Below are 72,089 nucleotides of genomic sequence, written 5' to 3'. Positions count from 1 at the left end.
ATTTAGCACATTAACAATGTATAGAGTGTATTTCTGATTAATTTAATGTTATCTTCATTGAAAAAAACTGTGCTTTTCTTGCAAAAATAAGGAAATTTCTAAGTGACCCTAAACTTTTGTACGGTAGTGTATATAGTCATGTTTATATAGAATTAAATCGTTCAGGGGGTATAGTCACATTTAAATAGAGTATAATTGCTTCACCCTTCCTATAGGTTACTTTGTTCCTTATACTCTTCCCGTGGATAAAAACCTTTTTGTAACATTGTTTCTGGCTCAAAATAAGATACATTTGTCTGCGGCTGTTTAAGATGAATAGTGTATTACTCTGTCTGTATTTGTGATCTCGTATCACCTGTCATTCCTCACGGAGTATTTTAGTGAATTAGTATAGTGGGCTCTCCTTATTGGACGAATTACAACTTGTAATCGGTACAAGTAAAACAGTCTTTCTGAATGAGCGTACTATGCCTCTGCCCTATAGGATTAATTACACCATGTGACTTTTTACCTGCTCAGGACGTAGTCGTTCTTTTGGGATACGCGAGAGTATAAATTTACCTTTAGGAATATAAGCAGAATATTAAGGCTGTCAAATCATTCACATTTTATATATTTTTTTTGCAATGTATGTAGAATTTCTGTCTGTACTTTTTGTGATAATGCTATGTTCCGAGCGTATGCACAATTTTTAAATATGTAATTTTTTTTATAACTTTCTACGATTTATTGGATACTATATATGCTGTGGTTACACGTGTCATGTTTGTGTTACATATGTTACAAATACAACTTGATTAGTTTTTAGGGCGGTCTGTTCAATGGTTTAAAAGGCACTTTTGTGCCTTGTATGCCCCGAAAGAAGCAGATATGGCGAAATCAAGAGCCAGGCTGGCTTGGTGTGCCACATTTTTAATTACTTGCTGTTTTATAACTTTGTGAGTAGAAATAAATACCTTATGCTTTTTCACAAGTTACTGGCAGTGCTACTCTATTTGTCGTCTCCTCTATAGTAGGCTTATTGAAAAACATCTGAAGTAGCCAGGGACGGCTGTGGAACTACAAAACCCAGTCATCATTGACAACTGCTGCACCAGTACCTTTGTGTTTTTAAATTTCCTCAAGGTGGATTATAGAAAAAAAGGAGGACACCTTCAGTACTATTGGACTAAGTTTTATGGATTCATTGGGTCGTTAGAGCAGCTAAGTATATATTTATCTGTGTATATTTTGCAAAGAGTTCTTTGGGACTACTCTTAACCACTAGGCACACAAGGACACAACTGGACGTCGTGGAGGGCTGTCTCTACACGTACCAGGACGTCCAGTTACTGAGTGGTTCCCGGGGCACACTGTCGGTGACAGTGTGCACCTGGAACCCGGAGGTCAGCTGTCTCCGACAGGTGACACTCCACTCTTGTCGGCCTTCTACGATAGCTGACACTCCACTCTTGTCGGCCAGCAGTCCATCGCCGGTGATTTTGGCAATTAATCCCTTAAATGGGATGATCAATTAAATGTGCATGTATTGAATTCCATAATGTACAGCGTTGCATACTATTATTAGTGTTATTATGATTTTTTTTTAATGCAAAATACAAGAAGATAGTCAATTATGATTCAATTTAATGTCATTGCATTGTTCCGTACACACTATTATTCTATCAGGGATTATTTTGGTAGTAATGATAAGGAAATCGTTGTTCTTACCACTACAATTTAAGAAAAACTGTCTGCCTGGGTCTTTATCAAGGACCTGACAAGAAATCTGTAACTGGGTGGCACTTAACCTAAACATTCTCCTAGACTTAAAGATAACGTCTAGTAAAATCTCCTGACAACATTCCAGCCAACCAGTAATTGTTTTGATGCCCTAGAAGCCTTTCCCTTGAAAAAAGAGCTCCGCTTTTATATGACTGGCAGGTAATAAATAGTAAACTCTTGAGAATAAAATGAAAATACAATTTATTCAGAGGTCCAGACTTTTAGGACCACAGGTTGAGGAGAGATGACTTGTAAAAGTCTGGATTATCATTTAGCACTTAGGCAAATCAGTTGGAACTCAAGAAAGGTTAAGTATTCAGGGCATAAATTATCTAACTGCCAGAATAGGAGCGACCCATGAAGAGAGGAATTTCTCCTATGTAAACAGAAGCCAGCATGGTCAAACACTAGCCTTTTGTAAAGGTTTTAGTCAAACTGCTTTGTTTGACTGTTATTCATTGGTCTTATAGTCCGATTTAATAAGGCTGATGTGCTTCAATAGTTGATTCACATGAGAAGACATAGGACCACATTTACTAATGCTGCCTGATAGTTAGACAGCGTAAAGTTACACCAGGCAGGCTCAAAATGCAATGAATAAAAATCACAGTGGTGCATGCTGTATGATCATTTTGGCGCACTTGCGTGACCTGTTAGAGAATTTTTTTCTTCCTTATACCACTTTTGATTTGGCTTATTTTGAGCCAGTTTTTTGGGTGCCTTTTTGTTGTGCATTGGCACATTTTAAGCCACAACCCCTTTGCAGTTAGGCCATGCCCGTGTTAGAACACTTTTAAAAAGTGTGGCACAAACATCCAAATTGTGCTAAATTGGTCCAATTTGGCAAAATTTTCCACACTTTCCAGACCCAGACACAGTAGTAAATCTGCTGTATTGGTTTAAAAATGGCCATATAATGCCATTCTTGTTTGTAGGTGCACAGGTGAGAACATGACCATAGACATGAGATGACTGAGTTAGATTGACAGCTATCTTCCCCAATTCCACCATAAACTTGACCATTTGGGTCAGTTCAGTGGACCTTTACCTATTGACCGAACTGGGGTTGCATGACAACGGTTCACCGATTCTGTGCACCTGCTGTCCCCATAGTATTCAATGGATAAGAGGACCTGATTGGTTCTTTCCATAACTCGCATAGACTTCAATGGAGAGGGTCGCATTTAACCAACTCTCCGTTGAATTCTACGAAGTAAGCAGGTAAGCAAAACATTGGCATGCAGAAGTCACATTACCCCTCTAGACCTAATAAGTGAGGATTCCAGATGTGGGACCAACACCTACGTATTACGCATTTATGGTATTGCGGATCTACTATAAGTATTTAAGATTGGAACACCCCTTTAAGCACTGTAAGCATCTGGAACATGTAGATCACTGGTCTTCAAACTGTGGCTTTCCAGCTGTTCTAAAAATGACAACTCCTGCAATAGGCTGACAACCACACTCTGTATAATGGAAACATATTCTTCAGTGTTGCAGAAATGGCCTTAAGGGCATGACCAGACGTGGCGGAATTGCTCTGGAATTCCGCAGCGGACAGTCCGCTGCGGAAATCCGCAGCGTACACGTTTCTCCATTGCTTTCCACAGCTTTTTAGTTAGGTTAGTTTACACGTTGCGGACAATTCCGCTGCGGAGCATAGGCTGCGGTGCGGAATTTGGTGTCCGCAGCATACACTGGCTGTTGCGGACGTGTAGCAGACTTGTTGCGGATTCATTGCGGAATTTCTCCATTGACTTCAATGGAGAGTCAAAATTCCGCAATGAAGTCCGCAGATTTTAGTGTGCTGCGTAGCGTATTGGTTTTACGAACATGACATTTCTTCATTCTGGCTTGACCTATGTATTTCTAGGTCTACAGCCAGACTGAGGAAGTCAATGGGGCTCCCCTAATTACGGGTGACTACGTGTGTGCACCCGTAATTACGGGAGCGTTGCTAGGCAACGACAGTAAATAGTCACTGTCCAGGGTGCTGAAAGAGTTAAACGATCGGCAGTAACTGTTTCAGCACCCTGGACAGTGACTTCCGATCACAATATACATCAACCTGTAAAAAAATAGAAGTTCATACTTACCGAGAACTCCCTGCTTCTTCCTCAATCCTCCCGGGATGACGTTTCAGTCCAAGTGATGGGTGCAGCCAATCACAGGCTGCAGCGGTCACATGGACTGCCACGTCATCCAGGGAGGTCGGGCTGGATGTTGAAAGAGGGACGCGTCACCAAGACAACGGCCGGGTAAGTAAGAATTTCTTTTACTTTTACTAAGGAAAGGACTGTGCCTTCGCTCTATCCTGCACTGATAGAGAGAAGGGAAGTACTTTCACCTCAATACGCAACGGCTAGTCCGCATCAATTGAATGCCCATTTTAGGCAGAGCCGCAACAGAATCTGCAACGCAGATTATGTGCGGCATTGATGCGGACAATGGCGGAAGTAATACGCCACGTCTGGTCATGCCCTAAATCATGTTCGTATCTTTTGGAGACATCCATCAATAAAATGGGTCCTATATCAAAAAATAAAATAGGATCTCATTACTGGTGCACTCTTATCATAGATCCTAAAGGCCTTGTGATTATTTTCTTTACTTTCCATCCCTCCGCATTTCTCTTCCTCCCCTTGTTCTCTTATGTTGCAGTGCCTGTTGAGAGAAGAAGCTCTGCATGGATTTACACTGTCCATAGGGAAGGGAGATTTAACTAACCTGTACCTGGTGTCTCTCCCCATGAACCCTATAACAGATGGATGTAGCCATTGATCCATGGTCACAAACAATTTAAAGAGGCTCTGTCACCAGATATTGCAACCGCTATCTGCTATTGCAGCAGATCGGCGCTGCAATGTAGATTACAGTAACGTTTTTATTTTTAAAAAACGAGCATTTTTGGCCAAGTTATGACCATTTTTGTATTTATGCAAATGAGGCTTGCAAAAGTAGAACTGGGCGTGTTTACAGTAAAAGTACAACTGGGCGTGTATTATGTGTGTACATCGGGGCGTTTTTACTTCTTTTACTAGCTGGGCGTTAGGAATGGGAGTGTATGATGCTGACGAATCAGCATCATCCACTTCTGTTCGTTAACACCCAGCTTCTGGCAGTGCAGACACAGCGTGTTCTCGAGAGATCACGCTGTGACGTCACTCACTTCCTGCCCCAGGTCCTGCATCGTGTCGGCCACATCGGCACCAGAGGCTACAGTTGATTCTGCAGCAGCATCAGCGTTTGCAGGTAAGTAGCTACATCGACTTACCTGCAAACGCCGATGCTGCTGCAGAATCAACTGTAGCCTCTGGTGCCGATGTGTCCTCGCTCGTCCGACACGATGCAGGACCTGGGGCAGGAAGTCAGTGACGACACAGCGTGATCTCTCGAGAACACGGCTGTGTGTCTGCACTGCCAGAAGCTCGGCGTTGTGAAGAGAAGTGGATGATACTTTTCGTCAGAACGCCCAGCTAGTAAAAGAAGTAAACACGCCCAGATGTAACCCAGTTGGACTTTTACTTTAAACACGCCCAGTTGGACTTTAGCAAGCCTCATTTGCATAAATACAAAAATGGTCATAACTTGGCCAAAAATGCTGGTATTTTAAAAATAAAAACGTTACTCTTATCTACATTGCAGCGCCGATCTGCTGCAATAGGAGATAGCGGTTGCAAAATCTGGTGACAGAGCCTCTTTAATACAGTGATACAGTAGTGCAATAAAATGGATTGGAAAGTGCTGGTCATGGAAATTCCCAACTATACTCTAAGGGGTTTTGACAATATGTACAGTACCACAACCCCATCAATTTTGGAATTATGGGGACACACCTCACAGCCCCCCACTAGTTTATTTTTCTGCATATTACTTTGACGTGTCATTAGAGGATTTCAAGATACATTTTCTCTTTGAAGAGAACCTGTCACATTGAAAATGCAGTCCGATCCGCAGGCTACACTTTATAGTTCAAGAGGAGATGAGCAGATTGACATCGTTTTCTGTAAAAAATATTCAGTATAACTTGTATTTTAATTATCTAAACTTCTGTTCTTTCCATGCTTACCAGTCCAGTGGGCAGTCCTACTGAAAGAATGACAACAACCTTCTCTGTATGAGTGTACATACAGAGATAGCTGTCAATTATTGAGTAGGACCGCCCACCGGACTCCTTAGGCCCAGAATTTAGTTTAGATCAATAAATTACAAATTATACTTTATTTTTCCCCACAAAGCATTAAATTAATTTGCTCAGCTCTTCTTCCTCTATAACAGGCAACCTGCAAATCGGTCTGCATTTTCAACGTGACAAGTTCCCTTTAATCTGTGTCTGCGTTTAATATTTTACTTAGGGACTTGTGAAAGTTTTACAACATAAGCATTTTTTCTGTCTTTAAATAATCATCTACAGCTCAGCGGGCTGGCTGGCACCTCCATTTATCAAGATCTGAGTGTTTGTATTGAAGTTTTCATGTCCTACTAGGCGTTTTAGACTGGCCAGGAGAGAAAAGTAAAAGTAATTTACGTTAAATTGTAAATGATAATGTGTACACCTAAAATAACTAAAGACAAACTGTACCTTTGTGTAATTTTCTAGAATATATTGCGGACTTCTGCCCAGTTCCTAGGGTCTCTGGGCCCTGACTGCAACCTCTTTCAGTTATATATGTGACCCCAGGATGCTGAAACAATTGAACACTGTCTGTGGCTGAAGTGATCATACAGATCGTCCAGTTGCAGGCTGCATCCAGGACAAGGGCATAAGATATTATTGACCGCTCACATGTTACTTCCTCCTACAAAGAGCAGGAATGAGAAGAGGAGGGTAAGTATGTCCTTGTGTCTGTGTGTGGGGGTGGAGTGGTTGTGTTGCTTAATGGGAAGATATGTGCTGGAAAAGAGAGTAGACAAAGATGTCCATGCAGAAAAATTTGGATTTGGAGGAAGCCTACATGACGGCCTATGAGTTATTATATTTAAATAAATGTTTGCCTATTGTGCCTTTGTCTACACTTTCATGATGCCCCGCAGACTCTGTATCACACCCGGCCTCCAGCAATGACGTGTCGTGTCAACATGTGACCACTGCAGCCAATAACAGGTGACGACACGTCATCATTTGAGGCCGGGTGTACAGACCGGCAGGAGACCAGGGAGTGCCAGGGAAGTTGAGTATAGTGTTTCTCCGTTTTCTGCAGGCAAATCTGCACCAAAATCTGCACGATTTGAATAGTTTTTTCTTTAGTGGCTTTCCCTGCAGATTTCTGCTGAAATTTTTCACAGCAAATCTGCTACGTGTAAACTTAATATTGCCATACAGTGACTGAATAAAACCACCATACTATTACAAAATAACATGAGCATGCCATGAATAAAGCTGTGCAGTGACTAAGTAAGGGCGGGTTCACACATGGCGGAATTTCACTTAAATTCCGCTGCGGACACTCCGCAGCGTTATTCCGCAGCGGAGCCGTTTCTCCATTGACTTTCACTTTAATTTAGCAGTGTTCGTTTACACGATGCGTACAATTCCGCTGCGGAGCATAGGCTGCGGAGCGGAATTTGGTGTCCGCAGCATGCTCTGTCTGTTGCGGAGCAGTGGCGGACTCATGGCGGAATTTCTCCATTGACTTCAATGGAGATTCAAAGTTCCGCAATGAAGTCCGCAGCTGTCATGCACATGTTATGTGTGCTGCGGATGCGTCTTGCTTTTTTAACTTGACATTTCTTCATTCTGGCTGGACCTATGTATTTCTAGGTCTACAGCCAGACTGAGGAAGTCAATGGGGCTCCCGTAATGACGGGAGCGTTGCTAGGAGACGTCAGTAAATAGTCACTGTCCAGGGTGCTGAAAGAGTTAAGCGATCGGCAGTAACTGTTTCTGCACCCGGGACAGTGACTACCGATCCCAATATACATGTATCTGTAAAAAAAAATGAAGTTCGTACTTACCGAGAACTCCCTGTTTCTGTCTCCAGTCCGGCCTCCCAGGATGACGTTTCAGTGTAAGTGACGGCTGCAGCCAATCACAGGCCAAGCACAGGCTGCAGCGGTCACATGGACTGCCGCGTCATCCAGGGAGGTCGGGCTGGATGCCGAAGGAGGGACGCGTCATAAAGACAACGGGCGGTAAGTATGAATTTCTTTTACTATCACTAGGGAAAGTGCTGTCCCTTCTCTCTATCCTGCACTGATAGGGAGAAGGGAAGCACTTTTCCCGCAGTCCGCAGCAGCTAGTCCGCATCAATTTTCTGCACATTTTGTGCAGATCCGCAGCCGTAATCCGCAACCCGGATTAGGTGCGGCATTGATGCGGACAGTTGCGGAGGAATTCCGCCATGTGTGGTCATGCCCTAATACAAACATACAGTGACAAAAGAATTCTGCCACACAGTACTAAAATACAAAAGATATACAATGATTAAATATTACCACCACACAGTGATCTAATATCACTGCCATAAAGTGACGAAACAATACCCCCAAAAAGTGGCCACTAGCAATCTGCAGGTCATCATCACACAGGCACAGTCAAGGCACAAACGCTAGCAAATCTGCCACTCAAACAGTAAAGTTTTTGTTGCCCCAGACAGTCACTTTAAGTGGGGTAAAAGGGTCTATGAAGGTTATTAAAGTGATAAAAGTGATTACTTTATCTGTTATGAGTTTAGAACTAACAAGCAAGGGAAATGCAAATAGAGATTTGATAGCTGTCAGCCAAGTGATCATTGGGCAATGGCTATAAATCCAGTCTCCTTCATAAACATGTCTTCTCATGTACCACTTATATTGGGGGAAGCAATAGAATAAGGCAGGTTGGAATCTAACCAGTGAGATCTTTGTTTCCCACATATATATTCGGGGACCATCAGACATTTCACACAAACATGAAATTGGAGGAGAACTATTGCCACCATAATTTTTTGTGGGGTTTAAATATTTTTCACTCTAGAAGAGGCAGCAAACCTTAACTCCTTCCCGACCGCCCACTGTCTTTTGACGTCAGGCGGTGCGGGTGCTTAGTCTACAGTGACGTCTTTTGGCATCGCTGCAGATGAAGCTGATTAGCGCTCATGTGAGCGCTCATTCTCTAAGCAGGTGCTGTAACTAACAGCTCCTGATCTTAGAGCAGCCTCCTGAACACAGCTGGGGTTGGCAAACATTCGGACCCCAGCTGTTTAACCCTTTGATTACCGCGGTCCGAGACCGCGGCATGATCAAAGTTAATTCCCCTCTTTGATCGCATCACCGGGATTCCAGTGATGCAATCAAACAATGGGGAATCCCTCTACAGTCAGCCCTGGGGACCTACAAAGGACCCCAGGGCTGTCTGTTCCGTTTGCCTGCTGTTCGGGCACACTATGTGCTGCCCGATCAGCAGCCTGTGTCATAGTGACACAGTGTAATGTATTAGCATACAGGAGTATGCTAATACATTACAAGTAAAAAATAAAGTTACAAATAAAGTTATCCCTTGATGGGATTAAAAATAAAAAAAGTAACAAAACAAATAAATAAATAAAAAAAAGTCCCAAAAAAAATCTCTCTTTTGCATTAAATACATTTTATTGCCCCTACACTAAATAAAAACAAAAAACCTACACATATTAGGTATCTACACGACCGTAATAATCTGAAGAATTAATCGAATGGGTTATTTAGCGTGAAACGTGAACGGGATAAAAAATAAACAAAAAAAACTATACAGAGAATCTGTTTTTCCTATATTCACGCCGTGATTTTTTTTTTTTACCCCCAAACTATGGTCATTAAGGGGTTAAACACCTTTGTAAATATAAAGATCCATTCTTGTTGTTTTGTATCAAATCATTATTAATTGTATCTATTGGTGGACATTAATTTCCCCATTGCAGAAACATGCATCATGCATTTGGGCATATCCTAATACATCATGTAGGACAGGTGATGGAATTCAGATGGTCACAGCGGAATAGAAGACAGCCACCCACATGCGAGCCGTCTGTCTCTATTAGTCACTCTTCAATAAAGTACAGTGCTCTTACTTCAAGGGTTAATGCAAAAGAGAACATTTAACAGCATTCACCACTCGTCACCTCACTGCCAACTGATACAATTCCCAACAGAATATAATTTCTGCATTAAATCTAGTGGAAAAAAATAATTGACTCAAGTAATCTTACATACACTGTTATTTTAGGACATAAATGCCAATTTATATTGGCTATCAATATAACATTTTTGAAGGTGCCGCAGCGCCACCATCTATTCATTAATACAAGAACTCGGCACTCAGGTATGCGGTGAAACAACTTGTAATTTTTATTATGCAATCCACGTATTTATTAAAAACATTTTTGGCCATACATCAGGCCTTCAACAGATAATTCTATACAAAACAGAAAAATAATATAATAGTATAACATCGTCTTTATTTCACATTATAATATATGAGGACAAAAATCAGCGTTATCCAAAATTGTTTAAGGCAAAAATAAACAAAGTGGGGTGTACATATCTCCATAGAATAACATTCCATTATATATTATAACTCTCATGTAATACACATATGATAGTATCAACTAGGTCGTACATACCCACTATTTCAAATGTGATAGGCAAAAAACGTACTTAATTCTATAAAGTGCTAAAGCAAGCTAATCCACTTGTACTGGCATCTATCAAAGACAGAGAAATCAAAATAAATTTATCGGGGTGGGGGGGTGGGCTTCACTGGAGAACAGACGTGTGTGAGGTGTGCTCCCCATAGGCCTCGGCTTTTAGGGGACAAAACAGCTGATTAATAGAGAAAACGCGCTCCGAAAAGGCACCAAAGGGTCCGCAGACGACAGGAGCAGCAGACATATCTATATCGAACTTCTTTCAGCCGTTTTCTGAACTACCGCTTACAGGTGGTGACAGCGACTCGGGCTCGGACAGAGCCGCTACACCACCATTACCCGGCACTCCTCAGCGGCCTCATACTATGAGAGCCGAGAAGATCTCCACCCAGCTTATACAACAGGAGGTGAGGACTCTTTCCCCTGTTCCCAGAGGACAAGGGGTGTAGAGTTGCGCAGGTCAATCACCTGCTCTTTTAAGTAAGAGATCTTGAAGCTATACCTCCCGCTATGCTGATGATTGCACGAGGTCATCTCAAGATGGCGGAGAGACCTCGCGGCGAAGTGATGGAGAGAAACGTGACAACCCGCTCTCGGGAGCGAAACCTCATCCTTTGGCAGGACAAGGTGAAGGATCGAGCCAGCATTATTATACAAAGAAAAGATGACAAAAACAAAATTGAAGGACATGACCAGCACACACTGGGATAGAAAAAATATATCAAATTTATTATATAAATAATTTAAAGGTACCAATTTGCCTGGTAAATACCCAACATAAATCACTACAAATGACAATACTTTTTTAAAAAGAAAACCCTAAATGAACCTGGCCAGGTGGATGACCACAAATATACCCCTAGATAACAGAGCAGAGAAATATAGCTTGATGTAACAAATGGATGTATATTAAGTTAAATATACCCAATAAGTAAAGTACATACACATTTAGCACCATTCCCTCTCTGCCATAGCTGCGGAAAATCAAAAACCAAACAGGCATATAACAAAATAAGGGAACAAAAAGTATCTAATAAATGTCCCTTCCAATAGTCTGTATAATGTTTTTGTAAGTTCCTTATGGACCAAATGGTACCAACCGCATAGTGCAGCGTACAGTATAGATAGCCGTCCCTCTGGTAAAATATATACTGTCCAGGTACATGGGCAGGGTTTTCGTTCCCCCGGGTGCCACAGCCGTCTCTGGCCGGGATCCTTTTCTGATCCGGGAGATTTCAAGCCGAATGATACCGGTTAGAGTATTGGGTCACGTGGGTCACGCATGGCGTGATGACATCACTCACGAGCTGTGTAAAGGAAATAAGTCTATGATTGGCTGACGCATTTCGTCCCATTCGGAACTTCCTCAAAGCCGACGCATTATTATAGCCCTGAGCCCGGGAGGCTGTTTGTACAGGATTCCTCCCAGACCCCTGGTTCTTCGCACTGAGCCATTGCAGATATGGCGGCTTCCTCATCGGATGAGGATCCCCCTCTGACATGTTTGCCTAATAGACTTAGGCCTCTTCACAGAAATATCCTCTCTATGGGAGTCCTATCACTACAGATCTCCCACCACCGGAGATTGCTGTTCAAATCCTCCGGGGCCATCCGGAGTTACAAGCTCTATTAGCTCTCCTCCTGTCAAAGCAGGACATGGATGTCTTGGCCACTGACTTGAAACTGGCATGGAGACGTGGCTTACACAAAGTAAAGTCGGAGGTCTCAACTTTGCAGACCATAGTAGGGAAGCTGGAATCCTTCCAAGAATCTATGTCTCCAACGTTTCAACAACTTAAAGAGGCTCACACTACCACCTCAATGCAGCAACATCAACTCCCATCTCAATTGGATGATCTAGAAAATAGGAATCGACGTAACAACATTCGGCTTAGAGGACTACCTGAGGCTAACCGAACCCCGGATTTAATTCCAACGCTGATGGGCATTTACAACACCCTGCTGAATAGACCGGTGGATGCCCATATTGAGATTGATAGAGCACATAGAGCCCTGAGGCCAAAGAGCTCTGATTCCTTGCGACCTTGTGATGTCATATGCCGTAACCACTATTATGCCTTGCAAGAAAATATAATGCAAAAAGCAAGACTGAAAAACAAGATTGTTTTTGACTGGGCTAAACTGCTTTTGTTTCCCAACTTAGCGAGATGGAACCTCAGGCAAATAACACTTTTACGGCCCCTCCTGTCTGCACTGCAGAATCACAACATAGCATATAGGTGGGGCTTTCCTTTTGCCTTGCATGTTAGAGTGGATGATAAAACCATCTCTTTATCTTCTCACGTGGAATTACCCTAGTTTCTACGGGCCTTAAATCTCCCCAACATCTCACTGCCAAATAGGGAATCCTTTCAAGTAGATCACTTGCCTACAAACAGGTCTGCATCCACCTGGCATACCAGACCGGGCAACAGGTCTAGATCCAGATCTCCGCTATCCCAGCCCCAACGACAGCGTTGGAGACAGAGACCATCACCTCCGGGAAGATGTGAACTTTGATCTATGCTTTTTCAGTTTCTTCCTCTAGCAGGTACCCTCCAGTCGTTATGTCTTTAATTGATATATTCCTCCCATGGGTCTGGGAGAGACACTTGTCTATAGATACCAACTGATATGGGGAGAAGATTCTACCCAATTCTATTGTTAATGTTCTCATCTAAGTCATCCAGACGATGATTGCGGACCTGCTTAATGTTATACTTTTCAATTTTCCATTTAGTTCCCCCTGAATATAACTTTGTTTTGTATAAATGTTTGTCCCCTACAACTATATATTTTTCTTTGTCAGCATTATGTGATTTGATAGGCCAAGGAGTGTTGACCCTTACACGCGATCTATTACTGCTAGTATTCTCTTTCTGTTCAGTAGTAGTCTTCCTTGACCCCCACATAGGATTCTCACTGAGAGTTCAAAGGTGCTCGACAGTGTTATAAGTGCTTATAGGCACGATATGGAAGTTCTCTTCTGACATGACGTTTTACTTGTCTTGTATTATGCCGATTTTTTTTTTGCATGCATTGTTGTGGAAAAGTATTTGTATTCACAATATTAAGGATACCACAGTGACAACATTGGTCTTATCTTGCGCTATTGTTATTGATCTCATTGCTTCCCTTACGCCCTTGGATAATGGCTGTTTTTACTCTTGCTTCCCTGAACGTGAAGGGATTTAATGTTCCAGAGAAGAGGTTGCAGATTTTGTATTCCTTTCATAAGCGTAAAACCCAGGTTCTCTGTTTACAGGAAACCCATCTTCATACGGCTCATATGCTGATAATTAAAAACAAGTATTATCCGATAGGATACCATTGGAGTAAATAGTAAAGCTAGCCTCAGAAACAGCCAGAGAAGTCAAAGACAGTGGTTCTGAACTTGCTGCCAGGCGCTGAAACTAATGCAACCAAGATCGAGCGTCTATGACTTACGGGTTAATAGCTAGCCTCAGAAACAGCCAGCGAAGTCATAGACGAGGTGTTTCTATTTTTTTGCATAAGTCATTTCAAGGTAGGGTGGTAGATACTATGTTGGACCCGGAGGTGAGGCATATTTTTCTTAAATGTAACATACTATATATGCCCCCAATGTTAATCAAGTAGCTTTTTTCCTCAAAGTGTTGGATGGGCTGGGCACCTTCTTGTCGGGATTGCCTATTTTATGTGGTGATTTTAACCTAGCCATTAACCCGTTGATAGATATGTCCTCAGGTCGTACATCTTTAGCATATAACAAGCTTAAAGGAACAGTGTCATCACAAATAATTTATTTATATGTTAAAGATGTTAGTGCCTTAATATAAACGTTTATTTACATTTGTGTGTTTGTGTTTTACTGTTTCTTATTTTCACACTTTTTCTTCCCTATGGGGGCTGCCATTTTTTGTTCCATTTCTGTGTGTGTCGATTAACGACACACACAGACATGGAATACGGCAGCCACAGTCCCATAGGGACTGCGAACGGCTCCCGTCCCATTGACTGCCGTGTACGGCGTCTGTGTGGGAACTGCGCATGCGCCGCTCCCACACAGTCCTATTCGAAATTGGCGCCGTCCGGCGCCATTTTCCTGTGGACCGGAAGTCGCGGCTGGACAGTAATATTACTACTTCCGGTCGCGGCTTCCGGACAAGTGCACATGGAACAGCGGCAGCAAAGGGAGCGGACGGGCCGCGGCGGCAGGAGCAGGTAAGCGATTTCAATGTATGTTAGTGTTTGTGTGTGTTTACTACTGCATGTAAACCTACTACACTGTGGGTTACCTCAAAAAATGGCGACACACAGTGTAGGAGGTTAAACCTTTCAAACCCCTCGTTTATCCCGGCACTAGCCAGGATAAAGGAGGGGGGGATGCTGAGAGCTCACTAGAGCGATAGCTTTTAACCCAATGTTGCAATGCTGTAATTTTGGGAACTAGCTCCAAACAGCTCCATCTAGTGACCAAAAATGGGTAGTATTATAAATTTGAAAAAATGTATAATATTTCCTGACTCGCGAAAAAAATAAAAAAAATTTGAACAATGTTTAATCACCCACACACTAAATGTTTAAATTTAAAAAAAAAAACATGTTTTTGGGGCGACACCATGCCTTTAACAAACTGAGGAAAAGGTTCCGAGACATGCTACTCTGTGATGTGTGGCGCTTATCTCATCCAGACGACAGGGATTTTTCTTTTTTTTCTTTTGCTCACAACTCTTATAGTAGGATAGATTATATTTTGTTACATCATAACCTACTCCCCTCAGTAGTTGAGACTTCTATGGGTAACATGTTTCTTTCAGATCACGCTCCGGTATGTTGTACACTCTGATTTTCACGAGAGCAAAGTAGAGAATTTATTTGGAGGCTTAATGAGTCTTTATTGCAGGATATATTATGTTTGTCTGAATTAAAGCAAACGATTGAGAATTTTAATACGGATCATACCCATGATCACTCTGCTCCAGCAATTACGTGGGAAGCTCTTTAGTGTGTCTTTAGGGGTATTCTTATTAAACATGGTTCTCGTATCAAGAAGGAACATGGTGCGAAGCTTAGTGCTCTCTTAACATCTTTACAAATTCTAAAAACCCAACATAAACAGACACTACAGGAGAACACACTTAGGGAGATTTCTAAGACCGTCATGACATTCAGCTTCTTTTAGATAAAAAAAAGTGCCCATCTTTGCCAGGTCTGCTCTCTTTTTTTTTAATGAATGGGGAAATAAGGCTGGTATGGCTCTGGCAAAAGCATTACGGGATCACGCAACTCTCTCATATATCCCCTGCATAAGAAATTAGTCTGGTGAATTAGATTATCTGACAGAAGACAAAGCGTCATCCTTTTGTGATTATTGTTCCTCCCTTTACAATCTACTGCCTCCTAATGTAGGTAACCCCACCCCTAACCCATTGATAACCCTGTCGGAGTATATACAGGATACCGCACTGCACACAATGACACGAGATGACCCTACGTTCTTGGATTACCCCGTTACTACGGATGAGATAGTGCAGGTTATTAACCCCTTCCCGCACGAGTAAGTAACTGTACGTCGTTGCGGGAGGTTACTTCCCGCACGAGGACGTACAGTTACTGAATCGTTCCCGGTGTACACATCCGGTGGCTGTGTGCGCCGGGAACCGGGATAGAAGCTGTCCCTGACAGCTAACACTCCCAAGTCACCGGCAACGGACCCCGATTAGTGGTCCGATGCCGGCGATCGATGTGGTCGGTGGATTTGTACAGATCCACCGATCACATTGTTATAACTGTAAAAAGTTTTTAAAACCGTTCCCGGGACTCATAGTTAAGTCCGGGAACGGTTACAAAGGTCCCCCTACCTTCCCCCATGTCCCATGTGACTGGCAATGGACTGCTGCTATTGGTCCATTGCCGGCGAGAGCTGTGATTGGTGGGTCTGTTCAGACCCACCATTCACAGTGCATTTTTAGCCAGGGAGGGGTTAAAAATGCCACCCCCCCGACAGCTTACATATGTCAGTCACCGGCAATGGACCCGTAAAAGCGGTCCAATGCCGGCGATCGATGTGATAGGTGGACCTGTACAGATACACCCATCCTCCATAAAAGTTAGGAAAAGTTTTCAAAACTGTTCCTGTACTCCCACCACCACTCCCCCATGTCCCTCCCCCATGTCCCTCCCCCCTCCCCCATGTCCCATGTGACCGGCAATGGACTGCTGCTATTGGTCCATTGCCGGCGAGAGCAGTGATTGGTGGGTCTGTTCAGACCCACCAATCACAGTGCGTTTTCTTGCAGGGCGGGTGAAAAATGCAGGATACAGGCTCTCATCTCTTAGTTGGTGTTTAGTAGTTGGAGAGATCAGAGCCTGTATCGTGTAGTCAGTGAAAATAGTGAATAACCCCTAATTTTCACTTCCCCTGTTCCCCACCGCCTCCCAGTATATAAGGGAGATATTTTGTCTTTTTTGGTCACAAATAATAATTGGATTTAGTTCGTAGGTAGTTGCTCGTCTACGTCAATTCGTCACGTCAGTTAGTCAGTGTCAGTCAGTGTCCGTTGTCAGTTAGTCTGCGTCAATCCATTGTCAGCGTCAATCCATTACTGTCAGTCGCGTCACTTGTCAGTAAGTGTCATTTAGTCAGCGTCAGATAGCGTCAATCCATTACTGTCAGTCGCGTCACTTGTCAGTAAGTGTAATTTTGTCAGCATCAGTTAGTCAGCGTCAATCCATTACTGTCAGTCGCGTCACTTGTCAGTAAGTGTCAGTTAGTCAGCGTCAATCCGTTACTGTCAGTCGCGTCACTTGTCAGTAAGTGTCAGTTAGTCAGTGTCCGTTGTCAGTTAGTCTGCGTCAATCCGTTGTCAGCGTCAATCCATTACTGTCAGTCGCGTCACTTGTCAGTTAGTCAGCGTCAATCCATTGTTAGTGTCAATACGTAGCGTCCGAGTCAGTCAGCCTCAGTGTCCGTTAGTAAGTTTTACTAAGTGCTATAAAACAAAAAAAAAAAAAAAAAAATAAAAAAATCTTTGTTAGACTTTGTTACAGTTCTCTGAGCTACGTGTGTGTAAACACTACATATATATATATATATATATATATATATATATATATATACGCACACACACACACACACACACACACCAAAAATGGCAGCGAGACTTTACACCAATGAAGAGGCGTATGCCATGATCGCGTCCGATACGGACTCCGCGAGTGGTGAGGAACCACAGTTCTTTCTCTCATCCTCCTCCTCCAGTGACAATGAGGAACCTCCTCGTAGTCGCAGGAGGGTTAGTGCCCAGGTTCTGCCTGACCCTGAAACTGCCGATCTGCCTGACCCTGGTACAGTCAGCAGTGATTGGTCAACCCCAACCAATTACACCCCCCCAAATCCCAGAATTCACTGCTGCGGCAGGCATTCACGTACAGACAGAAGGGCTGCCTGTTATTGGATTTTTCTAATTGTTCTTGACAGACAATTTGATCCAGCTCATGGTTGATCAAACCAACATTTACGCCCAGCTGTTTATTTCGGAACACCCCAACGCCTTTCATGCCCAGGCCAATCGGTGGCAACCGACTAATTGTGAAGAAATGCACAAGTATTGGGAGTTAGTCCTCAACATGGGTCTCACTAAAAAGCCCGAAGTGAGATCCTACTGGTCCACGGACATTCTGTATCATTGTCCACTGTACCGCAATACTATGACCAGATCCCACTTTGAGGCCCTCCATAATTTTCTTCACTTTAGTGACAAGTCCCAATGCCCCCCTGCAGATGACCTAAACTTCTATAGACTTTTTAAAATTAGGCCCCTCATTAACATTTTATCCCAAAATTTTTCATCAGACTACACCCCTCAAAAAGAAATATCTATAGATGAATCCCTGGTGCACTTCAAGGGCAGGCTGAAGTTTCGCCAATATTTACCAAATAAGTGCGCCAGGTACGGGAAAAAAGGTACAAGCTGTGTGAATCGGACACTGGATGCACACACGCTTTCCGGATTTATGAGGGGAAGGACAGGTCAATACAGCCCCCAAATTGTCCCCTGTCCTGTCCACAACAGGGAAGATAGTGCCTGCTACAGCAAAAAAGACAGGGCACAGAAAAGGTGCCGTGTCTGCACAAAAAGGGGTATCTGTAAGGATACCACATATCAGTGCGACACTTGCCCATCTAAACCCGGACTGTGCATGAAGGAGTGCTTCCGCATCTACCACACCTCCCTGGATTAAAAATGTTATACTTTTAAAACCCCCACCCATCCCTTTATCTTTCTGGTCTTTTACCCACTTTTAAAATTGGACACTCTAAAAAAAACAAAAAAAAAACCTCAATATACCCCTAGATGAATACCTAGTACTCTAACAAATGTGTATGATCTGCACAATTTTTTAGGCCTATGCTTGTGGCCAAAAATCATCCAAGTAAAAATAAGGCCTCAAAACCCTTGTGGTGCTTCTTCACTTTCAGGCACTGCTAAGAGTCCAGACAACATATTTAGACCACTTTGGGGCCATTTCTAAACTCAGAAGAAAAATCCCAATAAACATTGAGGTGTCTTCCTGCACTTATATGCTGTGTCTGAAAAATCTGTCCTATAAATGACCAATTTGTGAAAAATTTAACATTTTCTTTTTAATGGCAGATTTCTACTAAATTCAGCCCCAAAAAATATGGGGTCATAAAAGTGATCACACACCTAGATAGATTCTTTGAGGGGCAGTTTCCAAAATGGGGTCACTTCTTTGGTGTTTCCACTGTACTGGTACCTGAGGAGCTCTGAAAATGCGACATGGCACCCGAAAACCTTTCCAGCAAAAGCTGTGCTTCAAATGGTTCTCCTTCCCTTCTGAGCCCTGCCGCGTGTCTAAACAGCAGTTTATTACCACTTATGGGGTATTGCCGTAATCAGAGGAAATTGCTTTACAAATGTTGGGGTATTTTCTCTCCTTTATTCCTTGTAAAAATGAAAAAATTCTATGCTTTTTACGAAAAAAGGTAGATTTTCATCTTCACAGACTAATTCCACTAAATTCTGCAAAAAAACTGTGGGGACAAAATGCTAACTATACCGCTAGAAAAATTCCTTGAGGGGTGTAGTTTCCAGAATGGGGTCACTTTTGGGGGGTTTCCACTGTTATGGTCCCTCCAGGGCATTGCAAACATGACATGACACCAAAAACTATTGGAGCAAAATCTGCCCTCCAAAAGGCGCTGTTTTGCTTCTGAGCCCCGCTGTGAGTCCAAACAGCAGTTTATTACCACATATGGAGGTATTGCCGTAATCAGGAAAAATTGCTTTATAAATGTTGGGGTGTTTTTTCTTCTTTATTCCTTGTAAAAATGAAAAAATTCTATGTTTTTTCAGAAAAAAAGTAGATTTTCATCTTCACAGACTAATTCCACTAAATTCTGCAAAAAAACTGTGGGGAAAAAATGTTAGTTATACCCCTTTAAAAATTCCTTGAGGGGTGTTTCAAAATAGGGTCACTTTTGGGGGGTTTCCACTGTTTTGGCACCACAAGACCTCTTCAAACCTGACATGGTGCCTAAAATATATTCTAAAAAAAAAGGAGGCCCTGAAATCCAGTAGGTGCTCCTTTGCTTCTGAGGCTGGTGTCTCAGTCCATTAGCGCTCTAGGGCCACATTTGGGATATTTCTAAAAACTGCAGAATCTGGGCAATAAATATTGAGTTGCATTTCTTGGGTAAAACCTTCTGTGTTACATTAAAAAATGTATTACAAATGAATTTCGGAAAAAAAAATTAAATTTGTAAATTTCACCTGTACTTTGTTTTATTTTCTGTGAAACGCCTAAAGGGTTAATAAACTTTCTGAATGCCGTTTTGAATACTTTGAGGAGTGCAGTTTTCAAAATGGGGCATTTTATTGGCACTTTCTAATATATAAGGTCCTCAAAGCCGCTTCGGAACTAAACTGGTCACTGAAAAAATAGGCTTTTGAAATTTTCGTGAAAATGTGAGAAATTGCTGCTAAAGTTCTAAGCCTTGTAACGTCCCGGAAAAATCTAAGGACGTTCAAAAAATGATGCAAACATAAAGTCGACATATGGGAAATGTTAACTAGTAACTATTTTGTGTGGTATTACTATCTGTTTTACAAGTAGATACATTTACATTTAGAAAAATGTTAATTTTTACAAATTTTCTGTAAATTTTGGTGTTTTTCACAAATAAATATTGAATTTATCAACCAAATTTTTTCACTAACTTAAAGTACAATATGTCACGAGAAAACAGTCTCAGAATCGCTTGGATAGGTAAAAGCATTCTGAAGTTATTACCACATAAAGTGATGCATGTCAGATTTGAAAAAATCATCTGTGTCCACAAGGCCAAAACAGGCTGTGTCCTAAAGGGGTTAAAGCTCTGCCAGCGGGGAAGAGTCCTGGACCTGACAGTTACACAGCTAGTTTTTAAAAAACACTGAAGGAGGACTTGGTGCCTCCAGTGTTGGATGCATTTAAATCTATCTCTGACTACACTCAGTTTCCTGCTTCATTTTTGCAGGCCAATATTATGGTCATACCAAAGGAGGATGAGTATCCGCAACATTGAGCCAGCTTTTGTCTTATCTCTCTCATCAATACTGATGCCAAGATGTGTGCTAAATTGATAGCAAATAGACTCAGTGGGTTCCTGGGTTCCTTAGTCCATCTAGATCAAGTGGGTTTTGTACCTCATCAAGAGGCGAGAAATAATACTTTAAAGACATTCTCGCTACTACATCATGTGAAGCAGAAACACATCCCTTGTATGTTACTATCTTTAGATGCCGAGAAGGCCTTTGATCGGGTGGACTGGGGCTTCCTGGGGGCCATTCTGACTCAGATTGGCATGGGCCAATTGATGAAGGCTCGTATAATGTCCCTATATAATAGGCCTCGAGCTTGAATTCGGATTAATGGCTCATTGTCTGCTCTGTTTATTATTGGAAATGGTACAAGGCAGGGATACCCTCTTTCCCCATTACTGTACGCCTTGGTTCTAGAGCATCTCTTAGTAGCTGTTAGACACAACAGTGACATAAAGGGAATTCGGGTGGGCGAGGTCCATTTTAAAGCTCCAGCTTTTGCTGATGATTTATTATTTTATATCACGCAACCTCATATATCTCTGCCATCCCTGCTGAAATCTATACAGACGTATAGTTATTTTAGTAATTATAAGATGAATCTCTCGAAGAGCGAGGCCTTAAATGTCACTTTGGAAGCCTCTGAAGTTCAACAGCTACGTAATAATTATACCTTCTCATGGAAGGCTGACTTTCTTAAGTACCTTGGGATCAAAATTCCAGTTGACCTTGCGGATTCCTACTCTCTCAACTTCATACCTATTCTTCAGTCCCTTAAAAATGATCTGTCCAGATGGGAACACAAGGACTTTTCCAGGTTGGGCAGCATAAACGTAGTAAAAACGAATGTCCTTCCCTGTTTGATGTATTATTCCATAATACCGTGTACGCTGCCAAGTGAGTTCTTCCTTCTGTTAACTAAAGCTCTGAATAGGTTTATCTGGCGTGCTAGACCTTCCGGAATTGCGAAGGCCACACTTAGTGAGAGAAAGCAGCAAGGTGGTTTGGGCTTGCCCAATTGTCATTCCTACTATTTTGCTGCAGTGACTACTAGAATTCTGGACTGGTTTCATCATAAGACATCTAAGTTGTGGATAAGTCTTGAAGCCTCTTTGGCTCCTGTACTGTTAACAACCATTCCATGGCTTAGAGTACAATATTACGCATCGGGAAAAAACGCCCAACTTCCATTTATTGTAGGTCACGTGGTTAACACGTGTAAAAGATTTGGGGGTCAGACGATATTGATACCACCGGATGGTCCGCTGGTTCCGATCTCAGATAACACTGCTTTCCCTCCGGGTTTGACTTCTAATTTTTTAGCTTACTCATCTAGACCATCTCTTTTGACATTCCATAACCTGTTAGCGACTCAGGGTCTTAAAGCCTTTGATTTAATCGTCCCGGAACCAGAACATTCCTTAATACGCTGTTGGGACTATCTGCAATTACAAAATTTTTATAATGACAATAAAACGAAGCTGCGTTTACATAGAGACTTGACCCAATTAGAACAATTGTGTTTATCACCTACGCCTCCCTCCAAAACTATTTTACTTATTTACAATATAATTCTAGACTTGAGCAAGGACTCACCTCCCTCTTTTATAAAAGGTTGGGAGAGGGAACTCGGGACCTCACGTTCGGTGGAAGACTGGTCTAAATCCTTCACTCTATGACATAAATTTTCTATTTCTTGTAAAGCACAAGAAACTAACTATAAAATCTTGTCTCGTTGGTATCGGGTACCAAAGCTGTTACATTATTTCTACCCAATAATATCGGACGAGTGTTGGCGTTGTCACAACAAGGGTAGAACTATGTTACATATATGGTGGAGTTGCTCCCTAAGGCCTCATGCACACGACCGTAGCCATGTGCACGGCCGTGATTTTCGGGTCGGCTGGCAGAGGACTGTCAGCCACGAGCCGCCCGCAAATCGCGGGCCATGTACATGGTTGCGGCAATTATTATCAATGAGCCCGGACCGCAGAACACGGCCGTAATAAGGCTTGCCCGTTCTTTCTGCGATGCGGGCTCCTGGGCCATGCACGGACCATGGAAACCACGGTCGTGTTCATTACCCCATAGGAATGAATGGAGCCGCAATTCTCCCGTGGATTTTCAGGGGAATTGCGGCCGCAAAAGCACGTTTGTGTGCATGGGGCCTAATACAAACATTCTGGACTAAAGTAGTTGACCTTATTCGAAACATCACAGGGCAGGTCATTCCCAATACGCCGAAAGTGATACTTCTCTCAATGCTTCCTTACCATATTAAGAAATATATAAAGACTTTAGTTAGTTTTCTTTTAATTGCACCTAGAAAAGTTATTCCACGACTTTGGAAAATCAGGTAGTGTCCACACAATTACAGAGTGGTTTCAGGAAATACTCCATTTACAGAGGATGGAAGAAGAGACAAAACCACTTATTCTTACACCTATGGCTGCAAACTTAGTCTGGCAGGATTGGAAGGTCTTTTGCTCTTCTGATAAGTACGTCATGAGTGACACTTCTGGGAGTCGAGGTTTGGCGCACATAGGGTTATACATTTATACCTATATTTATGATTTTCCTACAGAGATGTTTGTATGTATTGTGTTCTGCATATACTCTCTGTTTGCATCCTATTCTTGTACCCTGCTGCGCCAGGGGTTCAATGTGTATTGTTTATTTGAGTATTGTAAGCATGTACTCCGTACTTCCCTTCTGCTCTATCTTTATATTTGGCTGTGTAATTGTTACAATAGAAAATAAAAGAATGTTAAAAAAAATATATATATATATTATCTAAGAGTATGTCCCATAACTGAATACATAGTACAAAGGAAAAATAAAATCATCTTACCGGATTGCCCAGGAACGAATCCGGTTAGATGATTTTCATTTTCCTTTGTACTATGTACAATCTGAAGAAGACAAGAAGAGAGGGACAGTGTTTTAGGAACCAGTCGTCTCAATATGATCACTCGTTCCCAGGTATGGACTTTTCATTAGTCATGAATATTTCATCTAAAAGCTTGAGCCTAGCTCAATGGCTTTTCTTACAAAAGATTCTTTCATGTTTTCCCACATATAAATTTGACACATTTTAATTAGACATGGACTAAAAGAAATTATATAGAAATTTAAGATTAAAGGCCTTTTTTCCAGAACCGCTGGTCCCTGAAACACTGACCCCCACTAGTTCTGTAAAACAACCTTTGTTAAGTTTACACAATGTGGGTCTTAGAACCAAAAGTAACTTTGTTTCGCCTAAGGGAGCTCCAGCTTTGGAGACCATTATTGCTTTAATTCAAAGAGATGTTAATTCTCTGAGGGGGGAGATCGAGAAAGGCCATTTGCATTGCACTTCTAACTTTACTAACTAAGACCAACAGGCACTTCGTGCATTAATATAGGATAAGGAAATAATTGTGAAACCAGCCGACAAAGGAGGAGCCATAGTTGTCATGGACAGACGTGACTACTTGGATGAGATCAAGTAACAATTGAGTGATCTGAATGTATATAGACAATTGACTAAAAACCCAATACAGTAAATTTCTACCAAAATCAAGACATTGTTGGATGGTTATCCCCACAGCACACGACAGACACAAAAATGTATGATTTTTTTTATAAATACTAATCCTATCACACCAGTCTTATACGTGCTGCCCAAGATACATAAAAGTCTAACTAAGCCGCCCGGACGCCCTATAGTGGCATCAATTGAATCAATATTGTCACACCTGCCCATAGTGTTAGAAAAAATTCTTACACCTTTGGTTAAGAAGACAAATAAAATAGTAACATTTTACCACTCAGACGGTTGCAAAGTCTGAAGTGTCCATCAAGAGTTCTCCTTTCCCCCAGCTTGCATGCAAAAAAGAAAATCCCAACTTCCACTGGTGTGTATCCCTGTATTGCTAGTTCTTGTATTTCCACACAGTAGTATGACAGTGTGCTGTATAAATACCTGTGATCGCTAGTCTAAATCTTCAACAAGGGAGAAAAAAAGAGATAGTGCACTACCTTTTGAAAAATGCAAACTCCACGTATTTATTCCATACTTACAAGACAAACATAGAATAAAAGCATAAGACAATCTCTTGTGGTACGCCAAATTCTACAGCCCGACTCTGGGTTTCACCCTTCCGGCTTCCTCTGACGTACATGACGTACATGCCCTATATATTGAAACCATCTATTCATTGTTTACCAGGCACAGCTCAGTACATTTGGTAGCAGCTTTGCATAGCTTTGCAGCTCACTCCCATTCACTTGCGCCGTGGCCCCTTCAATAAGCCGATCAGTGGCGGTGCTGGGAGTCAGGCCCCTTCCGAAATTATATTGATGACCTATCCTAAGGACAGGCCATCGATACCAAAGTCCCGGAAAACCCCTTAAACTTTCTGAAAAGCTTCAGTTCAATACACAATCAGCGGCGGAGGTCCTTTGTCAGTCTCTGCCTAAGTGGCCCAGCAACATCCGCTGTGCTCAAGGGTCTGTGACATCTTGAAACCCAGTGGCGTAACTAGCCCCATAGCGTCTGATACAGGGCCCGCGACATGAGGAGACCCGTGCCTGCCATCACGGGCCCCCCATGCCTAGTGGAGCTTCAGATTGCCCTGAAAACTCGTGTCTGAATTTTTTTTAAGTCTTCCAGGCCCTTTCTAGCTCTTTAAAGAGGCTCTGTCACCACATTATAAGTGCCCTATTTCCTATATAAGGAGATCGGCGCTGTAATGTAGGTGACAATAATGCTTTTTATTTAGAAAAACTATCTATTTTAAAACACTATATTAGCGATTTTTAGCTTTATGCTAATGAGTTTCTTAATGCCCAACTGGGCGTGTTTTTACTTTCGACCAAGTGGACGTTGTACAGAGGAGTGTACAGAGGATATAGCTATATCGTTATCTGCAGCCTCATACACACACTATAACATTACTGCAGTGTCCTGACAATGAATATACATTACCTCCAGCCAGGACGTGATGTGTATTCAGAATCCTGACACTTCTGAATCTTTTCTGTGAGATTCCAGCAAGCCACGTGTAATCTCGCGAGATTACGATGTAAACGAGATTTTGTTTCCCTTGCTGGAAATCTCACAGAAAAGATTCAGAAGTGTCAGGATTCTGAATACACATGACGTCCAGGCTGGAGGTAATGTATATTCATTATCAGGACACTTGATTAACGTTAATGTCTGTGTATGTGGCTGCACATCGTGTTCTAGTAAGAACGCGATGCTGCTGTGTAAATGAATTGAGAGGAGTGCATGACGCTGATTGGTCAGCGTCATACACTCCTCTGTACAATGCCCACTTGGTCGAAATTAAAAACACGCCCACTTGGGCATTAAGACACTCATTAGCATAAAGCTAAAAATCGCTAATAAAGTGGTTTAAAATAGATCGTTTTTCTAAATAAAAAGCACTGCTGTCACCTACATTATAGCGCCCATCTCCTTATGTAGGAGATAGGGCACTTATAATGTGGTGACAAAGCCTCTTTAAAGAGCTAGAAAGGGGCTGGAAGACTAGTAGTCACTGCAGGCCAGGACGGCCGCATGTGCTGGCATCTCCTGGAAGGAAGGCGTCAGCAGGATGAGAGGAGTCTGCGATCTGTGGCTGCGGACGTTACACCCATATCTATCTCTATCTATCTATCTATCTATCTATCTATCTATCTATCTATCTATCTATCTATCTATCTATCTATCTATCTATCTATCTATCTATCTATCATCTATCTATCTATCTATCTATCTATCTATCTATCTATCTATCTATCTATCTATCTATCTATCTATCTATCTCCATCTATCATCCATAAATCAAGACCTGCCTGATGAAGACGCCAGTCCGGCGTTGAAACGCGTAGCATCTATTTACCTTGCTTTTTATGCAATAAACCTACTGTTCATTCAGAACTAAGCAGCGCCTACAGAATCCTTCCTTTTTTGTTTCTTTGCATTTTCCATAAATCAAGAGGAATTTTAAGAGTCCTCACTCGCTGAAGTTCCACTTTACTACCTTATTCTATGATCAGATTTTACTCTTTCTCCCTTCTATGTTAGTAAAAAATTGTGTAGTACCGTGTTAGCCAGAGACAATATGAAATGTTAAATACTTTTGTGTCAAAAAAGACAAAAGTATAATAGGTATGATACCTTTATTGGCTAACCATAAAAGTTCTATATGCAAGCTTTCAGAGCACAGAGGCCCCTTCTTCAGGCAGTTTACAAATGAATGACTTAGAAAAAAGCACAACATTTAGATGTTACACAAAGACAATTAGTACATGAGGTGATACATCATTAAGATAAGCCGGGGCAATAAAACTGAGGTTATAGGGGTGATGACTTAGGAGTTAAGGCATCTGGAGTCAGTCTGATGGGGGACGTGACGTGTGTCCATGTAGTGGCTCATAAGCCACTACATGGACACAAGTCACGTCCCCCATCAGACTGACTCCAGATGCCTTAACTCCTAAGTCATCACCCCTATAACCTCAGTTTTATTGCCCCGGCTTATCTTAATGATGTATCACCTCATGTACTAATTGTCTTTGTGTAACATCTAAATGTTGTGCTTTTTTCTAAGTCATTCATTTGTAAACTGCCTGAAGAAGGGGCCTCTGTGCTCTGAAAGCTTGCATATAGAACTTTTATGGTTAGCCAATAAAGGTATCATACCTATTATACTTTTGTCTTTTTTGACACAAAAGTATTTAACATCCCTTCTATGTTGAAATAAAAGAGATCTTCTGCTGCCTGTCACATAAATAATACAGATGCAAGGAAAGGTTTTCTGGCCAGTACAATCCTATATCTGTAATCATGTTCTAGATACTTTGTCAATGAATATGCACGATATGATTTACGTAGACTACACTGTGATTAGCTTTTGGTTCAGAATTGGATTGAAGTTCATAGCCGAGAACATTTAAAATTTATTGGCTTATTATTTCGTCCCATCCCCTCTCAGAAGACTTTACATTTAATGAAAGTTATTGATTAGCTACTGGCTTTTTTGGTTTATATCCATAGGAGCAGAATACATTTTCTATACTAAGCAACTTTACAATTCATCAGAGAAATTTAGTATGGCTTCAACCGTGCAATTGGATTAGTCATAATACCACATAGTCCTTACTTTTAGAATCCATAATGCAAAATTTAATGTATGAAAAAAAAATTCACAATAAAATCAAGCAAGATAAGACCAATTTCCTGGGCTGTGATTGTCTTTAGCCCTGTTTATTTCTGGCATCATTGTTCTTTAAGTGGTATCCAAGGAATATTTACTGAGATAATGACTATATTTTTCATCTGCTTAGTTTGTGTCCTCTCACACAACCTAATGGTGATTGTCTGCCCAATAATAACGGACTTGATTTCAAGGGTACTATTATGAGATAAGATTGTCTATAGTGCAATGTCACATCTATCTATCTATCTATCTATCTATCTATCTATCTATCTATCTATCTATCTATCTATCTATCTATCTATCTATCTATCTATCTATCTGTCTGTCTGTCTGTCTGTCTGTCTGTCTGTCTGTCTGTCTGTCTATCCATTTACTTGCATATATGACTACAAACTACATACCTCTGTCAACATCTATTCACTGAATTTTGTTAGCACATTTTGATTAGGGACATATGTCAATAGAACAGGCCACTTTAAGGATATTCCCATAATAAATTGTGTCACGTTGGGTGCCTTGACGGTATGGCAGCTGGCCAACAGGTCGCAGGTCACAGTCTATAGTTTGTATAGTGTAACTGTGGCAGCTCGAACCGTAGCTGTGACAGGCTCGGCTGGGACTTAGGCAGCAGGCAGACGTCAGGCGTGGTGTAGCAGGACAGGCGTGAAATACAGCACAGCACGACTACAGCCCAGCACGGCATTTGACCAGGTGGCACGGGATACAGGATACAGGTACAGGAACGGGGGAACACTGGGAAATGGAAGATAATTTGCTTAGACAAACTTAGGGTATGACAACAATGCTCAGGCATAGGAGGAAGGAGCTGGGCCCTTATAGTCCAGGGTACTCATGGGCTAATTTTGACATTAAACTCTGGCCCTTTAAGAGCGAGCACGAGCGTGCGTACACACCCTATGGGACCCGTCCAAGGTAAGCGGAAGTGAGCACTGGCATCTCCTGAGGAGGAGACTGGAGCCAGCGCTGGCAGACCCATGTCTGCGGCCGTTAGGAGGTGAGTGAGCCTGATGGCCCGCGGCCATGGACATGACATTTTGTAATGGCATAACGCTAGCATATGCCATAACAATATTTTCAGTGGGGGACTAGAAATATGTAGTAACTTCTTATGATGGATAAACCCAGTTAAAGTTGACCGCATATATATTTCACTTATAGAATTAAGATAGTGGTTGCAATTGCAGCCACTTAGAAGTTGCCCAACTGAGATAAAGGGAGAAAATGTAGACTATGAGACATGAATATATTAGTGTACATGTGCAAAAGGTGTATTTTGACTATGAATTTTCAAAGAAATGTCACACAAATCTATAGTAGTAATGAATGTAACAGTGAAATAGGTCTAGATGTATATTAAATGAAATGTAAAATCCACCTTCTTCCCTCTTTCTCATTCTCTCTTTTCTCCCCTTCTTTTTCATTTTCATTTTTTTCTCCCCACACTTCAAAAGCCATAGCTTTTTAATTTTTCCGTCTATATAGTCTATTAGGACTTGATTTTTGTGGGACGAGTTGTAGTTTTTCGTAGCGCCATTTATTGTGCCATATAATGTTCTAGGAAATGGCAAAAAATTATTTGTGGGGTGGAAAATGAAAAGAACAGCGATTCCTCCGTTGTTTTTTGCGCTTAGTTTTTACGTAATTCACTGTGCAATTAAAACAATATGTTAACTTTATTCTGTGGATCAATACAATTACGATGATACCAAATATATATAGTTTTTTCTATGTTTTACTATTTTTACAAGAAAAAAAATAAAATTTATTTTGTGTTGCCAAATTCTGAGAGCCATAACTTTTTTATTTTTCTGTCGATTAAATGGTATGAGGGCTTATTTTTTGCGGGATAAGCTGTAGTTTTTAATGGTTCCATTTTGGGGTACGTGCGTTTTGATAACTTTTTATAACATTTTTTGTGGGAGATGAGGTAGCCAAAAATTAGCGACTCTGGCTTTTACTTTTTTCTTACGGCGTACACTGTGGGGGTTAAATAATGATATATTGTAATAGTTCAGACTTTTACAGATGCGGCGATACCAATTATGTTTATTTTTTTTACAATGAAATGGGAAAAGGTTTTTATTTTGAACTTTTAATATTTTTACATAAAAAACCACCTTTATGTTACACATTTTTACTTTTTTTCTTAGTCCACCTAGGGGACTTCAACCAGCGATCGTTGGATCGCTTGCACTATATACTGCAATACTAATGTATTTCAGTATATCGTCTTTTTGGCAGGCTTCTATCAGTGGCGTAACTACCGCTGAAAGCAGCCGTAGCGCCCGTCCTCTAACATTTATGGGCCGGGTGGCATGGGACCCCTCATGCCCGGTGGCTTTGCTAGTACCGGAGGGGGCCTCGGTGCTAGCGACAGACACATTCTCTCTGAGGGGGCGCCACTGAAACCAGCCATCGCCACCCCCACTTGCACTATTTGTATCTGCGTCTATAGCACACAGGTACAATTACATGCATTAGCGGCGAATGGCTGGGCACGTTCTGTGCCCGACCATTCAGCGCCTTACGATGACGCTGATTGTCAGGGCAAAATGACTTGACCCCCCAATCAGCGCCTTTCAACGATGCTAGCAATGCGATGACATCACACCGTTTCCGTTGTTGAAAGGCGCTGATTGACGGGGCATGTCATTCTGCCCTGCCAATCAGCGCCTTTCAACTACGGTAGCAGCGCGATGATGTCATCGCGCCGCTTGCATCGTTTAGCCCCAGCAGACCTGCTCAGAAGAGAACAGGTCTGTATTCCATTGCCACCGGGCGGCGTGGGATTGGGATCATGTGAGTATGTAAAGTTTTTTTTTCTAATAAAACTGTGAGTGGCATTATCTACAGGTGGGGGCTCTATCTACAGGGGGGTCTATATGTGGGGATGTGGAGCACTATATACAAGGGGAGCTATATGTATGGCACTATCTACAGGGGTGGGCTATATGTGGGGCACTATATACCGGTGTGGGTTATGTGTGGATTACTATCTATAGGGGAAGCTAGGTGTAGGGCACTATCTACAGGGGTGGGCTATATGTGGGACACTATATACAGGGTGGGTTACCTGTGGGGCACTGTCTACAGGGGAGCTATATGTAGGGCACTGTCTACTGAGGTGGGTTATATGTGGGACGCTATATACAGGGGGAGCTATATGTGAGGCACTATCTACAGAGGTGGGCTATATGTGGAGCACTATCTAAAGGGGGAGCTATATGTAGGGCAGCACGGCGGCTCAGTGGTTGGCACTATTGCTTTGCAGCACTGGAGCCCATATGTGGGCACTATCTACAGGGGGCTGTATGTGTGGCACTATCTACAGGGGCTTCTATGTAAGCCAATATCTACAGAGGCTCTATGGGAGTCGCTATCTACAGGGGGGGCTATGGGGGCAATATCTACAGGGGGCACGGTGTGTGTGTGCGGGTGGGACACAGTGTATGGTACTATTCTAATCAGGGACACAGTGTATGGCGCTATTATAATTAGAGGTGCAGTATATGGCGCTATTATATTTAGGGGTGTTGAGAATTTTATCTTCGTTTATAGTGCAGAAATATTTTAAAAGTGAGAAGCTGAAGACATCTGAGCAGCAAACTGCAGAAATAACCCGTGGCCGGGAAAAGTCATCATAGTGGTCTGGACCAGATGGAGAAGAAAAGAGAAAAGAACAACTAGAATCTGAGACGTCATCGGTGAGTCACTTTATGTAAATGTTTATTCTGCCTCTAATCAGTGAAGTAGTCACTGTATGATCTGCAGCGGGATGATGGGTGGTTTGATTATGTTATAAAAAAAAAATTGTCAAATAGTATCTCCCAGCATATGCTTACCATTGTTCGGACCATGCTGGGAGCTGCAGTTTTACAGCGTAAAAACCTATACGGCAGGGGTTGCACTAAATTGAGCTGTATTTGTTCTGGTGCTGTATATATGTACTGAGCTTGGATCTGGGCTGTATATATATGTACTGAGCTTGATTCTGGGGCTGTATATAAGTACTGATCTTGGTTCTGGAGCTGTATATATGTACTGAGCTTTGTTCTGCGGCTGTATATATGTACTGAGCTTTGTTCTGGTGCAGTATATATGTTCTGAGCTTTGTTCTAGTGCTGTATATATGTACTGAGCTTGGTTCTGGTGTTGTATTTATGTACTGAGGTTGGTTCTGGTGTTGTATATATGTATTGAGCTTGGCTCTCGTGCTGTATATATGTATGAGCTTGGTTCTGGAGCTGTAATTATATAGGATACACTACCGTTCAAAAGTTTAGGGTCACTTAGAAATTTCCTTATTTTTGCAAGAAAAGCACAGTTTTTTTCAATGAAGATAACATTAAATTAATCAGAAATACACTCTATACATTGTTAATGTGCTAAATGACTAGTCTAGCTGCAAACGTCTGGTTTTTAATGCAATATCTACATAGGTGTATAGAGGCCCATTTCCAGCAACCATCACTCCAGTGTTCTAATGGTAAATTTTTTGTTTGCTAACTGTGTTAGAAGGCTAATGGATGATTAGAAAACACTTAAAAACCCTTGTGCAATTATGTTAGCACCACTGTAAACAATTTTGCTGTTTAGAGGAGCTATAAAACTGACCTTCCTTTGAGCTAGTTGAGAATCTGGAGCATTACATTTGTGGCTTCGATTAAACTCTCAAAATGGCTAGAAAAATAGAGCTTTCATGTGAAACTCGACAGTCTATTCTTGTTATTAGAAATGAAGGCTATTCCATGCGAGAAATTGCCAAGAAACTGAAGATTTCCTACAACGGTGTGTACTACTCCCTTCAGAGGACAGCACAAACAGGCTCTAACCAGAGTAGAAAGAGAAGTGGGAGGCCCTGCTGCACAACTGAGCAACAAGACAAGTACATTAGAGTCTCTAGTTTGAGAAATAGACGCCTCACAGGTCCTCAACTGGCAGCTTCATTAAATAGTACCCGCAAAACGCCAGTGTCAAAGTCTGCAGCGTAGAGGCGACTCCGGGATGCTGGCCTTCAGGGCAGAGTGGCAAAGAAAAAGCCATATCTGAGACTGGCTAATAAAAGGAAAAGATTAATATGGGCAAAAGCACACAAACATTGGACAGAGGAAGATTGGTAAAAAATGTTATGGACAGACGAATCGAAGTTTGAGGTGTTTGGATCACACAGAAGAACATTTGTGGGATGCAGAACAATTGAAAAGATGCTGGAAGAGTGCCTGACGCCATCTGTCAAGTATGGCGGAGGTAATGTGATGGTCTGGGGTTGCTTTGGTGCTGGTAAAGTGGGAGATTTGTACAAGGTAAAAGGGATTTTGAATAAGGAAGGCTATCACTCCATTTTACAACGCCATGCCATACCCTGTGGACAGCGCTTGATTGGAGCCAATATCATCCTACAACAGGACAATGACCCAAAGCACACCTCCAAATTATGCAAAAACTATTTAGGGAAGAAGCAGGCAGCTGGTATTCTATATGTAATGGAGTGGCCAGCGCAGTCACCAGATCTCAACCCCATAGAGCTGTTGTGGGAGCAGCTTGACCGTATGGTACGCAAGAAGTGCCCATCAAGCCAATCCAACTTGTGGGAGGGGCTTCTGGAAGCATGGGGAAAAATTCTCCCGATTACCTCAGCAAATTAACAGCTAGAATGCCAAAGGTCTGCAATGCTGTAATTGCTGCAAATGGAGCATTCTTTGACGAAAGCAAAGTTTGAAGGAAAAAATTATTATTTCAAATAAAAATCATTATTTCTAAGCTTGTCAATGTCTTGACTATATTTTCTAGTCATTTTGCAACTCATTTGATAAATATAAATGTGAGTTTTCATGGAAAACACAAAACTGTCTGGGTGACCCCAAACTTTTGAACAGTAGTGTATATTTATAATAACAAAATTGCAGGGCAGATGGAATTGTTTTTGATTCAATGTATATTTAATGGGAACCTGTCTGGTAGTTTTAACCCCTTGAACCGCCACAATGCGGTAATACATGACTTGAAAATATTTCCAAATGTATGTTTTTTTCAGTTGCAGCAAAATCTATAAAACCAACTTTTAATACGGCACACACTATATGATAATTACTCATTAAAAGGTCATGGGGCGGTGCCGCTATCCTGAAGAGTCACATAGTCCTGCCTTCAAACCCACCTTTCCAGGTTTATTGATATCCCCCTGGCTGATACAACTTTCTCTGATGCGCCATTGCCTTGTACTACTTGGTGCACGCACTGTACAGCGAGGTGTAGTCTGCCCGACTTTATTGCTGCACCGCACATGCCAGGTGAGTACAAGGCAACGGCGCATACGCAAGAGTTTGAGGAGGCTGGTAGTGATATAGAACAGCCAGGGGGATGTCAATCAAAATCTGGGAGGCGCCATTTCAATTTTCACCTCAGGCGTCAGAAAAGCTAGAATCGGCTCTGAGGTGCTGGGAAGAGTCCCTGCGCAGGCGTGATGACGTCACTGCATCACGCTGGTATGCGCATATGTCTCGACCGAAGCCTGTGCAGCGCTCGTGCATCGCAAGAACGGGGCAAGTTAAATACAATATATTTTTGGGGGGAGGGCTGTGTGGCACTATATACAAGGGGTGGAGCAGGGTGGCACTATATTCAAGGGGAGTAGCAGGGTGGCACTATACATGGGGGGAGCAGGGTGGTACTGTATACAAGGGGGGAGCAGGGTGGCACTATACATGGGGGGAACAGGGTGGCACTATACACAAGGGGGGAGCAGGGTGGCACTATATACAAGGGGGAGCAGGTTGGCACTAAATACAAGGGAAGAGCAGGGTGGCACAATATATTAGGGGGCTGTGTGGCACTATATACAAGGGGGCTGTGTGGCACTATACAGGGGGGGCTGTGTAGCACTATATTCAAGGGACTGTGTGGCACTACTAAGGGGGTGGCTGAGTGGCACTACTAAGGGGGGAGCTGTGTGGCACTATCTACTAGGGGGGCTGTATGGCACTTTTCACAAGGGGGAGGGCTGTGGCACTATCTACAGGGGGCTGGGTGTGGCACAATCGACAGGGGTCCGTGTGTGGCACTATCTACTAAGGGGGGCTGTGTGGCACTATCTACTAAGGGGGGCTTTATGGCGATACCTACAGGGGGCTGTATGGCACTATCTACAAGGGGGAGGTGGGGGCGCTATCTACAAGTTGGGTGTAAACTATCTACAAGGGGGAGGTGGGGGCGCTATCTACAAGTGGGTTGTGACGCTGTTTACAGGGGGACTGTATGGCTGTATTGCACTGTCTACAGGGGGCTGTATGGCACAATCTACATGGGGCACTATCTATAAGGGGGGGCTGCGTGTGGCACCTAGGGTGCAACCCAGTCAAAAGTTTTCTTTGGGGCCCAGTCTTTCCTATATAATGATTAATGCTAGTCTTTATGTGATACACAGGTAATGACCGATTAATGAATGAATGGCTTCTTCCATATGTCTATTTGTCCTATTTTTAAACCAATAATAGATCAGCCCACATTCTGAATCATAGACTCCATGGAATCTTCCTAATTTTTCTGTTAGGACAATTAAAACCTTGCAGTAAGGCAGATACTGTGGCATTTCTTTTCTACCTTTGGACACATATATAGCCATTTGCTGTTTATTTCCCATGGTAAAGGGATTACTAGTTCTCATTTTAAAACCAGAGAAACTGAGAGGCTTTGTGGGTCTGTAAATAAGGCTGTGCATCTCAATGTTCTGCAAATACTTAAGTGGTCTACATCTGTTTTCTCCCAGTTGCATTTTTCAAACATGAATTTCCATTTAAAAAGACTCATAAAATTGCTACTGTTTCTCCATGGATCTATTAACAATAAAAGAGCCTACCGAGGATTTCGCAGTCATGGAAAATGTACAGTGATAATAGGCTGTCCTGCTGTTACATGGCTTATGCAAACTTTACATTCATCACGTCAGAACCATCTTCCCGCAGGGTGTGAACATAGAGAATGAATGGAGGGAAAATGCTCCAAAAAAGGATTTTTTTTCTTGCAGATCTGTGCAGTATATACACATCATCAATCAGGTCAGGTAACTTGTTGAGGGGGTAATATAAAAATAAATACCAAACTTGGTCTTTCTTAAAGCTTGGCTTCCTGTTCCTAATGATAGTAACATTTAAAAAAGTTACCAGTATAAGTCAACCTAGAGTATTCACAATGTTATTTAAGTGGAACCGGGGGGTATATTTTTTCTGAAATACAATGAAGGGAATGTATAGCTGAGTGCAGTAATGAACATATTACGTATCTATTTAATATGGTAGAATTAATCAATTTGAAAATGCCACTTCGATGAGATTTCTTCAATATTCCTACAGTTGCAGGCCCAGGAGCATATACATTAGGAATTTAGTTTTGCATTATAATTTTTTTATGTATATATTTTGTTCCAGTGTAAATGCAGTTGACCAAATGGCAGAGATCTTTGAATCTTGCCTTGATTAAAAAGCATATTAGGTGTCATCTATGACTTTATAGTAACCAAACTTGACTGTCATTGACTCTCAAATCCCAGCCGGGTGGTTTCTACAAGAATGTGATGCATATCTGACTATTATGAAATGCCAAAACATAAAATCAGCTCTATTTTAGGACCTAGAAGTGCGAGTCGTTGACATGTGGGACTGAAATTATTACTCTCCACATCTCTAATAGGTTAGCCTTTATTTGATTTATACAATTTATCCTTTTATAGTTATTGTAACCCTACAAGCCATTTTCCTTTTATATAATTTCATTCTTTTTCTGGGATTTTTTTGTTGTTAATCAGTAGGTCATTATATCCTGAAAATTCTGGACCATTAGGTATGAACATAGACTTTAGAAGTATTTTTGTGGATGATTGACCCTCAGGTTGTAAAGGTCACTTGGTAGCAGATTAAAGATATTGAAAAGTAACATGGGCAAATAGAGCTGAATTTGCCACCAGGCACAAGAGGCCAATCCCTAAAGGTGGCCCTGCGGGAAATGGTGCCTGATAGGACATTGGCAGTCTCTGCAACTGGTAACACCCAGTTGTCAAATTATTCATACATTTCTAGGAGGAATAACAGAGGAAGGGCACAACGCAGAGCTCTAAGAAAACATGTTCCTGAATTGTTATTTAATGAGGAAAATAATTATTACCTAAAATAGACATGTTAGGAGAGGTGACAGATGATCTTTTAAGGCTTAGACATGTAATTTGTTTCAGTTTTACACTGTACTCATCCCTATTCACACCATTTTTTATCTTTATTTACTTTATTTATATATATTTTTTTTATTTCATTACTTTAAGAAGGTTTCTTTAGCCTCGCCTGTCAATGATTAATACAGATGACATGCTGCATAATCTCAATATCTATAATCATAGACTAATGAAACCTCAAGACATATTTTTATTAACTGAAGAAGCCGAATGACATATCTCGTCTTCAAAGTCCTAGCCATATTGAACACCATGTAACACAATGTTACAGTCCCCTGATCAATATTGTCATTTACCTCTACTTCTTGTGATTTCTTTTTCTGAAGCAGTCCAAGTGGATAATTCTCCTATTAACCATATGACATGATACAAATAGGTCAGTCATGCACAACTTTAATATGTCACTATTTTCTTCTCACTGCCTCTAGTTACATTGCAGCAGTTCTCTAGGAACAGACAAATAAGGTTTAAATAACCTAACACTAGACGTGCTCAAACTTGCTAATGTAATATACTGTTAATATTTGGTTCCATGCAATAACCACATTTTACTCCGGTAGGCTTTATATTAAGACTGGCGTATAAAACGTCAATCTCAATAAATTCCCTCATTGTGTATTTGTAGATAGTGGGTACAGAGATGGCAGAATTTGTCATTTGTTTCAGTTTTACACTATACTCACCCCTATTTATACAGTCTTTATTTACTTGTCACCTAATTTTTTTATATTTATTACATTTTTTATTTTATTACTTTAAATTTTTTATCCTTGCATGCCAATGATTAATACTAATAGCCATAAGGAAATAAATATAATTCATAACAATATACAGTTAATAATGTATCAGAACAAATGTAAATCCAGTGTAAACTACATGCATTTAAAGAGGCTCCGTCACCACATTATAAGTGGCCTATATTGTACATGATGTGATCGGGGCTGTAATGTAGATTACAGCAGTGTTTTTTATTTAGAAAAACGATCATTTTTGACGGAGTTATGACCTATATTAGCTTTATGCTAATGAGTTTGTCAATGGACAACTGGGCGTGTTTTACTATATGACCAAGTGGGCGTTGTACAGAGGAATGTCATGACACATGAGTAGCGTTATATTGTGTTTATGTGACTGCAATTAGCGATATAGCTATATGGCTAGTGCAGTGTAAATGAATGGAGAGAAGTGTATGACGCTGATTGGTCACTGATTGGTCAGCGCCATACACTTCACTCCACAACACCCACTTGGTCATATAGTAAAACACACCCAGTTGTCCATTGAGAAACTCATTATAATAAAGCTAATATAGGTCTTAACTCCGTCAAAAATGATCATTTTCTAAATAAAAAAACACTGCTGTAATCTACATTACAGCGCCGATCACATCATGTACAAGATAGGCCACTTATAATGTGGTGACAGTCTCTTTAAGCGAAATAATTTAAACCAGGTCATAGGCTAGTCAAAAAAATGGACGTTTTTACGTGGTGCTGGAGAGTGGTTTCAGATGGCATGAGGTAGGGAATTCTAGAGCAGAGAAGAGCAGAGACCTAAAACGAGAGTGAAAAGTGATGAGTAGTAAAGAGGAGAAGGTCATGGGTAGAGTGCAGGTTGTGTCTCTTAGAGATTATTGATAAAATGAAGTAAGAGCCTGGTTTGACAGGGTTAGAGATAAAATGTTACTCTTGTATTTTCTGTGTAGGCAACTAGTGGAAGGACAAGCAGATAGAAGGTGTTTGAAGAACAAAAGGAAAGGTGAAAGAGTCAATTGGCAGAGGTTAGGAAAGATTGGAGTGTTCCAGACTGTATGCTAGTAGGACAAGGCTTTGTTCAGAACTGAATTGGATGCTCTATTAGGTTTTGTTCGTAGGTTTCGTTGCAGATTCCATCGTTTTTGACAGAAAAAATAACGCTGCATGTAGTATTTTACCCATCAAAATGACGGCTTCCTCGGCAGAACCCGACATACCCCATAATAAGTTCTGTCAGACGCCGCTGGTGTCAGTTGTATGACAGATTCCTCGCATCATTGTGGCTTCTGTTATTAATGTTGTGTTATTTAAATCAGGTTATCATTATAAATGTATTTGTTAAAAAATGTTGGTCTTTTATATATAAAAAAAAAATGGTGACAATCCACATGAAAAAAGCTTTTTAAATGTTCCCTGTTCTCTGTAGATCACTTGTCAGCTTTGCTGTATATACAAGCACAGAATGAGGAGAACCATCTCATTATCATTAGAATGAGGAAAGTTTTGGATACATTTATTGTAGTGCTGGAAGCCTAGAAAAGACCAGACAGCAACATTATTATTATTATTATTATTATTATTATTATTATTATTATTATTATTATTATTATAACAATAATAATAATAATAATAATAATAATAATAATAAAAATAAAAGTCTTTATTTATACAGCACCAACATATTCCGCAGCACTTCACAATTCAGAGGGAACATGTACAGACAATATCAGACATTACATAGTAAAAAAATGTAATTAACAATTCAAATAAGAGAGAGAGAACAGGAGCTTACAATCTATGAACATTATACACTATGCACACAGATAAGGCTCTGTATACATCTCCCCTCTCACTCCCTGGCTCCGGGGGGAGGGGCTGTACGCCATCACTTTCTGGAGACTGTAATAATCTATGACATTTCTCTGTCAGTTGACTCCCATTCATTTCAGCTAATCCAATATGGCTGCCCCAGGGAAGGTTTTATAAAATATAAATATATAGCTACAACATTTAAAAAAAAATACCAAACACATTATTTATCATCTAGATATTTCAATCTAATTAATAAAACTAAAATTAAATACATGATATATTCCCTTTAATGACCTATTGACTTGATACCTATTGCTGCTATATACAAATATATACGACCTCCCCTATGCATCCACCTATATTTTAATTAAGGACATCACCTATATATTTAGAGAAAATCTTAAACTTTCTGAAAACAAAGCTTCGTACTTCCTTCTGGGAAGGTCAAACTATATTAAACATGTAAATTTCATGCACATGCTGGAGGCTGATGAGATTTGTTCTTGAAGATAATCGTCAGAAAAGAAATTTTTCATCGTGTCAACGTGAAATAAATTAAAATGTTCATCTTCATATGGCTGGCTCCATTGCATTAAAATAAATGTTGCAAGCTCATTTAATTAGTATAGTTAGGATTGTCTGTTCTCCGCTTCACTGACTCTCCAAATCACAAGTTAATTTGTCAAACTCAGACCATTGTTTTGCCTTCATTCTTCATTACAGCTAAGACAACCACATTTAAATAAATGTTTATGGTAGAGAAGGAAAAGATATGGGAAACATGAAATATATTAATAAGCCGATATCGACAAGTTAACGCAAACATTTTCAGTGTTGTTTTATGTATTTTTTATGTTGTTTATGCTGCAGGATGGGTGGAATTAGGCATTCTGCTCTTACAGATGATCTAGTGCTCACTATAGTTCATGCTGACAGCTCTACACTCAGTTTTGTTCTGTGTTTTCAAAGACAAACGATGACAAAAGATACAATCACTATAAATTATCCTAATCGAATCTTTTGCTTCTAAACCTGTTGAGATGTTTGATCAATTAGTCAGTTTTGCTACTTCCATGAATTCAGGTCTTGACTAACCAGTCATTTGCATGCTGTTCACCCTTCTGGTGGTAATATTGACTGCATGCATATTGTTTGCATAAACAGATTGTAAAAAAAAAAAAAAAAAGTCCTGTAGGATTATTATGTAGAAGCATTTTAAATTAGAGGCCCAGAAGGTTCTGTCCTGTCAAGATTAGGGTTAGATTGTCCCATAAATGAGATGCAGAGGGAAATGAAGAATCCATGAATCAATAAAATAATAAGCAATAAAATAATACAGAGTCAATAACATTTCATTGTATTGATGAGTAGAGAGTAGAGTTTCTACGCTAAATGTAACTGACAAACTTCATGGACACTCACCCGTTAAATGTCATTGAAATTATATGTAATATATCATATTTAATAGATAAATAATGTACATTATCTGACAGTGATGTAAATGTTTCCTATATGTATGATATATATTGGATGATTTATACAAACTTTAGGATATTTTGGATATAGTTTCAGACTTTGTATGTTGTTTCTGGAAATAATAGAAACTGTATAAATAAATATAAAATGATATCTCCCATTTTTATTGAGTATGACATTTGCTGCTGTAGTCACCAAGTATTCCAACTTGTACATGTGACATCACTATGAAAAGCATATGTTGATTCCCTAAGAATACATACAGTGAAGGAAATAAGTATTTGATCCCTTGCTGATTTTGTAAGTTTGCCCACTGTCAAAGACATGAACAGTCTAGAATTTTTAGGCTAGGTTAATTTTACCAGTGAGAGATAGATTATATTTAAAAAAAAACAGAAAATGACATTGTCAAAATTATATATATTTATTTGCATTGTGCACAGAGAAATAAGTATTTGATCCCTTTGGCAAACAAGACTTAATACTTGGTGGCAAAACCCTTGTTGGCAAGCACAGTAGTCAGACGTTTTTTATAGTTGATGATGAGGTTTGCACACATGTTAGATGGAATTTTGGCCCACTCCTCTTTGCAGATCATCTGTAAATCAGATTTCGAGGCTGTCGCTTGGCAACTCGGATCTTCAGCTCCCTCCATAAATTTTCGATGGGATTAAGGTCTGGAGACTGGCTAGGCCACTCCATGACCTTAATGTGCTTCTTTTTGAGCCACTCCTTTGTTGCCTTGGCTGTATGTTTCGGGTCATTGTCGTGCTGGAAGACCCAGCCACGAGCCATTTTTAATGTCCTGGTGGAGGGAAGGAGGTTGTCACTCAGGATTTGACGATACATGGCTCCATCCATTCTCCCATTGATGCGGTGAAGTAGTCCTGTGCCCTTAGCAGAGAAACACCCCCAAAACATAATGTTTCCACCACCATGCTTGACAGTGGGGACGGTGTTCTTTGTGTCATAGGCAGCATTTCTCTTCCTCCAAACACGGCGAGTTGAGTTAATGCCAAAGAGCTCAATTTTAGTCTCATCTGACCACAGCACCTTCTCCCAATCACTCTCAGAATCATCCAGATGTTCATTTGCAAACTTCAGACGGGCCTGTACATGTGCCTTCTTGAGCAGGGGACCTTGCGGGCACTGCAGGATTTTAATCCATTACGGCGTAATGTGTTACCAATGGTTTTCTTGGTGACTGTGGTCCCAGCTGCCTTGAGATCATTAACAAGTTCCCCCCGTGTAGTTTTCGGCTGAGCTCTCACCTTCCTCAGGATCAAGAATACCCCACGAGGTGAGATTTTGCATGGAGCCCCATATCGATGTCGATTGACAGTCATTTTGTATGTCTCCCATTTTCTTACTATTGCACCAACAGCTGTCTCCTTCTCACCCAGCGTCTTACTTATGGTTTTGTAGCCCATTCCAGCCTTGTGCAGGTCTATGATCTTGTCCCTGGCATCCTTAGAAAGCTCTTTGGTCTTGCCCATGTTGTAGAGGTTAGAGTCAGACTGATTAATTGAGTCTGTGGACAGGAGTCTTTTATACAGGTGACCATTTAAGACAGCTGTCTTTAATGCAGGCACCAAGTTGATTTGGAGCGTGTAACTGGTCTGGAGGAGGCTGAACTCTTAATGGTTGGTAGGGGATCAAATACTTATTTCTCTGTGCACAATGCAAATATATATATATAATTTTGACTATGTGATTTTCTGTTTTTTTTTTTTTTTTATATAATCTATCTCTCACTGGTAAAATTAACCTAGCCTAAAAATTCTAGACTGTTCAGGTCTTTGACAGTGGTCAAGCTTACAAAATCAGCAAGGGATCAAATACTTATTTCCTTCACTGTATATACATCAATCATCCTTAACATTAAAAACACTGAAAAAGACAAGGGTGTAGCTAAAGGTGGTGCTAGAGTAGCAGTTGCACCCTGATCCCTGGTGCTTAAGGGGGGCCCAAATGACCCTCTTCCACATAAGAAGACACCAGTATTATAAATGGCAAATAGTAGGATGATGACTATATGACTGGCACAGAGCATTTCCAAAATGGCAGGTCTTGTGGGATCTTATTGGTATGCAGTGGTTAGTGCCTACCAAAAGTGGTCCAATGAAGAACAACCAGTGAACTGGCGAAAGGGTCAGGGGCACCTAAGGCTTGTTAATGCACATAGGGACCATGGAGCAATGGAAGAAGGTGGTCTGATGAATCACATTTTCTTTTACATCATGTGGATGGCTGTGTGCATGTGTATTTCTTACCTGGTGAAGAGATGGCACCAGGATGCACTATGGGAAGAAGGCAGGGTGGTGGAGTCAGTGTGATGGTCTGGGAAATGTTCTGCTGGAAAACCTTGGGTCCTGGCATTCATGTGGCTGTCACTTTGACATTTACCACCTACCTAAACACTGTTGCAGTACAAGTACTCCCCTTTATGGCAACAATATTCTGTAATGACATTGACCTCTTTCAGAAGTATAATGCACTCTTCCCACGCTGCAAAAATTGCTAAGGAATAGTTTGAAGAACATGGCAAAGAGTTCAAGGTGTTGACTTGTCCTCCAAATTCCCTAGTTCTCAATGCGATCGAGCATCTGTGGGATAAGTTGGAAAAACAAATCTCATCCATGGAGGACCCACCTTGCAACCTACAGGACTTAAAGGATCTGCTGCCAACATCTTAGTATCAGATACTGCAGGACACCTTCACAGGTCTTGTGGAGTGTATGCCTCAATGGGTCAGAGCTGTTTTGGTGGCACGAGGGGTGGTTTAAATGTTATGGCTAATCAGTGTATATATCATTCATGTATTCTGTGCATCATAATTTAAAAATAATTTGTAATGGACATTTACTGAAGTTGTATGGGATATTTAATTTTATCCATTGACCCCCTTTCTATTAGCCAGATCAGAGAGTCATTGCAAAGTACAGTAACTTTTGCTCTGGAGGACTCACTGTATGACATGGTCGCCCAGTTATTTGAATAAGTTCCATGTAATACGACATCTCAGAAGAAATCCAGAAGAAATGTAAGGAATTCTGCAGTTTCCACCAATCATAACAGCTGGTCGCAGGGTTTCAACTTCCAGATGGGATAACGCCATTACATATTTTTATTATCGTTTGTAAAATAATAAAAACATAGTGAGTTTAAGACACGAGTCAGATAAGTCTAATATTGGCCTCAGATTTCTAACAATGCCTTAAAAGTGGAAACTGTAACAGTTTACTGTCTTGTATGTATAATTGATTAAGTAATTTTAGTCTTCTTTTATATTACATATGACATATGATGGTAAATTACTAATATACAGGTGTTTGGTATAATTTTATATTTTTTTTTTATTTCACAGAACCCTATGGTATTCTGATGGCAAATATGAAGGACAAACTTTGGCCCCCTTGATTTATAGTTGCGATGCAATGTTAGATCTTTACTTTTTGGATAAGGTCGTATTTTAATAATTTGCTGTTTTGTATTTTTGTCAGGCATTAGCATTTTTCTCTACGTAAGGGACAAAGTAGCGGACAAACTAACATATAATATCTGAAGTTCTGTGATAAATCAGTGTAAACATTTCAGTCCTGATGACAATCTTCTGAGTGTTTGTGAAATGTTTATTAAAGTGTCTATTGCCTGATATGATTAGAGTTTTCTTACTGGGAGTGAATTTCGGAGTGACGGATATTCTGGATTGAACACAATCATACGGCTTTTCAAGTTTAAGAAGATACAAGTATGCCTTGAGGCACTGGAATGAACTCAGAAGCAATTTTCTGTATTGTCACATTCTGTTCTTTGTAAATTTAATGCAATTAAATCTGTATGCCGAGTTCATTAAAAGGATAAGTTTTGTTTCTTGTTTTGGCGAACAAACATGTTCTGTTTATTGGTTAGGATGATGCTTTCTGTTGTGTTATTAAGTTATCATAATGTCATTGATGGCTCCCTTTTAATGGATTTGTACATCAGTTCAGTCCACCATCTGTTTGCTAACACATATAGTTTTGATCGTTATCGGAAGATACCTAAAGAGATTTGTTTCTCATTCAAAGGGATTATCTCACAATGCAACACCTTTCCTATTAGGTCATATGGATGTCATAGAGTGGGGGAAGGTCTCCGGCGGACTCAACCTGTCCATTTATAATATGGTTGGCAGGGGAAATGTATGACCAGCCGCAGCTAGGTAGTAATAGCTCATTGCAGGGGGTTTCTAAAGTCAGACCCTCAGTGATCAGGTGACATGATTGGCCCCGAGCTACTTAAAGGGGCTTTCCCACGAGGGACATTTATGACATATCCACAGGATATGTCATAAATGTCAGATAGATGCAGGTCCCAACTCCTGGGACCCGCACCCATCTTTAAAACGGAGCCCCCTAAACCCCGTTCTAGCTTTGTCTGCTATCACTGACTCCCGGCCACTACCTGACTTTATGGTCGGGAGTTACAAAAACAGCGTAGCTCGCTGAGCTACGCTGTTTCCGTAACTCCCATAGTAGTGAATAGCAGTTTCGGAAGCAGCATAGCATGCGAGCTACGCTGTTTCCGTAACTACCATTCAGTTATATGTGTTTACGGAAACAGCGTAGCTCAGCAAGATACGCTGTTTTCACATTCATGGTCGGAAATCAGCCAACACAAAAAGAGGTATAACGGGGTTTAGGGACCCCGTTCTAGAGATCGGTGCAGGTTCCAGAGGTGGGACCCGCATCTATCTGACATTTATGACATATCCTGTGAATATGTCGTAAATGTCCCTTGTGGGGAAACCCCTTTAAGTGAGGTTTTAAGAAAAGAATTAGCTACCCCTTTTAAGTACATAAAACCTACAAAAGCATTAAAAATGTCAGGCATAGTCAGGGACAATTGTAGCCTTTCTGCTGCCTGAGTACGTATGATGCACAGAACATACCACAAAAGGTCCCAAAACTCTAGTCACACCTTTACATCAATCCTTTTAATACCCTTAATACAAGCAAACTCATTTAGTCTCACAGTAGTCTCCATAGTGGCAGCCACATAGTCCTCGCAGGATCAGACACATTGTAGTGATCATAGGGCCAGACTCATGGCACACGTACCTCGTTCTTTGCTTTCGCGCTATTCTCCGTTGGCAGTAGCCGGGAAATTACATATCAGCAGCCTATGAGAAGCTGTAGCATGTTAAACCGAATTTGTGTGCCAATCTCTATCATTAGAGATTGAGACAAGTAAAGGACAATTGTGAGGCAGGACCACACTATAAATGATCGCTCTTGCTGGGACAACCCAAATAAATTGAGGGGACAGAAAACTGCCAAAATGCTGTTCCTACAGTCAGGGGATGACATCACCTAAATGTTTTCCGAGGATGGACAAGCCTCTTTGTCAGGTTTTTACCCAATGAGGAGGCTTGTCCACCTTCTAATCAAATTGTATTGTAAACCTAAAATAAATAAAGATCCACGATTTTATGGACCACCACATCTTCACTACTGAGTGAAGCAGTGCCCGAAGGTACTCCTCTTTTTGCAGATATTCTTAAAGGAACAGTGTCACCAAATTTTTTTTTTTAATATGTTAAAGATGTTAGTGCTTTATTAAAAACGTTTGGATTAATTTGTGTGTTTGTGTGTTACTTTTTTTTATTTTTACACTTTTTCTTCCCTATGGGGGCTGCCATTTTTTTTTCCATTTCTGTATGTGTCGATTAACGACACATACAGACATGGAATACGGCAGCTCCAGTCCCATAGGGACTGCGAACGGGGCCCGTTCCATCCACTATCGTGTACGCCGCTGTGTGGGAACGGCGCATGCGCCGCTCCCACACAGTTCAATTTGCAATGCGCGCCATCCGGCGCCATTTTCCTGTGGACCGGAAGTCGCGGCCGGACAGTAAGATGACTACTTCCGGTCGCGGCTTCCGGACTTGTGCACATGGAGCAGCGGCAGCAGACGGAGCGGATGGACCGGAGGGAGCGGCGGCGACTGGAGCAGGTAAGTTATTTCTATGTATGTTCGTGTTTCAGTGTGTGTTTACTACTGTATGTAAACCTACTACACTGTGTGTTAGCTCAAAAAATGGCGACACACAGTGTAGGAGGTTAGACCGTTCAAACCCCTCGTTTATCCCGGCACTAGCCAGGATAAAGGAGGGGGGATTCTGAGAGCTCACTAGAGCGAGGGATTTTTACCCAATTTTGCAGCATAAAGCAATGTGGTTGCTTTACCACATGCAATGCTGCAATTTTGGGAATGGCTCCATCTAGTGACCAGTGCTGGGAAATATTATAAATTAAATCCGATTTATAATATTTCCTGACTCGTGAAAAAATAAAAATAAAAATTAGAACAATGTTTAATCACCTACACACTAATTGTTTAACAAAAAAAAAAAACATGTTTTGCTGGCAACACCTTCCCTTTAAGGTATCTCTCTTCTTCCACAATTGCCCTAATATAACAGAATTACACCGCAGCATCCGATACGGCTGAAATTACGGAGCTGTTTTCAGGAGAAAACAGCTCCGGAATTTCAGACGTAATGGCATGTGCAGGCATTTTTCGCAGCATCCATTACGGACGTAATTGGAGCTGTTTTTCCATGGAGTCAATGGAAAACGGCTCCAATTACGTCTCAAGAAGTGACATGCACTTCTTGGACGCGGGCGTCTTTTTTACCTGCCGTCATTTGATAGCGGCGCGTAAAAAAAATGACCGTCGGCACAGAACATCGTAACCCCATTCTAATGAATGGGCAGATGTTTGCCGACGCTTTGGAGCCGTATTTTCAAACGTAATTCGGTCTCTAAAACGCCCAAATTACGTTCGTAAATAGGGTGTGTGAACCCAGCCTAATACTGATCCTGTCAGAATTTGCTTTCTACAGCATTTCCAAGTTTATTATATTATTTGACGATACTTGGTAAATTCCTTCAGATTGTACAAGTGCTCATCACAGTTCACAGTAACCATTCCTTATATTTCAGACCATTCTCAGTGGCATTACAGGCATATCATCCTCATATAACAACCCCAGGGTGGTTCGTCCTTGATAAACTCTATAAAAGGGTTGAATGTTGTACCTTACATAATAATTTTACAAGATTTTATGTATTCTTGTCATGTAAAAGTTTAATAATTGATAGACTGCAGTTATACAGATGGATCAGATATCAGAATATTTTGTTCTTTTTCAGAAAATACTGTACCATTCAGATAATTAAATTGGCTATGAATATATGTAAAGAGTCCAATGAACTTGACAATATTGCCGTTAGTGTTTTAGGTCCATTTTGTAAAGAACCTCTTTTCCTTAACCATTCGCATTTTTGTCCCTGTCCTATTTGTATCTGTTCCTTTATTTACTTCACGAAGAACTTTTCTTCACAACTATTGTAGATCACCGAAGTGGCTGCACTAATGAATTGAAGATCCCTACTGGTAAGCAGGTTGCTTAGTTAATGACTCTGTACAGGGGGCAGTTTAATGGCATGCTAAGTACACCTTTAACAATATCTCTAATGCTGCCTGTGCTCCACATTCTTGATGTGACCAGAATGAGAAAAGTTGGAAGAAAGTAATGTAGTAGTTCAGCTTCTACATCCTAAGGGTATGTTCACACGGCCAAATTTCAGACGTATACGAGGCGTATTATGCCTCGTTTTACGTCTGAAAATAGGGCTACAATACGTCGGCAAACATCTGCCCATTCATTTGAATGGGTTTGCCGACGTACTGTGCAGACGACCTGTCATTTACGCATCGTCGTTTGACAGCTGTCAAACGACGACTCGTAAAAATACAGCCTCGTCAAAAGAAGTGCAGGACACTTCTTTCAGACGTTTTTGGAGCTGTTTTCTCATAGACTCCAATGAAAACAGCTCCAAAAACGAGTTGGTAAAAAAATGAGTTGGTAAAAATGCGAGTTGGTAAAAAACGTCTGAAAAGCAGGGTCTGTTTTCCCTTGAAAACAGCTCTGGATTTTCAGACGTTTTGGTTGACTACGTGTGAACATACCCTTAGGGAATACTTGAGATTGTCTATCTCAGCATCGGCCCAGCACAATTTTCCTCTCTTTTCTCTCTGGTACAAAGTAAATTATCTTAATATATTCACTTAGCATCTGCAGTGGCTTTGCTTAAAAAGTGGCAATATGACCAGAAAAAGATTCTGCACATATTTCTAAAACATAAAAATTGACAGGTTGACCAGGGTTGTAAAATAATAGTGGGTCACCTTAAGGCTTTATTCACATGACCAGGTGTCAAATCGGCCGTGTAAAACAGCCATTTTTCACGGCCGATTTGAACCCGTGCAGGACAAGTTTTCACAGATCCCTCATAGATTTGAGTCTATTGAGGTATCCGGGAAAACGGGCAAAAATAGGACACGTCCTATTTATTGCCGGGCTATTCACATGGTCAGTTTAAAAACGGCCGTGTGAATAGCCCAAAAGACATGCATTAATTTTAATTCTAATTATCCCTGTCATGTGAATAAGGCCTTAATAATATTGTGAAAGGTCAGAGATCTACCAGGCCTCAGCTATTAAAGGGAACCTGTCACCAGCATTTCACCTATTGAACTTTACTTATCCCTCACTGGCCGCTGCTATCAAAAGTTCATTGCCGTTATCCCCTCTCCTAAACTCCTCCTCCGACTGTAAATAACGGTCTGCAAACTTTTTGTTTTTTATCGTAATAATCCGGTGTCCCTTTGTGCACACACACCAGAAGAGGACATCAATGCACAAGCGTGGGATTTTGTGTGCTGGAGAAAGGCGAGGAGCTGTCAATCAAAAGTAAGGAGGCGGGGTAAACTCGGAAAGACTTGAGGAATGAAGATATGACTCTTTTCAAACGAAGATTTGACTTTTTTCAAACAAAGATATGACTCATTAGCATACGGTGTGGGAACACTAAAGAACTGAATACTAAAGCTACAGAGCCGACTAAGAAGACAATTATAGGTTATATAGAAATTATTTTTCACCCACTACCACCAGGTGTTGCTGGTTTAATAGGTGAAATGCTGGTGACAGGTTCCCTTTAAGCCTTACTTTATCCTTTCTACTCTAATGGGATCCAAACATCTTCCTACATCTCCCAGAGACATTTTTTTTAGTACCAAATACATTTCGGGCTGTCTAAAGAATGTCACCTCCACATATTTGCATTGCTCTTGTCCTTACTTTGAGGTCTTTGGTCTAATATAGATGTTGCTGCTGCTACCTCTTCCAACATTTTGGATGTTCCAAGAGGTATGATCTCATGTCACTGAAATCTTTCCTCATGCCCATTCAGAATGCTTTCAGGTACTCAGGAAGAGAAATAACCGTGTAAAGTTAGTCAGTTACATTTTTTAGGCACTGTTGGTCCCAATGGCGCTGCGTATTACATGATACCCCTGGATCATGAGTCTCTGATGTTATCCTTACACATGTAAGTTTGGCACGTCAGAAGATAAGTAACAGAATTAGCCTTTAATAATGTTCTATTCTATATGGTTTTTAAAAAGCAAATCTATAGTAAATGGTATAACTTCAGAAAACGCACAAATTCTTTTTTTATTCTTCCTTTAACTCTATCTGATGAATATCAGCATTTAAAAAGTTTTTCCAGGGCATAAAAATAATGTAAATATAATAATCTTAATTTAAATGTGTATACAGTAGATTCTTGCTATCATTTTTTTTATTAGAAGTTTATTAGTATTCTGAATATGAACACAAATCACTAACTAATAACTCCGGTGGATAAATGCATTTCCTAATACAAACTGTAAAATATATACATTAGAAAAAAAAACAAAATATATAAAAATATAAAAAATATAATTCCAATTTCACCTGCAGTACAGAATGGCTCACTACGCGCCATTCTGCCAATCAGATGTCCGTCCGTGCACCTCTTGGGCTGGGTTCACACGACCTATTTTCAGACGTAAACGAGGCGTATTATGCCTCGATTTACGCCTGAAAATAGGGCTACAATACGTCGGCAAACATCTGCCCATTCATTTGAATGGGTTTGCCGACGTACTGTGCCGACGACCTGTCATTTACGCGTCGTCGTTTGACAGCTGTCAAACGACGACGCGTAAATTGACTGCCTCGGCAAAGAAGTGCAGGGCACTTCTTTGCAACGTAATTTGAGCCATTCTTCATTGAAGTCAATGAAGAGCAGCTCAAGATTTACAAGCGTCAAAGACGCCTCGCATAATGCGAGGAGCTTTTACGTCTGAAACGAGGCAGCTGTTTTCTCCTGAAAACAGTCTGTCTTTTCAGACGTAAAAGGCACTTCTCGTGTGCACATACCCTTACAGTCATTCCCGTTTGTTGTTGTTCTCACAACCTCTGGGACACGCAAAATTGAACAGTGCTGACATCTTGGCCTAGGTGCGCAGCGATCTGCCAGAGTGATAAACCAAGGTCTCTCAGTTCAAGGATTCTGTTCCTCTCAGTTTGCAACACCACTTGATCTGATTTTTGAGGTTTCATGTGGCTAAAAAACGTTGCTTTCAATCTGGATTTTATGCCCCCCACATGCCACAGATTGGAGCTAGGTGCTTGAAAATTTTATAATTTGCAGATCTTAGCGACACCTGCTACTTCCTCGATTTGCAGAACCTTATGGCTTGCCCTTCTTGGTGTTGCAATTTCAATGTTGGGGAGTGTATGAAGAAGCAGTCCAGTGGAATAAAAAATGAAGTATACATGCAGAATAAAAAGGCACTACAATAAATTAAGATAGTTACACAATACCAAGACAAATCAAAATCACCCTAATAAATTTATAAGGATCCAGTAAAACAATAAAACAAAAACACAACAGAAGGGAAAGAGTAAAATATTTAAAATGCAACAATTTTATAAAGTTAAAATCTGTCCCAGTTAAACCACATCACATAAATAAACAATATAGCATGAAAATTGAGATTGCACATAACACAAGATAAACCACTTAACAGAATAAGGATGGACTTAAGATGTAAATGTAATATCAATGTTCAAAAATGCCATTATCTGAAATAACCGATGGAAAGAAAATGATTGATGATAAATCCAAGTCATATTCCTTATCACTTTACCATTTATTCGAAAGAAATCTTTTGTTATCAATTATTAGAAAATATATATCTGAAGTTGTACCACATTCATCGCTGATGATAAGCATTGAATAGCTGATGATGTCATCATCCGACATTTGCGCATTGACAAATCACCAAGTTCAGTATGTTAAATAAGTCTTTCTGCCTAAATGCAATGATGATCTATTCATTTGCAGGATAATATCAATGACTGCAATATGCATGATAAAAAAGCCCATTATTCTTCCTATTCATTAAAGTTAATTTAATAACCACAAATAAGTGGTTGTACAGAGTTGGGGGTTGGGCCCTAATTTCCGCTTACCACATGAATATCATGAAACACAATGGGGCACATATATTAAAACTTATACTAATTTTATTTGTAAATCTGGATCTGTAAATTTACAATTGTTCCGGCTGCCTATTTTTGTATGTGTGAATTTTTTTTTGTGGTTTTCAACCTATGCCAAGTTTATTAAGCATGTGACCCTTTTAATGGCACAAACTGCCATATAATCTACACTAGGTCAAACCAGAATTATATTTCTAAAAGTGGCAAATGTCACATTTAATTTATTTATTAATTTGTGCGATAGTGATCATGTTTCAAAAGCCCAGTACTCACGCATGACAATAATTTGGCACACAGTAAATTTTATGCTTTTTGTTAAAAAAAATATGTGCCATGACAAAATTCAATGGCAATTAGAAGAATGATATTCAGATGTAAATAGCATACCGATTTTTAAAATGGCACTATCTGAAATATCTGTTAAAAAAAATTATTGATATTTGACACCATTTCCTGATAATAAATCTACTAATCAAAAATAACTTCATAAACCCTTTCATAAAGGGTTGTAAACCAAAGGCCATTGAATGAGTCATACATAGGTGGGGTGAGAGCGATCTTGACTTCTTGGTTTGGGTCAATTTATTTTATTTTAATGAATGTGTAAAGGATCTGCCAGGCACTACGTCTGTGGAGACTCCCAGGGTTAATCAGTCGACACCTGAGGCCAGACCTCTTAGACTGACACCGGCTCCCACCAATCAGGGTGGCAGGCTCAGGAGTGGGAGAGCCTATCGCGGCCTGGTCAGTCAGAGTTAGCTCCGCCCCCTGTCCATTTATACCTGCAGTTTTCTCTTCCTCATTGCTTGTTATTCTTTTGGATTCCTGGCCCCACTGCTGCTTGCTCCAGCCTGCTTCTGCCGTGCTTCTGCCTTGCTGCAGTTCTCCTTGACTTGACTTGCTTTGCTTTGCTTTGCCCCTGGCTTGCTTCTGTCTCCGTGCCCGCTCGGGTTACTCACTTCGTCCTGGTCCTGACTGTTCGTTCGCCGCTCCGTTTCCTCGTGGCGTTCCGTGGCTACTGCCCCTTCCCTTGCGTGTTCCCTGTTTGTTTTCCTGTGCACTTAGACAGCGTAGGGACCGCCGCCCAGTTGTACCTCGTCGCCTAGGGCGGGTCGTTGCAAGTAGGCAGGGACAGGGCGGTGGGTAGATTAGGGCTCACTTTCCCTTCACCTCCTTCCTGCCATCACAGAATAACAAGCCATGAGGAAGAGAAAACTGCAGGTATAAATGGACAGGGGGCGGAGCTAACTCTGACTGACCAGGCCGCGATAGGCTCTCCCACTCCTGAGCCTGCCACCCTGATTGGTGGGAGCCGGTGTCAGTCTAAGAGGTCTGGCCTCAGGTGTCGACTGATTAACCCTGGGAGTCTCCACAGACGTAGTGCCTGGCAGATCCTTTACAGAATGTCCCTGACTGCAGACTAATACTAGAAACTCAATGATCCGATGAGGATTTAGAGACATGTACATACTGTATTCATTCAACAAAATAGTAGCTTTAGCTGTATAGTATCACACTTAGCACATGTTAGTATAATTTTTATGGGCAACTTTTAGATGTCTGTTTTTAAACTGCTCGTGGCTATGTCTAAACAAGGTCACTGTGGCTCGAAAAAAATTATTTTTGGTGAAGTAGAACATAGGGATCATGCACATAGAAGGATTCAGAAGTGATTCTAGGGGAGAATATCTCTGTAATATTGGCGCTGTATGGACACACCATATAGTGGCACCTCCGGTTTCCACACTTCCGGTTTCTGCACTTCCGGTTTCTGCACTTCCGGTTCCAGGACTTTCAGTTTCTGTATTCCGCTGATCGGCGCCTCTGGATGCCGTTATCATAAGGGCCATTTAAATGGGATCTCAGCAACAGACACTGTCTGGTGATTGAGGTACTAACCTTTCCTGGCTAATCATTACTTTTTTGGTTTACTCTGATCTTGACCTTGGCTTATTCCTAACCTTGTCTTTTGACTCGTCCCTGGTTTTGTCACTCGGTTATTTCTCTGCATTTTAAACCCGGCCGGTCTTTGACTGCCACTTTTGTTCTCCTTCTGTTGACCGACCCTTTATTCTGACGTCGGCTATGAAGGACTATGCCTTTACCTGTGATACTCCGCCGACAATCAGAGACTATCCTGTGGTCTGTGATTTGGGGTCTCCCTGCAACGAAGTTCAGGTTCCTGTATAGGGGTTAAAGGTTAAAAACCAGGGAGTCCCTTCAATTCCGCACCTTGGGTTAGACAGCGCCAATCGGATTGTGGCTTAGATAGTCCACTTTCTCTATCACCCAGCACGTGACATGTAACAGTAGCCTTTGTCCACATGGGTCTACAATGACAAAAAAAGTCAATATTTTCAGATTTTAGTTAAAATTTTGAGGTTGGCATCTCTGCCTTCTCAAGAGTACAAGAAACAGGTAGGGAATATTTTTTGACACATTGAATATTTGTATGGTTCTTCATGTAGCACAGAAGACAAGTATGGACAAACATCAAATGCCAGACTGTAAATTTACCTAGTTATAGTATATATTTCTTTTTTCGGGAAAACCATAGATCTGACATTAGAAGCCTATATCAGTACTATGGCAGTAGCTTTGTAAGCCACTCATGTTATTCTAATTTTGAATTACATTTTACAAAATTCAGTTGTGAGATAGAAAATTGCCATTATAACAAAATAATATTGCAGAGCACAGCAGTTTAATACAATCAACAATACAGTCCATAAATGAAAGGAATCTTGTCATTCTTATTACTTCTGTATGCTCTGTTTCTATAGAATATTACAGTATAAATTGAAAATTTCATACGATTTAATAAACCCCCAAATATATCACAATTTAGTACCCACATCATTTTAACAAGTAGTGATCCTTACTCATAAAACTCACTGCCAGCAGTTTTCAGTCCTATAAAAATATGAGGAGTCCTGACAACACTGAAATCGCAACCACCAAAATTATACAGTATATTAAATATTAAATATATGTCTGCCAATTTTTTATAGTGCAATACAGGGGATTCAGACAATAATCCTGATAACATGGAAACAATTGTTGTTTAACTAAGACATGTATTGCTGGCTTTATAATTTACTTTACCAGTTTGACAGATGACAGGTATCAGTATTAAAATGAACCTTTAATCAATTTTCTAGGAAGATTGGTTCCTGCATGAATGCATTGGGACTGGTCAGGCTATCAGGTTACACTCCTTCATATTCCTATCAGTCAAGTCTTCCCAGCAACCTTTCTTCTTTGTTCCGCTGCCTTTCTTTGAGTCTTTTATGTATATTAATAAAGTTCCTAATCTCTGACTAATGGTTTCTATAATTCAATAAACTCAAACATTCTTTCAGGGTGTAATATAGGGTGTGTTCACATAAGTGTCACCCTTCCATTCATGGGTTCCGTAAGACCTTTCCATCGGAGGAGCCCATGAACGGAAAGGCAAACGGAAACCACAGCTTCCATTTGCATTACCATTGATTTGGTAATGCTTTGGTAATGCTTCCATTGCAAATGGTTTCTGTTTGTTTCCATTCCATACGGTTTTCACGGAAACAATAGCCCAGTCGGAAACCTTACGTAAGGGAAACAAACGGAAACAAATTGCAACGGAAGCATTACCATTGAAATCAATGGTAATGCAAACGAAAGCTATGGTTTCCGTTTGCCTTTCCGTTCATGGGTTCCTCCGATGGCAAGGTCTAGCAGAACCCATGAACGGAAGGATGACGCTGATGTGAACAGGTCCAAAAAGTTGCAGTGCCTTTCCTTTTAAGCAACTCTTGCATACATTCAGCCAAGGCACCTGCTATGGGTACCAGTTCAAAGCAGAATCTATCTCAGGTTAGCCCCCTCTCTACCCATACCATATGAGCAATTCAGAACTGCAAATTACTTCACCTCTTTATCAGTCCCACAATGTTAGTAAAAAATGGTCACATTTCCCAGCCCTTCTCGAAAGAAAGAGGGTGAACAAGAATTGAATGTGGGCTTAGGAGGATGTGTAAGTGATGGTGTAAACATACATCAGGGGGAGGCCCTATTTTAAATGCTGCTATAGGGCCCCCTAATTTTATGTATATGTAAATGTTTTGCATGCAGTGAAGGGGCTTACCCAAGCCCCAACTTTTTTACTAATTGGGAGGTCCACAGGTGTTTTCTGGCAGGCTGTCCTGCAGTCTGCCTGCCAAGAATTTGTTGTCATGAGCTGGAGGCTATATAGGGATGTGTGTCATTCCTTATACAAGCTCCCAGCAGGTCATAACAACAGATGCCCAAGACCAGAGCATATATTATTTTTTGTTTGTGTACAAAAACATTCACAGATCTGATAGAGACCCTAATACTGCAGCTTCCACCTGTACTTAGAGTGAATGTCTGCCCTGGATGATTTTTAAACCCAAAATTCTAAGATGATAATTTTATTATTAGATTATCATAGGGTCTTTCGTCCAGTGCGGTTGTTGTAATTTCTTCTACAATGTTTCTGGCTCTATTTTCTGTAGGCAGTAATAATACATTGGAGTGTTGACCTCCAGACTTTTCTCTAGTTTTATACAATAGTCTTGTAAACTGCCAGTCTTTTCTCCAGTACCCTTTACCAGAAGTCTGGATACAGGCGAACTGAAGTAAATTATGTACATTTTACACCATGTGAGATGTTGGTCATAACTTGTATTGGGCCGACAAAAAGATCCAAAGATCTTCAGTCCATTGCTGGTATCCAACATGGCTGGGACCCTCACCAATCGCTAGAACATAAGACTCCGGTCCCCCGTTTCCCTCAGCCGCAAGACAGTGGCCAGGAGGAGTTTGAGTAGAGTGGAGGCCGGACATGCGACGTGCCACTTTATTCAAATTCTATGAAGTCCCAGGGGTCGGACCACAACCAATCTAGCATTTTTCACCTATTCAGTGGATAGGTGAAAAGTGCTAATGGCTGAAATACCCCTTTAAGTAAGCATATACAAGCTGTAGTCCTGCATAAATACATAGTTCTTAAATGTAACTATTCCACATATTTAGTGCATTTACTTTACAAAAGCATCTTTATTTTCCACTACTATGATAACATAGCCAACAGCCATTTAGTTGCTAATGCATCTGTTATGTGCCTAGCTGAATAGAAGTTGCTGTCATCTGAATACACACACCTGAAAGTGACAGGATAAACTGTCAGGAGTGATTTTTCATGACTGCGCGCATCATAATCTGTTTCTTACTAACACACACGTCTCGCAGGCAGCAACAGAATTAATTAGACTTCATTTTGCTGTCTTTAACAGTATTGACCAAATTTAAGAACAAATGGGAAACGCTTATCATGCTTGAAGAAAATAATCTATCAGTGGCACCATTTAAATTCTGCGCAGTTCTCTTATTAATCAAAGTTACACTTACTATCCTATCTCCACTTCCCATTAACAGTCATTAAGCACTGCTGCTGATTGAAGCAATTTCTTTTGGGATCTCAACCTCATTTTTTAGAGAACCTTCTTCAGTGGAAAACAATATCATATTAGAGGAGAGACATAAAGTAAGACAGAGGCTTCTTCAATCATAGTCTGACCTTGACACTGTTTCTATAACTCTGGCTCACCGACTCACTGGCTAATGGGTTCAGAACTTAGTATCCCGAATATTGTAACAGATTTAGACTCCCTTGCATCCCTCGTCAGAAAACTAATGTCTGACCATGTGGAACTTTACCAAAATCAGCAGATTTTTCCCCGGTTACACTCAGCAGCACACCAAGAGGCTCATGACAGTTACATTATATCCTGCACTTGACAGCTCCACAACAGTATCAAGCTGCACAACTGGTTGCACTAACATGAGCTGTGTCACAAATAGTAATTGTCAATCTGCGCGTGTAACGCTGGCTCATCTATGTACATTGCTGGTGCTATTTGTTGGACTACTGTGGATTATAATATAAACAAATTCTTTATAATATATGGACCAAATCTATTCGCCTGATTCATGTATCGATGATTTACAGATGAAGAGTTTGTGCACAATGATAAGGAAAATCATAGATACGATAACACATTGTGATATGACTATAATTTGTGCCAAATAGCAAACTCGATTCTGCTGCACGATTCGCTGTTGGTGAATCACAATCTATAATAAACAAATTGATTCACCCATTGTAAATTATAGGCTGGTAACTTAGCGGATTGAGTAAATTGGGAAACTGGACAGATTTCTAGTCTCATCTCCAATCTCAAGTGTTCTTGGACAGTAATTTATATACAACAGGAGTTTGAGCTGTGGGGGAAAGCTGGAGAAGTGTCTGCCCAATATTGACTTTGACCCGATGTTATTTTGATAGGTAACAAAATTATAGAAGATGCAACAATATCCTTTATAGTATATTCAGCCATTTTCAGGTTGTAGGTGCCAAGGTTTTCTGGGTAACTCTTACATTTGGCATCCCCTTTAATTTCCAATAGAAACCCTGTGCTCATGCATTTTGTAAGCCATGTTAGAGAACGTAGTACTCCTCGGTTAACGTGGTAATTTATTTGATAGACAAACGTAAAGTAGTTAGTGGTATCATGTATTTAAAAGTTGTGTTTGTATATTGTGGAAACACAAGAAGCTCAGGTTTTTAAATATTCAGTTTCAAATATAGAGAGGGCATTATGTTAGAGACAGCGGACAGACAATCACTGGTGTTTTGTATTAGAGCAGGGGTGATGTCATGGGAAGAGGTATATAATTGGGTGTCATAGAAGGTACTGGAAGCCAAATCTGCTGATGATTTGTCCGATAGAGGCTGTGCAGGGAGAAAAGACGAGAGGACCTAGGGCTGATCCCGGAGGAACACCAACCACATGGAGAATAGTAGAAGAAGTAGGGCCAGGGAATGATACACTGAGCGAGGTTTTCCGGTTTCTATAGATGAGTAATTGATGGTTCATTTTATGCCATCTATGTTCACTGAGTATAAGTACATACTGAGAGATTGATTGAAATAACAAGACTATAACATATAACAGAGCATATTGCATACCATTAAAACTGTGCTTGACATTCATTTCTGCAGTATATGATATTCTTGTTTAATTTCACACATTGTATTACTTTAATCTCAGCTCCATTGGTTATGAAATCATAGATCTCTTAAATTGTTCAGCACTCTATGTTTGTCATTATAGTTCTAGACAGCATGTTGACATTTCACAAATAAACAACTGAGATAATTTCCTAGGTCCGTGTCACAATAAATCAACATAGTGTTTCCTAAAAACTAGGGATGCCCAAATGATTTTATTACATTTATTTATTATATTATTTAATTATTCAAAGCCCTAAGAAAGCTACAGAACTTACCGAGGAACTCTAACCCATGAAGAAGTTGGTAGCGTAGGGTGCATTGGAGGAGCTGAAATTTTAGATTTTTTTGCACTTACTTTTGCTTAGACCAGTGTTTCCAAAACACGTTCTCTAGGAACCCAAGCAGGTCATGTCTTGAGAATTTCCATGATGTTAAACAAGCGATAAAATGTTTAAATAAAAAGTTAGTATGAGTTTTCTCTATGGGAAATCCTTCAGACATGGCCATGTTGGGGTCCCTTGAGGGCAAGTTTTGGTAAATACTGACTTAGACGATGAAAATGAAAGCATAGTGGAAGCATAGCCTCTAGGACTCAAATTGTATTGACATTTATTTTCTACATGAAAGATGTGCACTTAGACTGCCTCCTGTCTTGATAATGATGAGATGGTTTCCTTTGGGGCTTTCAACCTGAAGGTACTATGAAGATGGAGGGTGCAAATTCACCATTGGATTGATGAGGCATGATGCGCATACATGGGCTATGCTGGCCTGTTCACATACTGGGCATGTGAATAATATAAACTGTGCTGTCGTTTGCTACAAGGACTACAGTCTTTGAAACTCTGCTCGGTATGAGCGCTCATCACAGCTGTCCTCTCTTGTGTCTCAAGAACCTAATACTGAGAGCAGTGACTCATTGAGCCATTTACTTGAGTAAAAATTAGAATTGGTTGGCTGCAGTTGGCTGTCAAGATTGCACCCATTACACTAGCAGCTTTTTGTCTGCCATTGCTTATTTTCATCATGAAGGGTCACTATCATTTAACTTTTTTCCACACTATTTTATACTATATTAAACTTTTATACTATATTAAACTTTTATACTCTATTAAACTTTTCATGCCTTTATTTCATAATATACTTCAGTTTAAATCTCGTCCGTCATATTTATTTAATTCCTATGTGAAACCCTCATCGCTAGGTTGCATTATCTGTGTAAACAAAAGATCCTATGAACATTGCCCTGCCAAATCCGTATACCAAACCCGTTTCAGGAAAGACAAATTTCTTCCTGTTACACCAGGGTCATCCTGTGCGTGCATGCTCCTGTGTTATTTCCGAAGTACTGTCTTCCTGCATAGACAGTACTTAGGCTGTGTCAGAAGCGGGGTCAGACTAGTACGAGTGCGGTGCATGCTCCTGATGTAGCTGCGCTGCACGGTGGGTAGTAAGGGAAAAGGCGCTTATACGGCAAGTACTGGCAGATATTGCGCAGGAGGTGATCCTGCCCCTTCATCCGTGCTGCAAAGTCGGTTAGTCAAAGAGGACATGGCGCATGTTTCGGTAGAAACAGTGGTGTTTATCACTGGAAAAGGTAAAATGAAGCGCAATCGGAAGGGTCCATTTTGTATTCTATGACCATTTTGAAAGGTTTTTTTTCATGGTGCCTGAAATGATAGGTACACTTTAAGTCAAATTCCTCCCCACCTTCTAAAAGCCATAACTTTTTTATTTTTTCGTCGATATAGCACTATGAAAGTTGATTTTATGTGGGACGAGTTGTGGCTTTTCATGACACCATTTATTGTACCATATAATGTACTAGGAAACGGTGAAAAAATTGTTTGTCGGGCGAAAAATTAAAAAACAGAGATTCCTCCATTGTTTTTTACTCTTCGTTTTTACGGCATTCACCCTACAATTAAAACGACATATTAACTTTATTTTGCAGGTCAATACAATTATGGCAATACCAAATTTATATAGTTTTTTTAAATATTTTACAGGTTTTTATGTTTCTGTCAATTGAGCGTTATGAGGGCTTATTTTTTGCAAGACAAGCTATAATTTTTATTGGTACCATTTTGGGTTACATGCAAGTTTTTGATCACTTTTTATTCCATTTTTTGTGGGAGATGAGGTGTCCAATAAACAGTGTTTATGTGTTCACCGTGCAATAATTCAGACTTTTTCAGATGCAGTAATACCAATGTTTATTTTTTTATTTTTATTTTTACAGTGCTTTAGGGGGAAAATGGAAAAACTTTTTCATTTTTAATATTTTTTTGTATATAAAATAAACTTTATTTAACTAACTGATTTTTACTTTTTTTTTTTACTAGTCCCCCTAGGGGACTTGAACCAGCGATTGTTGGATCATTTGCACTGTACGCCACTATGTATTGCAGTATATCGTGTTTCTGACAGGCACCTGTTAAGCTCTTCTGGAGGCAGGGCTGAACAAGAGTGTAAATATAGCAGACCTGGGGGCCTTTATAAGGCCCCCATGCTGCCATGCCAACCAACGGCACCCTCGCAGGGGGGGCGATGTGCTATCGCAGGGGGGGCGGGGCGATGTGCTATTTCGGAGGGGAGGATGTGCGTTTTCTAATGCTTTAGATGCCGCTGTTGCTATTGGTCACAGCATCAAATGGATTAAAAGAACGGGATCGCGCTCTTTACAGTGAAGTGTCGGCTGTAACATACGCAACACGAAAGCCCGCTCCATATTTATTTCCCCTAACTGGTTATGACTTAAGTATACGTCATACGTTGGGAAGGAGTTAACTGTTGAGTAACTTTATAATTACATTGTATTATCTTGTACTGATCCGTATTCACAGCCTGTATCATATTCCAGAGATGCATTCACAATACTATAGCTTCAATAGTCTAAATCTTGCAGGATTCTCTGTTGGCTCAATGTCTACACAAAAATTACTCTGGTGATTGGTTTTCTGGGAAGTGCAGGACTTATTCTAGGTACTGTGCAGTAATCTGATGTTTGAAAAATGAACAGTCCATGTCTATTTTAGTAAATACTTGTATTTCCTATAAAATAATTATTCTGGGAAATATTTTCTTAGAACTCTGCGTTGTTCCATTCTTCTGTTATTCCTCCTAGCAATGTATGAATACAATTACAACTGGGTGTTACCGTTACCTTGTCAAAGGGGCGTGTCCCTACACAGTCTCACTCTGTCAGCACTGATTGGACATTGTCAGTCTATGTAGAGACACACCCCCAACTAGTAATGCCCCGTTGTCAGTATAATCATACATTTTTAGAAGGAATAACAGAGGAAGGGCACAACGCAGAGTTATAAGAAAATATGTTCCAGATTTGCTATTTCATGGGGAATACAATTGTTTATTAAACCAGACATGTCAGGAGAGGAGACAGGTTCTCTTTAGGGAAGCTTCTATTAGTAAGTTTGTTGACTGTTACCAATGACAACCAGCAGCACTGTGAAGGGAGCTATTGGATATACAACATGCTGTAACCTAGAATCAGTACAAGTGATGCCATGCATTTACAAGGTTACTCAACTTTTCATTTTGATGTGTAAAACTGTAAAATGGTGTGGTGAAGCTTTACTTATACTCTGTGGGTGGAGAACCTCCAGAAGGGAGGTACAAAATAAAAGGCTAGCATAAAATAAGCTATTATAACTTTTTCTTACATAGTTTGGGTGGCCAAAAAGTTTCCAGTTCTATGCAATGTCTCAAAGAGAAACTTGTATTATTTATGGTGCTTCTTTATTTAACCCTTCAATGTCATCGCTATTATTTCAATGTGTATATTGTATATTTAGTAACACACAAACAAATAACTACAGGATTCTGGAACCATATGGCTATTACCAGTTTGTTACATTCTATATATAGGGTAGATTTTGATGTCAATGCATTAGACAGAATGTATAAATTTTGGATTGTAAAATGATGGTTTGAGCAAGCAAAGCTCAATTCAAAATTAATTTGATCCACTTGAAGTAGGAGAGAACACTTAACTTCTTCTTAACTGAAATATATAAATCTTGTAACCACTGAATGCATTGCTGGGCTGGGAGTTGGATCAATGCCCTACCTGCACTTGTTAGAGCACTTAGAAGAGGAAAATGCCTACAAAATGTCCTATTAGTTTGACAAATGCATAGAAATGCTAATAAAATAAAATGTGCCAGAAGACTAGAATACTGGGATGAAATACAGCGAGGGAAGAAAAAACCTGGATATTTGCTGTGTAGAGAAAGACTCGAGGGGTATATACAGGAATGAGGTGAAATAAAAACTCATGTATGGAGAACGCAAAGAAAATTAGGAGTAAATGTGGAATGACAGGAGGACTAGAAGTAACTGCACATCATCTGTATTGTTCTATTTGTAATATAGACGTATGATTATGGTCCCAATAGGGATTTTGATAGAAAGTGCATCATTGTGGAGAGGCATGTATAAAAGAGGGGGTTCTCATACGAAAGATCGAACTGGACCCCATTATGTTGCTGCTGCATGTATGTTAATATTTGTATCCCCTACATGCCCAGTCCATTGGGCCAATTCCATACAACCTTGTTTGTTAACAATGCAGTTCCTCAGAAGAAGGGAGTCCTGAGTCCAATAGCAAAGAAAATGGGACCAACCAGGACTGTGCACCCTCTCTCCAGGGATCCTTCATAGTGGTTGCATAGTCAGCCTATGAGGCGGACATAACATATGTGCAACCTGTGCAGCTGCCCAAGGGCCAAGTAGGTAACGGGGCCCATTGCTACTTTAAAAGCATCTAGCAGCTTCCTGGAGTCTATACATTTTCAAGTAAGGGCCTGTACTAATGAATTTACTTACAATTTTTAGTGGATTGTTAGGCCCCTGCAGAAGTAGAAGAAATATCCTCTTCAAATCCTCCTGTCTGTCTGTCTGTGTAACACACGGATTTTGCTGTGGATTTCACCCCTTTCATTGAAAAAGGGGAAATCTGTGGTAAAAATCCGTCATTGACATGCTGGGGATTTTAAAATCACAGGTCAATTTCTGTGCTGAAAAATTTTGCATATTAGATTTGATCAAATTTCATCTTCATGGCTGGTATTGTATTCCAATGCGGATTTGCAAAAAATTACTTCATTTGCAGATAAACACAGCAAATCCGTAACAAAACAGTAATGTGTAGGGCATGCTGCGGTTTAAAAAGAACTAAAAAAAACTAACACACGATACCCTGAATATTGCTGTTTATTTTAACTGGCTGATTTTTTTTACAATCTAATTTACTACAATACCATCTCTGGCAGCTACCACAAATCATGACAGCGTCCATAAAACACATTATGTAAAAGTACCCTAATGGGGTATCACCCAGCATTCCAAGAAACAGATGCAACTTAGAAACAAGTTCGATTTTAACAAGGCCTACAGGGGCTTAAATACCATAGAGGCAGACCATGCAGCTCCTATGGAACCCTTAGAGAGAGGAGCCTAGTCCCATTCCCTTTGCTACTGGGTGGCAAGAATTTGTGCAGAACTCCCCTCCCCAGAGGAACTGCGTTATTAAGATACAAGAGGGGGAGGAATTGGCCCAAGAGTTATGAAAAGGGTGTGAAGGATGAAACAAACATAGGGTCCTTCTGTCCTGGGTGGCAAAACCTGACACCATGGTGGACCCATGTTGATCGTTGCTATGGGGCTCCCTCTTCTATGTGCACCACTGCACGGACATATATATATATTTATTTTTAGGGAGATTACTCACTGATAAAGACTCTTATTGCAAATGATTCCATGTATTCTCGAATGAATTATATTATTGGATCAATTAATGTCTCATTAAAATGCAATACTTATGTTATAAAACACATTTATAAGCTCTTGAAACAACCTTTCCATTTTGTGTAGTATTTCTCAGTAAGCTCTTGCCCAGAATATCTGGTGCCACTTTAATTGCCCTTCTGCCGTTACCGCAAAAGATAAGAGGACAATGTTAGTGGAAAAGAGACTTTGATATCATTTTACCAAACTATTTTCACTTAGCCCTCGCTGAAGGTAAAATCATTGTCATGACCTTTTTAAAATGTGCAAGAGAAAATCAATAGTGGTTCTAAAATAAATGTATGAGAGTAGAACATGCCTTCCTGTGTGTTCCTGTGTTAGAAGACGGCCAAAACCTAATTATTGTCAATCACGTTGTAGCCAAGAAGAAATCCTTGTGATGAGCTTTGCAAAAGCTTCTGGATATTTGTAAAGGATACAGTGCAGACAGTATTTAAACCAATGGAGGAAAGTTTTTCTTTGGTGGAACATTGACAAAGAGAGGTCCTCAGTCTCCTGTGAACTAAACATTTGTGATTGGATCTGCCAATCACTTACTTTGCGGCTAATGCGGGTCTGTCAAGTAGACCAGGAACAATGGCTGACTGGCCGGGTGCCAGACACCTTCCAATAAGATTTGCAGCCCATAAACAGACATTTTCTTTTTTTTCTCAATTTAAGGTCATCTGAGCACTTGCTTGGATGCCAACTAGTAGGAGTCTGAAAAATCCAATCCAATCTTCACTGTGGCAGATGAGTGAAATAGGTGAAATTCAGTTAATAGATTGGAAACACGTTTCTCAAATATCATTATCTTTCTAATTGTTTTTACTTAAACTGAACTCTGCGTTAATGTTTTATAGTATCTTGAAATGCTGCTAAAAAGACATTACATTGATTTATGGGAATCGTTCCAGGTTTTTTTCTTCATATTAACTGCATAATCTCTCTTAGTATTCAAACAAATATTGATGTAACCTCTAAATCAGATGTGCATTACATATTAATGCAAATGATTTTCACATAATGTGTCACTGGATAAAAAAAGTCAGTTTGATTTTGCTGAAATTTAGGTGACTTGGTTAGCTCATAACATAGCCCTGTGGCCAATGCTTCTAATAAGTGCGAAAGGGTGATAGTTGGATGAACTGTGCATGGCTGCAGTTTAAATTGCATATTCCAAAAACAATAAAGAAAAAATTATAACTTGTCCTGTGGTCACGGAGCATATAGAGATTGGTGACTATCACGGGACCAATAGAGGATGGTGTGGCCAACAGATTTGGTGTGGGGCTAAACTGGGGAGCGGAGTCTTATGGATAGCTTGGTATTTACCTTTCAACTTCAATATAGAGATGTGGACATGTGCTAGAATCCCCAGGTCCTTACCCCCAGAGTGGTCTCCATTGGCATCAGCTGACATGGACAGACAAGGTATAAATAACTGTAGACAAGTGGCAGGGTCCGTAGAAGCGAAGGTCAGGGCAGACGGCAGACGGTCACTGACGGTTAGCAGTTGTCACCATAATCAGGCAAAAGGTCAGCACAGGCGTCAGACAAGACAAGGTCAAGTTCAAGCAGGGTTGGCAACAGATAATCCAATAGAAACACAGCAGAGAAGAAGCTAGCTAGACTATAGAACCTAATTGCTCAGACAACGAGAAAAGGGGGAGGGTACCTTATGAATATGGGAAAGTTGGGTGAATTGGCGTGTGTTGGTGCACTAATGGCTGACAGAGGAGTTGGAGGAGAGCGGCGTCAGGGGAGGTCACATGCAGTTTGGAGCTGGAGAGAGACACCGCGTCCGCCGGGGGCCAGAAGATGCCTTGGACATGTAAGTATGTGGCGGAGGGAGGCAGTGGCAAAACACGTGGCCATAACACCTGTATAAAAATGTTGAGGTCATTTATGTCTCATTGATTGTGTATATGCTCCAATAAAGCAAATCTGGCCCCGTCATAATCCTAGATGACAATGAAGAATACAAGTGTAAAACGCCATATCTGTATTAGAACAACAAAGTAGGAGTATAATCAGAACAAGGAATATTTCTAAACGTTTTCATAGGTTTCACCTAGGCATTCTGATAAGAATATAAGCCGGAGGCTGGCGGAGTATGTGCCCTGGGTGCCAGACACAAAAGAGAGACAAAACCAACAAGCCATCCTACTTTAGTCAGGCTATATAGATACAGTGCTAGGCAGCCTCTGCCATAAGCATTGCACTGGGGTATGAAAACTTTTAAGTGGAGAGACACATGAGAATTCTTAGCATTTTTTAATGATTTTCAGCACTGTAGGTTCACACAACTCTATTAGATTAGATCTGTGATGAAGTCCTACATCTACTTCTTCTGATCAAAGATGAATCTGTAATTCAGTGAGGACACTCCATTTGAACTGTTATGTAGTGTTAAAAATGTATGTTGCACAAAAAGATCTTGCCCTCAAAAAGTTGATTCCTCAGGACATCCCCTGTCCATATGCCCGATTAGGCGCTATGAATGTCATAAAGGGGGTCCTTAGACCAGAGAGCCGCTAGAAAGTGTTACTTCTAGGGGCTTGACATGACCATTTATGACATGTATGTCGCTAATTCAGATCAATACTCCTAATTCAAGTAATTACCCTTACTGGAAATAAGTGGCTGCAGTGGGCTTCCCCTGGCAATATCGGTGGATCACCAATGGTTAGGAAATCCAGACCTGCAGCAATGAGGTGATCAGAACAGGAATCAAGGTTCTCCCTTGGTTTCCATTCCTAATAAAACGAGAAAAATTTAAGGAATCAAGGCACATTGTATCCCAACATAGAATTTATGTAGTCTAATGTTGTCCAAAGACATAAAAAAATAGTCATTCAACAAACTTTTCAGAAAAAAATGAGTAATTTCCAGATTTGTGATAAGACAGGATGAGGAGACATGAATGGTTACCAGACACCTCTGCCCGTGGAGAAAGAATAGGATCAAAGTAAAGAGTGGGACCACATGATAATGAAATATCAAGGTGTTCTAGAATATTCAAATCAGCACCAAATGAGGTTATACCAATTCACAGCACAGTCATTCAACACATTTGACACCGCACCGTCACATTAGAATTGCCATGTGACTATAATATATTTCCACATGCCAAATAGCAATCAGCAAAGTGTTATGTGAATTGTTGGCAATAGATCATTTCATTTAGTCTTTAATCAAATAAAACCCAAACTGGTAAACACAGATATTTTACACAGATAGAAAACACTTCATTTGTAACTCTTATGAATGCAAAACACTTGGAGGAAATTATATTGACTGCCAGGGCAGGCTTAAATAACTACTTTCCATTTGTTTACAGCAATCCATTTCTGTAACTCCGTACACAAGTTGTTCCCCAAGAGTCTTCCTCGTAATGCTGAAAAAGTGTCAGGAATAATGACCGTCTACCTAGATCCGTAATAAAATGTAGAGCATGGATTATTACAGTTGTAAGTATCCAAGATTTATTTCATGACTGCAGGTAATGATGAATCTCTTAGCCCTAGTAATGTCTGGAGAAAACCTTACCTCTCCTTGGAGCTGTCACACGAAGACAATTTATAGGACCCTTAGTGATGTTGGGTTTTAACACAGAGATGCAGTGTGTCTGCTGTACCACGGTATAGAAATGATAGCTAGGGTTTCTTATCAGATTCCTTAATGTTGGATTCTTTTTGACGTCTCCAGAAGACTAGGGATAGATGTTTAATATCAAATCGTTAATCCCATAACCCAGTTTTTTTTTTGTGACAGCACCAACCACCCAACAGAATGAGCCCTCTGCCTTTACAGGGATTAAATGGCACAATTTACTGCTGATTTACAGATCAGGGTCATGTCATTAGAATCTTGGCAATGTTCTATACATCTGGAGAACAATATGCATAATAAGCTAAAACTCAATACCTTCTTGCACTAATTAAATGGGATCCCACCAGGACAAAATCACAAATTACGATACCGTTTTTTTTTTTTTGCATCCCTATGCATTTTTCTGTAGAAGTAACTACGGTAAGCATAGTTTACTTTTCCATTTTGTGCTCTCCTGAAAGAATTTTTGCTTGTTTCTCTTATTATTTTCTTACAATCTTCTATTTTATAACATTAATCTTCCTGCTGGGAATTTAACCTTGTACCTATCTTTTGTATTTGGCTCCATATGTATAAGAAATAGAAATTTCTAATTTGCTATTATGCAATATTTTTGGGAACATTCCTCTGTAATCATGGAAATGACTGATTCTTCTGTTTTCAATAATCCGGTGGATAGATCATCAGTTGTCAGAACGTGGAAAACCCCTTTAAAGCAATGTCTTTCAGTCATAGACATTTGGGCACAATTATAAGAATTGCTAAAGATAGACAATTTGTTTTAGTAGATCTGGAGTATAAAATGGAATGACAAATTTGTAAACCATCTGGCTGTAATTTCTTGAATTTTTTCCTCATGGCCGTCAGTTTTTAAATCCAGGGTCATGGCTTGATATATTAGTAGTGTACTTCACATTTATAAAGCAAGTGCAACACTTTCTATTCCCAAAAATTGCAGGCCAGCCGATACCAGGCCAAACTAAGTGTACACTTTAGGCTCTGTTCACATCTGCGTTGGGGTCCCATTCTGACGCTCCGTCTGAGCTTTCCGTCAGAACCGGTACCCTGAGCAAACACAAACTGACATCGAAGCAATAGCATAGTCGACTATGCTATTGCTTCCGGCAAAATGACGGATCCGGTGCACAAAAGAGACAAATGCAAACCACGGGCACCGGATCCGTCACAATTGAAATCAAGGGTGGTGGAAGCGGAAACCTCTGGTTTCCGTTGGTGTCAGTTTGTGTCTGCTCAGGGTCCCGTTCTGACGGAAAGCTCCGACGGAACGTCAGAACGGGACCCCAACGCAGATGTGAACAGAGCCTTAGAAGGATTTTTTTTGTAAAAGAGTTAACATGTGCAAACAGTAGGAAGAAAAAACAGGGTGATTGTAGCGCTGCTAAACATCACAAATGGACTTCCAGGTACAGATATCGGTATTTATTGGGAAATAAGCGATGGAGCGCCATCTTTTTCCCCTTTTTCCCTTTTAATCCAAAAGTTAACATGTAGCTGTTATAGATTACTTAATTTCTGCAACATTTCTGTTTCTGGCAGGTGTACTCCAACATATCTATTTCATGTCCTGTAAAAATTGCATCATTTTTGAAGAATGAAAATTTACCAGCAAAACAAATTACTTTTTTCAAAAAGTGCTTATACAGGCACCAATGGAATTGTGTCAAAACATTCACTATCAACAAATGTTCACAGATAGAGAGTGATAGTGTGACATATAAAACATTGCTTTTATTACACATCATTAAAACACAACAAACACCTAAAGCTGCCAGTCACATTAAATTAATGTCAACCTGACCCACCGATTTCTAATGTCTATGGTGGAAACCCAGCTGAATTTCATGGAAAGAATTAGACAAGTTGGATTTCCACATGCCCGGTCCTCTGTTCCCTTGTCCCTGGCAGTGGGTTATAGCCCTTTTCGAGTTAAAATGGACATGCACACCATGCCGATCCCAATATGCATTTTTATGTCATGGTAGTAAGATGTAGGATTAATAGTCATTTTGATGAACGCCTTCTTATGTGTTTGGCCAGGTAAAAGGGAATCTCCACTTTTTATCATCATGTAGTTTTTAGTTTCAAAATGCTGTGTTGCTTAATGTCTTAATACTGTATATCTTATAATATGGCGGACAAACCTTTTGTTTTTTTATACAGAGGCCAAGCATAGACATAAATTGAACACATTACATGCTGGTTGTATTCCGTCACCACTAGGGGGAGCGTGGGAGCCTACTGGATACTGTCTTATCATTGAGTTGAATATATAACAGTATGCAGTGAGCTTGTAAACTAGAGGCAGCTGCAGGTAACCAGTATGTTATGTCTTAAATGTATGTCTGTGCAGAGAAAATGGAGCTTAATATACAGATATATTAAGAAATTAATCAGTGCAGAATTTAAAACGAACAAAATTGATTCAAAAGTGTATATACACTTTATGTGTGATCACCCGGTGGTTATGATGTGAAATGCAGCCTGTCACGGGTTTTGCTCGCATGTCCCGATATTGCATTGAAATGGCTTTATGAGAATTTGGAGTCCTTAACCAAATTCAAGCAAAGGTAAGAGTAAACACATCTGTAGTAAGTTATTTTAAACTTTTTTGGCTTTGTTCACACTGGCGTTATAGCTTCCATTTACAACGGAGTAATATCAGCT

Source organism: Rhinoderma darwinii, chromosome 5, assembly GCF_050947455.1.
Source record: "Rhinoderma darwinii isolate aRhiDar2 chromosome 5, aRhiDar2.hap1, whole genome shotgun sequence".
Classification (NCBI taxonomy): Eukaryota; Metazoa; Chordata; class Amphibia; order Anura; family Rhinodermatidae; genus Rhinoderma; species Rhinoderma darwinii.
Note: the sequence above shows the minus strand (reverse complement) of the source record.